The following is a 68759-nucleotide window of genomic DNA, read 5'->3' on the forward strand; positions in this document are numbered from 1 at the left end:
CTAGGACTTTGAAAACCAGGAAGCCCTGTGCTCCAGGCACACTGCAGCTGTCAAAGGCATCCCAAGGGGAGCGCAAAAGTGACACAACTTGGCTGCCTCCACTGCTATTTCCATGAGACCATCCCAAACCATAGGCTGATTTTCCTTCCTAGGCTTAAGGTTTGAGTTACGCCTAGGGTTAGTGTTCTTTGAACCAGAAAGCCCTGAGTTCCAAGAACGCAGCAGCTGCCAAGGACTACCCAAGAAGAGCGCAAAAGCACCACAACATGCCTGCCTCCAGAGCTTTTTCCTTGAGGACATCCCTAATTCCGGGCTGATTTGCCTTTCTCCTCTTAGGCTTGGGGTTAGGCCTAGGGCTAGGATTTTTAAAATCAGGAAGCCCAGACCTCCAGGCACACTGGAGCTGTGAAAGGCATCCAAAAAGGAGTGCAAAAGTGCCACAACATGGCAGCTTTCACAGCTTTTTCCTTAGGAAGAACCCTAGGACATGGCTGATTTACCTTCCTAGGCTTACTGTTAGGCTTAGGCCTAGGACTTTGAAAACCAGGAAGCCCTGTGCTCCAGGCACACTGCAGCTGTCAAAGGCATCCCAAGGGGAGCGCAAAAGTGACACAACCTGGCTGCCTCCACTGCTATTTCCATGAGACCATCCCCAACCATAGGCTGATTTTCCTTCCTAGGCTTAAGGTTTGAGTTACGCCTAGATTTAGTGTTCTTTGAACCAGAAAGCCCTGAGTTCCAAGAACACAGCAGCTGCCAAGGACTACCCAAGAAGAGCGCAAAAGCACCACAACATGCCTGCCTCCACAGCTATTTCCTTGGGGACATCCCTAATTCCGGGCTGATTTGCCTTTCTCCTCTTAGGCTTGGGGTTAGGCCTAGGGCTAGGATTTTTAAAATCAGGAAGCCCAGACCTCCAGGCACACTGGTGCTATGAAAGGCATCCAAAATGGAATGCAAAAGTGCCACAAGATGGAAGCTTTCCCAGCTTTTTCCTTAGGAAGAACCCTCATACCCGGCTGATTTACCTTCCTAGGCTTACTTTTAGGCTTAGGACTAGGACTTTGTAAACCAGTTAGCCCTGTGCTCAAGGCACACTGCAGCTGTCAAAGGCATCCCAAGGGGAGCGCAAAAGTGACACAACTTGGCTGCCTCCACTGCTATTTCCATGAGACCATCCCAAACCATAGGCTGATTTTCCTTCCTAGGCTTAAGGTTTGAGTTACGCCTAGGGTTCGTGTTCTTTGAACCAGAAAGCCCTGAGTTCCAAGAACACAGCAGCTGCCAAGGACTACCCAAGAAGAGCGCAAAAGCACCACAACATGCCTGCCTCCACAGCTATTTCCTTGGGGACATCCCTAATTCCGGGCTGATTTGCCTTTCTCCTCTTAGGCTTGGGGTTAGGCCTAGGGCTAGGATTTTTAAAATCAGGAAGCCCAGACCTCCAGGCACACTGGAGCTGTGAAAGGCATCCAAAAAGGAGTGCAAAAGTGCCACAACATGGCAGCTTTCACAGCTTTTTCCTTAGCAAGAACCCTCATACCCGGCTGATTTACCTTCCTAGGCTTACTGTTAGGCTTAGGCCTAGGACTTTGAAAACCAGGAAGCCCTGTGCTCCAGGCACACTGCAGCTGTCAAAGGCATCCCAAGGGGAGCGCAAAAGTGACACAACTTGGCTGCCTCCACTGCTATTTCCATGAGACCATCCCCAACCATAGGCTGATTTTCCTTCCTAGGCTTAAGGTTTGAGTTACGCCTAGGGTTAGTGTTCTTTGAACCAGAAAGCCCTGAGTTCCAAGAACACAGCAGCTGCCAAGGACTACCCAAGAAGAGCGCAAAAGCACCACAACATGCCTGCCTCCACAGCTATTTCCTTGGGGACATCCCTAATTCCGGGCTGATTTGCCTTTCACCTCTTAGGGTTGGGGTTAGGCCTAGGGCTAGGATTTTTAAAATCAGGAAGCCCAGACCTCCAGGCACACTGGAGCTCTGAAAGGCATCCAAAAAGGAGTGCAAAAGTGCCACAACATGGCAGCTTTCACAGCTTTTTCCTTAGGAAGAACCCTAATACCTGGCTGATTTACCTTCCTAGGGTTAATGTTAGGCTTAGGCCTAGGACTTTGAAAACCAGGAAGCTCTGTGCTCCACGCACACTGCAGCTGTCAAAGGCATCCCAAGGGGAGCGCAAAAGTGACACAACTTGGCTGCCTCCACTGCTATTTCCATGAGACCATCCCCAACCATAGGCTGATTTTCCTTCCTAGGCTTAAGGTTTGAGTTACGCCTAGGGTTAGTGTTCTTTGAACCAGAAAGCCCTGAGTTCCAAGAACGCAGCAGCTGCCAAGGACTACCCAAGAAGAGCGCAAAAGCACCACAACATGCCTGCCTCCACAGCTATTTCCTTGGGGACATCCCTAATTCCGGGCTGATTTGCCTTTCTCCTCTTAGGCTTGGGGTTAGGCCTAGGGCTAGGATTTTTAAAATCAGGAAGCCCAGACCTCCAGGCACACTGGAGCTCTGAAGGCATCAAAAAAGAGTGAAAAAGTGCCACAACATGGCAGCTTTCCCAGCTTTTTCCTTAGGAAGAACCCTAATACCCGGCTGATTTACCTTCCTAGGCTTACTGTTAGGCTTAGGCCTAGGACTTTGAAAACCAGGAAGCCCTGTGCTCCAGGCACACTGCAGCTGTCAAAGGCATCCCAAGGGGAGCGCAAAAGTGACACAACTTGGCTGCCTCCACTGCTATTTCCATGAGACCATCCCCAACCATAGGCTGATTTTCCTTCCTAGGCTTAAGGTTTGAGTTACGCCTAGGGTTAGTGTTCTTTGAACCAGAAAGCCCTGAGTTCCAAGAACACAGCAGCTGCCAAGGACTACCCAAGAAGAGCGCAAAAGCACCACAACATGCCTGCCTCCACAGCTTTTTCCTTGGGGCCATCCCTAATTCCGGGCTGATTTGCCTTTCTCCTCTTAGGCTTGGGGTTAGGCCTAGGGCTAGGATTTTTAAAATCAGGAAGCCCAGACCTCCAGGCACACTGGAGCTGTGAAAGGCATCCAAAAAGGAGTGCAAAAGTGCCACAACATGGCAGCTTTCACAGCTTTTTCCTTAGGAAGAACCCTCATACCCGGCTGATTTACCTTCCTAGGCTTACTGTTAGGCTTAGGCCTAGGACTTTGAAAACCAGGAAGCCCTGTGCTCCAGGCACACTGCAGCTGTCAAAGGCATCCCAAGGGGAGCGCAAAAGTGACACAACTTGGCTGCCTCCACTGCTATTTCCATGAGACCATCCCCAACCATAGGCTGATTTTCCTTCCTAGGCTTAAGGTTTGAGTTACGCCTAGATTTAGTGTTCTTTGAACCAGAAAGCCCTGAGTTCCAAGAACACAGCAGCTGCCAAGGACTACCCAAGAAGAGCGCAAAAGCACCACACCATGCCTGCCTCCACAGCTTTTTCCTTGGGGACATCCCTAATTCCGGGCTGATTTGCCTTTCTCCTCTTAGGCTTGGGGTTAGGCCTAGGGCTAGGATTTTTAAAATCAGGAAGCCCAGACCTCCAGGCACACTGGAGCTGTGAAAGGCATCCAAAAAGGAGTGCAAAAGTGCCACAACATGGCAGCTTTCACAGCTTTTTCCTTAGGAAGAACCCTCATACCCGGCTGATTTACCTTCCTAGGCTTACTGTTAGGCTTAGGCCTAGGACTTTGAAAACCAGGAAGCCCTGTGCTCCAGGCACACTGCAGCTGTCAAAGGCATCCCAAGGGGAGCGCAAAAGTGACACAACTTGGCTGCCTCCACTGCTATTTCCATGAGACCATCCCCAACCATAGGCTGATTTTCCTTCCTAGGCTTAAGGTTTGAGTTACGCCTAGATTTAGTGTTCTTTGAACCAGAAAGCCCTGAGTTCCAAGAACACAGCAGCTGCCAAGGACTACCCAAGAAGAGCACAAAAGCACCACAACATGCTTGCCTCCACAGCTATTTCCTTGGGGACATCCCTAATTCTGGGCTGATTTGCCATTCTCCTCTTAGTCTTGGGGTTAGGCCTAGGGCTAGGATTTTTAAAGTCAGGAAGCCCAGACCTCCAGGCACACTGGAGCTCTGAAAGGCATCCAAAAAGGAGTGCAAAAGTGCCACAACATGGCAGCTTTCACAGCTTTTTCCTTAGCAAGAACCCTCATACCCGGCTGATTTACCTTCCTAGGCTTACTGTTAGGCTTAGGCCTAGGACTTTGAAAACCAGGAAGCCCTGTGCTCCAGGCACACTGCAGCTGTCAAAGGCATCCCAAGGGGAGCGCAAAAGTGACACAACTTGGCTGCCTCCACTGCTATTTCCATGAGACCATCCCCAACCATAGGCTGATTTTCCTTCCTAGGCCTAAGGTTTGAGTTACGCCTAGGGTTAGTGTTCTTTGAACCAGAAAGCCCTGAGTTCCAAGAACACAGCAGCTGCCAAGGACTACCCAAGAAGAGCGCAAAAGCACCACAACATGCCTGCCTCCACAGCTATTTCCTTGGGGACATCCCTAATTCCGGGCTGATTTGCCTTTCTCCTCTTAGGCTTGGGGTTAGGCCTAGGGCTAGGATTTTTAAAATCAGGAAGCCCAGACCTCCAGGCACACTGGAGCTGTGAAAGGCATCCAAAAAGGAGTGCAAAAGTGCCACAACATGGCAGCTTTCACAGCTTTTTCCTTAGCAAGAACCCTCATACCCGGCTGATTTACCTTCCTAGGCTTACTGTTAGGCTTAGGCCTAGGACTTTGAAAACCAGGAAGCCCTGTGCTCCAGGCACACTGCAGCTGTCAAAGGCATCCCAAGGGGAGCGCAAAAGTGACACAACTTGGCTGCCTCCACTGCTATTTCCATGAGACCATCCCCAACCATAGGCTGATTTTCCTTCCTAGGCTTAAGGTTTGAGTTACGCCTAGATTTAGTGTTCTTTGAACCAGAAAGCCCTGAGTTCCAAGAACACAGCAGCTGCCAAGGACTACCCAAGAAGAGCGCAAAAGCACCACAACATGCTTGCGTCCACAGCTATTTCCTTGGGGACATCCCTAATTCCGGGCTGATTTGCCATTCTCCTCTTAGTCTTGGGGTTAGGCCTAGGGCTAGGATTTTTAAAATCAGGAAGCCCAGACCTCCAGGCACACTGGAGCTCTGAAAGGCATCCAAAAAGGAGTGCAAAAGTGCCACAACATGGCAGCTTTCCCAGCTTTTTCCTTAGGAAGAACCCTCATACCCGGCTGATTTACCTTCCTAGGCTTACTGTTAGGCTTAGGCCTAGGACTTTGAAAACCAGGAAGCCCTGTGCTCCAGGCACACTGCAGCTGTCAAAGGCATCCCAAGGGGAGCGCAAAAGTGACACAACTTGGCTGCCTCCACTGCTATTTCCATGAGACCATCCCCAACCATAGGCTGATTTTCCTTCCTAGGCTTAAGGTTTGAGTTACGCCTAGATTTAGTGTTCTTTGAACCAGAAAGCCCTGAGTTCCAAGAACACAGCAGCTGCCAAGGACTACCCAAGAAGAGCGCAAAAGCACCACAACATGCTTGCCTCCACAGCTATTTCCTTGGGGACATCCCTAATTCCGGGCTGATTTGCCTTTCTCCTCTTAGGCTTGGGGTTAGGCCTAGGGCTAGGATTTTTAAAATCAGGAAGCCCAGACCTCCAGGCACACTGGAGCTGTGAAAGGCATCCAAAAAGGAGTGCAAAAGTGCCACAACATGGCAGCTTTCACAGCTTTTTCCTTAGGAAGAACCCTCATACCCGGCTGATTTACCTTCCTAGGCTTACTGTTAGGCTTAGGCCTAGGACTTTGAAAACCAGGAAGCCCTGTGCTCCAGGCACACTGCAGCTGTCAAAGGCATCCCAAGGGGAGCGCAAAAGTGACACAACTTGGCTGCCTCCACTGCTATTTCCATGAGACCATCCCCAACCATAGGCTGATTTTCCTTCCTAGGCTTAAGGTTTGAGTTACGCCTAGGGTTAGTGTCCTTTGAACCAGAAAGCCCTGAGTTCCAAGAACACAGCAGCTGCCAAGGACTACCCAAGAAGAGCGCAAAAGCACCACAACATGCCTGCCTCCACAGCTTTTTCCTTGGGGACATCCCTAATTCCGGGCTGATTTGCCTTTCTCCTCTTAGGCTTGGGGTTAGGCCTAGGGCTAGGATTTTTAAAATCAGGAAGCCCAGACCTCCAGGCACACTGGAGCTGTGAAAGGCATCCAAAAAGGAGTGCAAAAGTGCCACAACATGGCAGCTTTCACAGCTTTTTCCTTAGGAAGAACCCTCATACCCGGCTGATTTACCTTCCTAGGCTTACTGTTAGGCTTAGGCCTACGACTTTGAAAACCAGGAAGCCCTGTGCTCCAGGCACACTGCAGCTGTCAAAGGCATCCCAAGGGGAGCGCAAAAGTGACACAACTTGGCTGCCTCCACTGCTATTTCCATGAGACCATCCCCAACCATAGGCTGATTTTCCTTCCTAGGCTTAAGGTTTGAGTTACGCCTAGGGTTAGTGTTCTTTGAACCAGAAAGCCCTGAGTTCCAAGAACACAGCAGCTGCCAAGGACTACCCAAGAAGAGCGCAAAAGCACCACAACATGCTTGCCTCCACCGCTATTTCCTTGGGGACATCCCTAATTCCGGGCTGATTTTCCATTCTCCACTTAGGGTTGGGGTTAGGCCTAGGGCTAGGATTTTTAAAATCAGGAAGCCCAGACCTCCAGGCACCCTGGAGCTGTGAAAGGCATCCAAAAAGGAATGCAAAAGTGCCACAACATGGCAGCTTTCCTAGCTTTTTCCTTAGGAAGAACCCTAGGACATGGCTGATTTACCTTCCTAGGCTTACTGTTAGGCTTAGGCCTAGGACTTTGAAAACCAGGAAGCCCTGTGCTCCAGGCACACTGCAGCTGTCAAAGGCATCCCAAGGGGAGCGCAAAAGTGACACAACTTGGCTGCCTCCACTGCTATTTCCATGAGACCATCCCCAACCATAGGCTGATTTTCCTTCCTAGGCTTAAGGTTTGAGTTACGCCTAGGGTTAGTGTCCTTTGAACCAGAAAGCCCTGGGTTCCAAGAACACAGCAGCTGCCAAGGACTACTCAAGAAGAGCGCAAAAGCACCACAACATGCCTGCCTCCACAGCTATTTCCTTGGGGACATCCCTAATTCCGGGCTGATTTGCCTTTCTCCTCTTAGGCTTGGGGTTAGGCCTAGGGCTAGGATTTTTAAAATCAGGAAGCCCAGACCTCCAGGCACACTGGAGCTGTGAAAGGCATCCAAAAAGGAGTGCAAAAGTGCCACAACATGGCAGCTTTCACAGCTTTTTCCTTAGCAAGAACCCTCATACCCGGCTGATTTACCTTCCTAGGCTTACTGTTAGGCTTAGGCCTAGGACTTTGAAAACCAGGAAGCCCTGTGCTCCAGGCACACTGCAGCTGTCAAAGGCATCCCAAGGGGAGCGCAAAAGTGACACAACTTGGCTGCCTCCACTGCTATTTCCATGAGACCATCCCCAACCATAGGCTGATTTTCCTTCCTAGGCTTAAGGTTTGAGTTACGCCTAGATTTAGTGTTCTTTGAACCAGAAAGCCCTGAGTTCCAAGAACACAGCAGCTGCCAAGGACTACCCAAGAAGAGCGCAAAAGCACCACAACATGCCTGCCTCCACAGCTTTTTCCTTGGGGACATCCCTAATTCCGGGCTGATTTGCCTTTCTCCTCTTAGGCTTGGGGTTAGGCCTAGGGCTAGGATTTTTAAAATCAGGAAGCCCAGACCTCCAGGCACACTGGAGCTGTGAAAGGCATCCAAAAAGGAGTGCAAAAGTGCCACAACATGGCAGCTTTCACAGCTTTTTCCTTAGGAAGAACCCTCATACCCGGCTGATTTACCTTCCTAGGCTTACTGTTAGGCTTAGGCCTACGACTTTGAAAACCAGGAAGCCCTGTGCTCCAGGCACACTGCAGCTGTCAAAGGCATCCCAAGGGGAGCGCAAAAGTGACACAACTTGGCTGCCTCCACTGCTATTTCCATGAGACCATCCCCAACCATAGGCTGATTTTCCTTCCTAGGCTTAAGGTTTGAGTTACGCCTAGGGTTAGTGTTCTTTGAACCAGAAAGCCCTGAGTTCCAAGAACACAGCAGCTGCCAAGGACTACCCAAGAAGAGCGCAAAAGCACCACAACATGCTTGCCTCCACCGCTATTTCCTTGGGGACATCCCTAATTCCGGGCTGATTTTCCATTCTCCACTTAGGGTTGGGGTTAGGCCTAGGGCTAGGATTTTTAAAATCAGGAAGCCCAGACCTCCAGGCACACTGGAGCTGTGAAAGGCATCCAAAAAGGAGTGCAAAAGTGCCACAACATGGCAGCTTTCCCAGCTTTTTCCTTAGGAAGAACCCTCATACCCGGCTGATTTACCTTCCTAGGCTTACTGTTAGGCTTAGGCCTAGGACTTTGAAAACCAGGAAGCCCTGTGCTCCAGGCACACTGCAGCTGTCAAAGGCATCCCAAGGGGAGCGCAAAAGTGACACAACTTGGCTGCCTCCACTGCTATTTCCATGAGACCATCCCCAACCATAGGCTGATTTTCCTTCCTAGGCTTAAGGTTTGAGTTACGCCTAGATTTAGTGTTCTTTGAACCAGAAAGCCCTGAGTTCCAAGAACACAGCAGCTGCCAAGGACTACCCAAGAAGAGCGCAAAAGCACCACAACATGCCTGCCTCCACAGCTTTTTCCTTGGGGACATCCCTAATTCTGGGCTGATTTGCCTTTCTCCTCTTAGGGTTGGGGTTATAGTTGGGGTTAGCTTTTCCCACCTAAACTCAGCTTTTCCCATCACCGACTCTGGAAAATCCCATGTGCCAACGACCCGATATCTCAGACACGTCACCGAAGCAGAGACACAAAACTTCCTGCAGAGTCCAAGCCCAGAATCCTCATGCTGCTTTGGTCGTTCCCAGCCTGGAGAACACCCTAAGATCACCCCAAGCACAGAGATGGGGGATGAGAACACCCTGATCTCATCAGGATGGAGGTGGGGGCTGAGGACACCAAAGCCTCAAGGCCTAGGGGTTTGAGGAGGTGCTGTAGCAACCCCCAGCCCCACTGGGATCCCCCCAATTTCTAGCCCCCACATGACTCCCCCTGAGATTTCTTGACCAGTGGCCGTTGATTGGGTTTTTCCTGGTTTTCCTTTGTTTCCAGGAAAAGTTTCTGTCCATTTTTGGGTGTAGCCCCTAGGGGGGCTTCATCTGCCCAAGATGTACCTGAAAGCATTTCAAAATACAACCACTTTTTATTTCCTTTATTCTACTTATAGGTAGCCCCCAATAAGGCATCAGGCTAATGCAATGCTTATTTTTAAAAATCCATTGGCCTGTGGATCCGCACAAGGCTTTTTCTGGAAAAAAAACTGGAAAGCAACCAGCCCAGCTGTCCAACTTTTACGAGTTCAGGTGTGACTTTGGGGTTGCCAACTGCCAGGGACCACCAAAGAGACCCCGAGGACTGAAGAATGTGTGTGGAAAGGGAGGAGAAAATATGTTAATTATTTTGGGGAAACGATTATTATATGTATGTTTATTCTAGGAAAATCAGTGAATATCTATATAAAATAGAGTATAGAAACAGAAGTATTTCCTATAATTGCTGCGTGAGTTTGATGGAGTTGCACCCTGCACATCCAGCCAAATCAAGAGCACCTGCTTTCTACAGGAAAGCACATGAAACATTTCCTAAAGCAGAGAACTGAAATGCACAAGAAAGGAAATGCTCACAAAATGTCACCAAACTATTTCTAAACCACAAAAATCTGTGAAATGTACTCAGACAATTAATTTAAACAGCAGAATGTGAAGGTTGTCCATCCAGTCTGCAGTCTTTTTCTCCATTTTGATCTCCTTCACTAAATCTTCAAGCTTCCTGATGTTAGATTGGATGGACTGGCTGTGGGATTTAAATTAAAACAACAAAGTTCCTCAAAGTCCTCTCATCCATGGCCATGGGCTAGCAGGAGGAAGTCAGTGGCTGCCCCATTTTGAAGGGCTGCATGCCTGGTGATCTCTTTGTCTTTTAGCAGATTGCTCAAAGCAGCAGATGTCATGCTGGCCTGCTTGCTAAGCCTGCACCCCAGGTGAGAAATATCACTGAGGGCCTTAGCTGCAGCTACCCAAGGTAATAATACTGAAGCCACAACCCTCCTGGATTTCTCTCCGTCATAAATTTTTGAATCACAATTTTATTGAATTCTGTATATTCGCTCTTTTGACATGCCAATTGATTCTGTTTCCTCCAATCTTTAATTACGGTGAAATTTGGGGTGAGGGAAGCAAGCCGGCCAAGGGAGCATGGCCCTCCTAGGAGGCAGGAAGGAATGGCCGTGCCAAGCTTGATCTCTGCAGATAAGGAACTCTCCTTGGGGAAGCACCACAGGTTGGAATGAGGACCAAGATGGTGTTTTGGCAGCATAGTTGCACCAATTTCTCTCATAAACCTTGTTGATAGGTGTCACTCTGTGACTGTGGTCATAGGGGTTTTCAGGATGAGGCAAGAGACAAGAATGTTGACTCCATCTTCAGAAGGCTTGATTTATTATTTTATGACATATATGTTACATTACAACTATACTGAAAAGAAATAGAAGGAAAAAGTTTCCTCAGAAGCTAGCTAAGCTAAGAATAGAATAGAAAAGAATAATAACAAAGCCAGCTCTCTTGGACTCGGTCCAAGATAGCTCAGTCCTTGATTGGCCATTAATTATAAACATTCAAGATGGCCCAATCAAAAATACACCTGTTGCATTCCACAGCAGCAGATAATCATTGTTTACATTCTTTTTCTGGGGCCTCAGCTTCCCAGAAGGGAAAATCCTAAAGAAAGGATTTTTAGTGAAAAAGATGTCTGTGACATCACTCTGTTTAGATAGCTGTAAGAGCTTCCTGCCAATCTTCTCTAATCAAAATGGACACATTGTGAAGTTAGGGAGGACCCCAACAGGTCCAATTCTCGGGGTTTCTCTGGTGCATGTGGTAGAGTCCTCATCCACCTGTCCCAGGTGTCCCCCGAGATGAGTTCCCTACCTGTGAGCAGGCCCTCATCTGCTCCAGTAGTAATTCCCACCAGGCACTTGGACAGAGGATCCTCCACACTGCCCATGGCCATGCAAGAACTGTCCTGTTGAAGGAACTTTGCAAGAGTGACCCAAATGTTTTGTTTGGGTTGTTGGATGACCCACACAGTAGTGGTCGTAGCGAGGATCACCCAAAACAGCCAAACATTGAGGTTTAGGGTTAGGGGCATTCTGATGCCTCTTCAGGTGGTGGGGCTGCGACCTTGAAGGGATAATCAGTAAATTTGCTGATGACACTAAACTGGGAGGAGCTCTCAACTGTCTGGAGGGCAGAGAGGCTCTGCAGAGACCTCCCAAATAGAGATGGGCAATCACCAATGGTGTGAGGTTTAGCAAGGGAAGGGTCAGATTCTGTCCTTGGGATGGGCACCCCTGGCTTGGTGTATGGACTGGGGAAGGAGAGGCTGGAGAGCAGCTGCACAGAGGGACCTGAGAGTCCTAGCCAAGGTCAAGTTGAACATGAATCAGCCATTCCCTGGCAGTCTAAAGTGCCACCGTGTCTTGGGGGCAGCAGCCCAGCATCAGCAGCTGGGCCAGGGAAGGGATTGTCACGCTCTGCAATGGGGTGTGGAGGCCCTAGAGCCTAGTGGGGAGAGGGCAACAGTGATCCCCGGGAGAGATGCACCTTGGGCTCTGGGCAATCCTCACAGCTCAGGGTGAGGAAAGAAACTTCCCCCACGGTGCTCTGCAGCACTATGCTAGTTTGTCCCAGTTCTGTCCTCCCCATTGGCCCATTGGCCTTCCCTTCCCCTTTTACCCTTATATGTTCATGTTCTAGGGAGTTCTCCCTTCCCTGTCTTCCCATTGGTTTGTGCAACCCTGCCCATCCACCCTGGAATTTCCTATTGGTCCCTTCTCAGTGTATCACCCCTGAGCCCTCAGACCACTGGATCCCTGATGCGCTTCTCCACCCCCTCTTTCCTTCTATTTATATCCTGGACCCTCCTTTGTCTTAGTCTTTGGTGCCTTTGGTGCCTGGACTCCTTCAGAGTTGGACCCTAATAAACCCTTGTTGGAACTCTGTGTGTTGGGAAGGATGAAAGTTTGACAAGAAAGTCTCACAGATACGTATGCTTAGCAGAAATATTTTTAAATGTGAAGTCTGATGAAGGAATAGAGTTGGAAGCAAGTTTTGATATAGAAGAAAAGAATTGTGAGCCAGTCTTACTGGATAACCAAGGAGGCAAAGGGTGTGTTGGTTGGAAGGGGTTTTTATGACTTAGAGCAAAGGATAAACAAGAAGATGATTTTACCAAGCAGAAAGATAGCACAGACAAACAAGTTAGCAAATGTTGCAAGTAGAAAAAAGGTCTCAGAATTTTCCAATACAAGAAAACTGAAAAACAACTTCTAGCTTAAACTGTAATGTACTAACTTTTAGTGATTGGAGAATAGTAATATGAATATGGTAATTATAGTAGTTATGATAGGCTATAGATAATATTTAAGGCATAGATTGGTTCTACTCTATTAAGATGCTAAACAAAGAAAAGTATATAATGCATTGTAACCAAAACCAAAGGGTCTCCAGGCCTGCCTGCAGCTGGAGCTGACAGCTGTAGGCACAGGCTCTGTTGCCCACGACCCTGGACTGCTGTAACCTCTTGGATGGAATAAACTGCATTTTGGAGAGCCGCCTGGAGTCCTGTATCCCTCATTTTGGCTCTTACACCGTGCCTGGACCCTCCCGTGTCTTCACTGCCGAGCTGCTCTGTCTGTGTGTGTTTGTGTTTCTGGGTGTGTGCTGGTGCCCTCGTGACTCCTGCCCATCAGTGCAGGATGGTCTTGGGGAATGTTGCATCCACCACCACCATGGACTCCAAGAAGTGGCGCCCGAACAGGGACCTTCATCTCATACCCCTGAAGAGCGTCTCCAATGTCACTGCACCTTATGTCACCTTCAGGTCAGCCACTACCCCAAAGCAAGCTCTGAGTTTTATCGGGGCGCACTGAAGGGAGAGAGCAGCAACCCTCCCAGAATGACGGACTACAGGATGCTCTCCGTGACAGACCCCCACAAGATCCTTTGCTGACCCACCATTGTTTGAATATGTTATGGTCGGGGTCACCTGTGACGGTGTTCACAGGGGTCCGAGGAAGAGGGAAGAGACAAGAATCTGACTCCATGTTTCAGAAGGCTTGATTTATTATTTTATGATATATACTAATTAAAACTATACTAAATAGAAGAAAGGATTTCATCAGAAGGCTAGCTAAGAATAGAAAAGGAATGATAACAAGAGCTTGTGTCTCAGAGAGCCCGAGCCAGCTGACTGTGATTGGCCATTAATTAGAAACAACCACATGAGGCCAATCACAGATCCACCTGTAGCATTCCACAGCAGCAGATAATCATTGTTTACATTTTGTTTCTGAGGCCTTTCAGCTTCTCAGGAGGAAAAATCCTAAGGAAAGGATTTTTCATAAAATGTGCCTGTGACAGTCACCCTTTTATTTTGTTTTCTCATTTTAAATCTTGTAGGTGGGAAGACTGCAGAATGGGCACAAGATTCACCATTCTGCAGCGGGAGATTTATATCCCAAGTTAAATTAACCCTTGTTGCTTGGGGAATTAGTTGTTCAAAGGGGAATTTAAAAGCTTTTGTTCATTTTCTTTTCAAATATTTTGTGAATGTTATGAGGGAATCAGTTTTATCACTCGAATTTGGGATAATGTTGGGGTAAAGATAACTGTTGCACAAATGGAGGAAAATTTTGAGGTTGGGAACTTTTATCTTCTTTTTTGTTTTATTTATGATTCAGTTTAAAAATCAGGGGGAAGTTTGGAGAAGTTACACGTTTGGATCTCCAGTTGTCTCCCCATTTGCTGTGTTCCTCCCCTCACATCCCTGCTCCCTCATCCCCTAAGGAAACGTCGAATGATGGAACCTGCCAAGAGGCGTGGGAATGCCACAGCTTTCTGCCATCTCTCGACCTCTCCTGTCCTTCCCTCAGGATGGTGCTGGCCATGCCATCCTGAGCCCTAACCTAACCCTCCTTCCCATGCCATCTTACCCACTTCCCCTGCCCAGTTTTATTAGCCAGGATGGTGTTGGACTTGTGAGGAGACCCACCATCTTAGGCCAAGTGGCGCCAAATTTCGCCTTACCACTGCAAAATGGTGCCCAGGACCCTCCTTCTCCTTTTCCTGTTCCTGCTCCTACATCATTGGACTCCTCCCCTGTGATGCATTCCCCTCCACCCATCCTATCGATGGTCTTCCCTGCGTTGGGATGTAACACTGTGACAATTCCATGCCCTTCCTTCCTGGCTGCTTGTAAGGGGGACCTCAGGTGACTTCCCCAGCCATGGGAGGGGACAGAACAGGGTGTGGATGCCTCCCGTGCCCCTGTCACCCATGGGGGGAGTGGCAGTGATGGGGGACAGGGGGACAGGTGGCCTGGTCATGCCACCAGGGGTGCCAGGATGGGGCACAGGTGGCAATGGAGTTGCCACAAAGGGTGTGGTGACACAAGGGTACAGGTGGCTATGGAGATGCCACCATGGGTGTCATGACACGAGGGGACAGGAAGCCATGGAGGTGCCACCATGGGTGTGGTGACGCCAGGGCACACGTGGTTATGGACATGCCACCATTGGTATGGTGACACCAAGGGACAGGACGCCATGGATGTGCCACTATGGGTGTGGTGACACTAAGGGGCACATGGCCATGGAGGTGCCACCATGACCGTGAGAGTGCCATGGGGTGGCAATGCCGGTGGGTGTGGCAGTGTGACAGTGACAGGCCATGCACAGGGCCAGCCCTGCAGCTGTGCCCAGCGCTGGCTCCCCAGGACCCCCCACCCCTTTTGGGGTCCCCTCTGGGGGTGACAGCAGTCCCAGTGCGCCACTTGTAGGTCTTCAGTCGGGCGGGGGGCTCAGGGGGAAGCCAGGGGGGCTTCCACCTCCATCAGCTGGGGAGGGGCAGGAGTAGAGTTTGGGGATTCAGGGGGTGAATTTGAGGGTGGTGAGATGGGGAGAGTAATTTTATGGGGTCCCGGGGCTGGATTTGGGGATGGTGGGATGGAGAGAGTAATTTTGGGGCTGGATTTGGGGTTGTGGGATGGAGGGTAGGGATGGGGGTAGTCGCTTTGGGGACTCCAGGGGCTGGATTTGGGCATGGTGGGGTGGGCATCCCCGCCTTGGGGGTCCCCAGTATTTGGGGTTCCAAATCTAACCATCCAGGTGTCCCAATTTTTGGGGTGCCCAATCCAAGGGTCCCAATTTTTTGGGTTCTCCTACCTGTCTAGGGGGTCCCCACCCAGTGGGGACCTGTGCCAGCCCCTCGCAGTCCCCACCCATGCCAGGGACAGGGTGACACGGTGACAGGCTGACAGGGGTACAGGCGCCCTGCTGTTAGCGTTCAAAACCACATAATCACGGAGCGATTATATGTGGTGCTTTTTATTAAAGAGCTCTGGGAATCAGGGTATTACCCAAATCTGATTCCGACCATACATCCGAGATGATCATGTTTTTATACTCTATTGTTATATAACTTTCATGTTAATTATTAAACTTATATCGTTCTATTGTATACATAGATTTCAGCTAAGCATAGCCCCCCTTTAAATTTCCAACATAGTTTCTCATGATTCTTCTTATGGTTATATAAAAATTATATTTAATTACTAAACAATCATCACATCTAACAATTATATCATTTATCATACTGCTTATGCAGGTGCAGTTGATCTGGAAAAACACAAAGCTTAACATTTTAGATTCTATCTTTAACTTTTTCCAGGGCTCCACTATCACTCCCACCCCGTGTGGGACCGGAGTTGTTTCTTTTGCGCGCCCGTCACACTTCCCCTCCCTCCCCCACACCCTGGAGACCCCTCTGATTCTCCCTTTGTCATCCCCTCTGCGGGGAGGGTATTCGTGGCACCACAGGACTCCCTTTCTGGTACATCCCAGAAGTGGCACTTGCTCTTTTTGTCACCACCATCCGCCAGTTTGCCACCAGTGCCCCAAAGAGAGAGGGGTGACCCACATCCTACAGGAGGGGGGTTGACCACATTTTGGCGTCTCCCTCACCACTTCCACCCCCCCGAGGATGCTGTGCGACCCTGCACTCCCCCACCCTCACCTCCTCCTCCTCCCCCTTTACCTGTGCCCCAGGAAGTGATGCCGCTGCTCCCACTGGGGACACACCGGTGACACCGAGGGGACACTGTGGGTCACCTCTCAAAGGGACTGCAGGGTCATAGTGGCTCCTCGAGTCCCCCTGATGTGACGCCTGGGGGGACTTGGATGCTGTGGTGACAATTTGAGGGGTGGGTGCTCATTCTGGGGTCTCCAGGGTGGGTCCCAAATCCCCTCCGATCACCACAAAGTTATCCCCCAGCCCGTGCCTCAGTTTCCCCCTTGCTCTGCAGGGGCCATGTAGAGCTGATGTTCTGGAATTGGGTTTATTTTGGGAGATTTTGGGTTGGGGGCTACTGGGATGGGCTGGTGGGACAGTGGTGTGGGACAGTAGTGTGGGCCAGGGTATGGCCAGGCTGGGGGGCTGCAGGGCCAGGGGCTGTTCAGACCAGTGTCCAGCTGGGATCCATGGTTCTGGTGTCCATCTGGACCAGGGTCCATCCAGAGTGGGATCCATGGTCTCGTGTCCATCTGGACCAGGGTCCAACCTCTCCTGCTCCCATCCATCCCATACTCTCCAGCCACTCCTTACTGCAGAGTGCACAAGACCCTCGGTCAGTGCCAAGATGACCCCAAACCCCGTCCCAGCAACCCCACCAGGCCACCCACCCCGAGCCCCAGTGCCACTGGTGTCCCCTGGAAGCCAGGCCAGCTCTGGAACTCCTGGAAAAGGAGATCCACAGTCCTGGACTGGGGACTCAAGGGCATCCAGGATGGTGAGCACTGAGTCCATGTGGTGTGGAGCGGCGGCTGGGGACACAACTGAGGACACACCTGAGGGGAAGGGGGTGAGGGGTTAAGTGGTAGGGAGAGGGTTGGAGGGTGGGATGCACCCAAAAATTTGCCAAAGTCAAAGGGGAGGATGCCCATAATTGGGAGGAAGGATGGAAATAGGGAAAGGATCCAAAATAGGGGGGAACAGACCCTAAATAGGGGGGAAGTGACCCAAAAAAGCGAAAGGACCCAAAGGACAGAGAAAGGATCCAAAATAGGGAGAAGGGACGCAAAAGAGGGGGAAAGGATCCAAAACAGAGGGAAACATATCAAAGTGGGAGGAAAGGACCCAAAATCAGAAGACAAAGGGTGTCACGGGCACGAAGCTCTTCCCGCACACGGGGCGCTCACAAGGCTGCCCTTAGTGGTGGCTCTGTTGGTGTCTGGTCAAGGCAGACCTCCCTGAGAAGCTCTTCCCACACTCAGAACACTTGTAGGGCCTCTCCCCAGTGTGGACGTGCCGGTGGGTGACGAGATTGCAGTTGCGGGTGAAGCCCTTCCCGCAGTCAAGGCAGCGGAAAGGCCTCTCATCTGTGTGAAGCTGCTGGTGCAGAATGAGACTGGAGCTGATTGGAAACGTCTTCTTGCATTTATCGCACTCGAAGGGCCTCTCCCCAGTGTGGATCCTCTGGTGGCCAACCAGGTGGGACTTTGACATGAAGCTCTTCCCGCACTCCCCACACTCGAAGGGCCTCTCCCCGGTGTGGCTCCGCTGGTGGACAATCAGTTCAGACCTCGACCTCAAGCTCTTCCCACACTGCCCACACTTACACTCCCCACACTTGTATGGCCGTTCCAGCCCTGTGTGGATTCGCATGTGCCGGGTCAGGTGGCAGCTCTTGTGGAAGCTCTGCCCACACTCCTCACACTCATAGGGATGTTCCCCGGTGTGGCTTCTCTGGTGGATGGTCAGTTCAGAGTTCGTCCTGAAGCCCTTCCCACACTCTGCACACTCGTAGGGCCGTTCCCCTGTGTGGGTCCTCAGGTGGGCAGTCAGGGTGGAGTGCTGGGCGAAGCTCTTTCCACACTCAGGACACTCGTAGGGCCTCTCCCCACTGTGGATGCGCAGGTGGGTGACAAGGACAAACTTGTCCTTGAAGCTCTTTGCACAATGGGGGCAGCAAAAGGGCCTCTCATCTCTGTGACTCCGCTGATGCCTGACGAGACAGGAACTCGTCTGAAACCTCTTCCTGCATTTATCACACTCGTAGGGCTGTTCCCCGGTGTGGTTTCTCTGGTGGATGGTCAGTTCAGAGTTCATCCTGAAGCTCTTCCCACACTCCCCACATATGTAGGGCCCTTCCCCAACGTGGATTCTCATGTGGCGGATCAGCTTGGATCTGAACTTGAAGCTCTTCCCACATTCTGAACACTTGTGGGGATTCTCCTCATCCTGGAGCTGCTCATGGACCCCCAGCTCCGAGCTCCGGCCGCCTCCCCAGCCCAGGGTGGGTCTTTCCTCCTTGGATCCCCGTGATCTGCATTTGCAGCCCCTCCTCAGGAGGGATCTCTGGGGCTTTTCCTCCCCATTGGATTCCTGTACTGTGGAGCCGCTCAAAATGGCCTCTTCCACGAGGCACTGCTGTGGGGATTTGCCCTCCCTGGTCTCCATCCTCAGCTCCTGGTCTGGGGGAGGAAGGACAAGGAGAGGATGGGATTTGCCTCTGTGCCACAGGGAAGGGCAAGGAGATCCCCCCAGTGCAACCCCAGCAGGACAGCTTTGGCCACAGGGTTGTCCTGCAGCCAGGGGCCGTGCTGGGCTGGGAGATGGAGCAGGACAGAGGGGGAAAGGGGCACTGACTTCCTCCTCACCTGCCTGGGGCTCCCGGGACATCTTCCTCTTCCTCACGGCCTCCTGCATTGGGCCAAGTTTGGGAATGGGAAATCCTGGTGTGGAGGTGTAATATGTAATGTAAAGTAATTCATGTGTAGGGGGAAAATGTATAAAGTAAATTACAAAATAAATTATAAAATTGTAAAATAAATTAAACATCACAGGAGCCTCTGACCATGGACAACCTAGAGACAGCTTACCTCACTGAAGTTGTGAAACTCCTGGTGGCAGCAGGAAAAGAATGCGTCTTTATCAAATAAAAGAACGTGGCTGGTGCAGAGATGAGCTTCCCCTGGAACCACCCGGGAACACCCCAGGACCATCAATACTTGATAAGTATCATCAATAAAGATAATCAAAGTTGTCAAATGTGGGAATCCATAAAAATCAGAAGGTTTTAGGAAGGTGGTTAAATACAGGCCTCAGACAGCAAATTTGTGAACAGTGCTAAGGCAGCAGAAAAGTTTTCTAAGCTGTAGGGAAGACATGGGAAATAGAACAATAAGAGCTGTGTAGATGGGCCTTCTAAGTTGCAACAAGTTTATTTAGTGTATATTTTAGAAGGTTAATTATGAATAGAGCTCTGTGCATTGTCTCTTATAAACGAGCCATTGTGATGGAGAAAGGCCGCTATTGTTTTAACCAGAATTACGTGTGCTTCAGATTATTGGATAGAACTACTGTCAATATGCTTTTGCTCTATGTGATTGGCTGAGACTGAGATTGAGACTGTTTTAGGGTATCTTGTAACACTAAGTTTCTTTGGCTTTCTGCCTGCTGGACCAGCAAGCTGTAGCATCTTTCCTCTCCATTGTCATAACAATGTAATGAGATTGATGCTGGAAACATAAAAGCTCAAGACACTGTTTCCAGTAGCCCCCTCCTGTTCGTGTCTGTATATAAACTGCCAGCGTAACAGTCAAAAAAATACATCTGAATACATGAGTTCTCCTGACATGATCAGCACCCGCCACCGCCCAAGAAATAGGAATTGTCCAGCCCTGCACAGTAAAAAGAAACTTCATACTTATGCGGGGTGACAAGAAATCGGGACACCTCTGACTCGGGCAGAAAAAACTGTAAAAAACAGCCCCATCGGAGACGGCATTTGTGAACAGAGGGAGATCCGATGCGATAGAGGTCGGGTCCAGGTTCACCCAGAGCCGACCCCGGGCTTGACGCTCTCTTTGACTGTGGCTTTTAGAGGACCGTATTTCTGGTCGCAAAAATAAAATCTTTCCCATTTATAAATTTGGCTTTCTCGTTGATCATTTATAACAGGGGGAAAACAAGGTTGAGTATGTTGGGTTTGATGGTCCCGCTGCCCAAGTGCAGCTGGAGAAGTCAGCGCCCCTTTCAGCCTCAGGGGGCCCAGAGCCCGCTCATCCCCAGCCTCCCGCACCCCTCCAGGCAGCCGGTTTGTCCCCCGGCTCCGGGATCGTCCCTCTGCGCTCTCCCTGCTCCGGGCTGTGGTAAATAGGTGTGATTCATGCTGACAAAATTGAAACAGTAATCAATATTGATACAGTAATTAATATTTCGAAATAATAATAAAACAGTTAAAAGTTGTAATGCCAAGAAAGAAAGGGAGAGGAGGGGTTCCACATCCCCCCCCTTCCCTGCAGATGTTCAAGGACAGGAAAAAGTAAGAGATAACAGTTACTAAAAATTAACAGAAAGAAGGGAAAATCTGGTTGGGTCTCAGGAAAAAGCCAGCTATAAGAGATTTATTGCTTTGATACTTAAATGTAATAATATGTTACTTTTGGCTTACATCGTATGGCTTGGGGCACATGTGTAACCCAGGGGTGAGTTGAAGGACATCGAAGAAGAGGAGAGGTCTTCATCAAAAATGACCCCCAAAGACTTGTGCAACCACCAAAACGAGTGGTGGAGCATGCACGGTAAAGGTGATGAGGGCGGAGGTAGAAGCGTGATGAATCGAAAATGGGAAGAGATGGCATTGACACATGGCATATAAGGGGGGAATCTTCACTTGGCAAGTTTGTACGTGAGGTGGCAAGGGTGCAGAACCCTGCACTCTGTACCCTGCGGTTATCTTTTACTTATGCGCTATTATTGGAACCAAATTATCCCTTCTTTTAATCAAATTATATTGTCAATATTTCAAGTGTATCCAATTTTATATATTTTCTAAACTATTCAATTAAAATTGCTCCTACCTCGAATATTGTTTGGGTTTTTTGATGATGGGATAATTGGGCAAACATAACAGGGGCTCCCACGTTCCCCCCGGCTCTCCCGGGGATCCCCAAACCCGACATCCCCTCCTCCCTGCCGGTCCGGGGCGATCGCAAAGTGGGACCCCCCCCCAAGATCCCTGCAGGGGCATTTCCGGCCCAGCTTTGGGGTCCTGCAAGACCCAAACATCCCCTGTCCCACAAAAAAATCCTCCCGGAGCGCCCCCCCCCCCCGCCCCCGCCGATGGATTTGGGGCTCCCCCTCCCCGCTCACCTGCGGGTTCCGGGGGGGCGATGCAGCCGGAGCCGGGGGAGCTGCGGCCGGAGCGTGCGGGCGGGGGAGTCCCGTGGTGTTGGGGATGCTCATCTTCCTTCTCTTGTTCCGGTCTCCCTCCTCTTCCTCCCGCTCCTCCTCCGTCCCAGCCCGGCCCGGGCAGTGCCGACACCCAGAAGCAGCCGCGCTCTGCCCTGGGCGGGTTCCGAAACAACTGCCCCAGGCGCGGCACTGGGAGCGATCCTGGGAGCACCGGGAGCGATCCTGAGAGCAGGGGGATGGAACTGGGAGCGCTTTCCCTGCCAGTGCCGCTCTTACTGGGAGCACTGGGAGGGAACTGGAAGCAAACAGCGCCCGGAGGCGGCTGCAGCCGGCGCTGGGCGGAACCACGATGGAATGCGTGGTTATGCAAATACAGGAGCGGTCGCGCGCTGGGATTGGTGGGTGGGAGCAGCGCGGGGTTTGCTCGGTTATGTGAGGGCCGGGAGAGGCTGGAGCGATGGCGGCGGCGTCCGGTGAGAGAGGACCGGCAGCGGGAATGGGGACAGGGAGCGGGAATGGGGACCGGGAATGGAAATGGGAACAGGGAGCGTGAATAGGACTGGAAATGCGGACAGGGAGCGGGAATGGGGACAGGGAGCAGGACTGGGGAAGGAGATAGGGACCAGGAATGGGAGCAGAGATGGGGACAGAGTCCACAAACGGAGACAAGGACCAAGGGGGAGAATATGGGAACGGGACGGGGAACATGGAAACAGCAACCGCAGGGAGAATATGGGCTGGAGATTGGTGCTCCAAAGTGTCCCAGTGAATCCCAGCAGGGGCTGTGAGCTCTGCAGCTGGGCCTCCCCTGCGCTGCTGCGGCCCAGGGCCCAAAGGCGGGAGCTGCAGCCTCGCTCCTGTCTCAAGAACAGGAGCCTCCTCCAGGCCCATGGCCCCTGCATGGCCCCAGCGTGAGGGAGGGCTCTGAGGCACAGCGGCTGCTGGCACGAGGGGCTGCTCCGGCCACCTGGGGGCCTCTGAGAAATGCCCAAAGCCTTGTGCTCTCTGCAGCTGGCCAAGGACAGCAGCAGGGCTGAACGGTTCGTGTGGCACAGCCAGCCCGAGCTCTGCAGCCCTCAGGGCCCCATGGGAGAGGCGGCCCTTAGGAATGGGACCGGGAATACGGGACTGGGACCAATACTGGTATCGGGCATGGATACAGGGACAGGAAATATGGGACTGGGGACAAGGACATGAATATGGACAGGGACCAGGACTAGGACCAGGAATATGGGAGAGGGACCTGGAATGGCACCAGGAATGGGAATATGGGAACGGGACAGGGAATACAGGAATGGAAATCTCAGAGGAGCATTGGGACCAGGAGTAGGAACAGGACAGGGAATGTGGGACAGAAACAGAAATTGAGACCGGGAGTGGGATTCACACTGGGATGGGAACACAACGTGTCCCAGAGCAGGGTGACATGGGAACGGGAGGGAGAGAGGGATCCTGCACAGGGGACACCGGGAACTGAGACAGGGGGACATGGGGACAGTCCTGGGCCAGGGGCTCCTTGATCAGTTGCCCCAGAACCTCCACCGGGGTCTCCCAGTGCAGCTGGAGCTGCTCGGCCTGGGGTGCCCAAAGGCCTGTGCAACCCCCAAGTCCCTCCCAGGAACCCTCAGCTCCCTCAAACCCAGCATCCCCCACATCCCCTGCAAGATTCCCCCATGTCCCCATCCTTGCCTTAGTTCAACATCTTTATTTTTACCCAGTTTTTGGGTTTTTTGAAAGGACAAAGAGAAATTAAAAGACAATCAAGGGTACAGGGAGCCAGGATGAGTTGGAGCCCCCCAGGCAGTTGTCTTCCCAAAATGGATCACCAGCACCAAAGATCACCGGGGCTCTGCCCACCTCGGGTCACTGGGGATCATCCAGCGTGGACTGTCCCATGGGGGATGGAGCTGGAGCAGTGCACGGAGCTCTTCCCGCACTCAGGGCACTCACAGGGCTGCCCTTAGTGGTGCCTCCATTGGTGTTGGGTCAAGGCTGAGCTCTGGCAGAAGCTCTTCCCACACTTGGGACACTCATGGGCCTGTGACATCACAGGGAGCGGAGATGGATGTCAGGCACCCACCAAAGCTGCTCTCTCACTCCCCTCCAGAGATGGAGAGGAGAGAGAAAATAGAATGAAATCTTCATGGGTTGAGTTAAGGACTGGGACAGATCACTCAGCAAATGCTATCGTGGGCAAAACAGTTCAAAATTAGAGACATTAATTGAATTTATTGCTATCAATCAGAGCAGGATAGTGAGAAGTAAAATAAAGCTTTAGAAACACCTTCTGCCCATCCTTCCCTCCCTGCTCTGCCTCCTCCCCCAGTGGGTGCAGGCAGACAGGTATGGGGGTTCTGCTCAGTTCATTCCTGTTGTTTCTCCTGCTGCTCAAGGAGAGGAGTCGTTCCCCTGCTGCACCATGGGGTCCCTCCTGGAGACACTTCTCCATGAACTTCTCCAAGGTGAGTTCATCTCAGGGGCAGCAGCTCTTCACAAACTGCTGCAGCGTGCCTCACTCTCCCATGGGCTCACATGGAAGGACCCTGCTCCATCATGGGCTCCTCTCTCCATGGGTTTGCAGGCCCCTGCCTGGTCCCTGCTCCAGCACAGGTTTGTCATGGGGTCACAGCCCCTGCTCAGGCACCCCCTGCTCCAGCACGGGCTCCTCCAGGTGCTGCAGGTTGTCCTGGGCTGACTATATGATGCTTTTATCCCCAGTCATCTCATTCTGTTCATGTTGAATAATAATAAGTTTTGTACCTTTAAGAGTGTTACAGAGAGTGAAGGGGGGAAGAGAAGAAGCGCGCAGTTTGTTTTCAGACACTGCACTCACTCCTCCACATTCCTGCTCTTGGACTGTGTTGTCTGTGGACGGACAGACAGCAGGACAGAGCTCTTCTTTTGCTTTTTAGTTAGTGTTAGCTAGCTGAGGCAAAGAAGTTCCCTGGACTTTTTTTCCCCTTTTTTCTTTGGACCTCTTGAAACTGCTCTGGACTGAACACCCAGGAGAGCACCAGCAGCTGCAGCTGTGGCCCACCGGGCCTGGCCTGGCCTGCAACAATTCCAGCACCAGAGGGACTGATCAGAGACTGAGTGAGCTGCTGCTTGAACCCGGGGTTTTCTCAGTTTGTCATCTCTTTTAGAGTGGCAAGGGGTCTCATTGTTTTGATACTGTTTTGGTCTTATTGTTTAATAAACAGTTTTTTTCCACCTTTCTCCAAGGAGGTATTTTTTCCTCCCAGACCAGTTGGGGGGGAGGGGCCGATTGGATCTGCTTTTCCCACCGGAGCTCCTTTGGGGGATTCTTCCCCAAATTTGCTCTAAACCTGGACACAGGTGCATCTCTGCTCTCCGTGCCCTCCATGGGCTGCAGGGGCCCAGCTGCCTCCCCAGGGGCTGCCCCAGGGAATCTCAGGGCAATCAGCTCCAGCCCCTGGAGCAGCTCCTGCCCCTTGTCCTGCCCTGCCCTGGGGTGTGCAGAGTTGTTCCTCTCTCACATGTTCTCACCCTGGTCACAGCTACAACTACATGATAACTGATTTTCATAAATCTCTTATCCAAAGGTGTTACCACCATTTCTAACGGGCCCAACCTTGGCCAGCGGCTGGTCTGTCCTGGAGCTGCCTGGAATTGCCTTTTTGGGACATGGAGAAGCAGCTGCTTCCATCATCCTCTCACAGAAGGTGCTCCTAGAGCCACCTCTTACCAAACCTGGCCATGCAAACCTAGTATAAGTGTGATAGGATTTTATTATCATTATTCATTCTTATTATTGCTATTTTGGCTACTTTTGCTCTTAATTTTACAGTTATTACTAGTATTTTTTAATCTTTTTGACTCTATATTAAGAGTGTCTATAGTAGAATTTGAAACAAGAGTTCTTAATTGCAAGTAGAAGTTATCATTTTTCCAGCCTCTTGCCCTGCCCTGTTCTGTGTCATTGCTGTGTGTGAAGCTGCTGCTGCCAGAGCTCCCCATTTCCCTGGTTTGGGAAATTCGATGGCATTGCTCACATGTCAGAAAGAGAGGGCTCATTCCAATCAAATGCATTGCCAGAACTCTTCTAGTCCCAGTATTGAAACCTTGTTTTGTAATGTTGCTGACTTTCTCAGCACCTGTTAATATTTGTGATTTTATGACAAAATGTTCTGGTATGGGATTTTGCAAGATTCTGTAATCAGTGTTCAGTTCTGCTCTTGGATTTCTTAATGGTGTGTCAGAACTGAATGCAGCATTTTGGGTGGGAAGCCTTCAGTCGGAGCTAGGATTGTCTCAGCAGCAGCTGGTTTTGCACATGTAAGCAGAGATAACAAAGATTCCATGAACTGAATATTCAGCCTTGCGGCAGAATCCACAGTGCCTGGGTGGCACCGGAGCTGGGGGAGCCTCTGCAGCCTGCGGGGTCGGACATCCCGATAAGGGGGGACCCCGGGAGCCTGGAATGTGGAGCCTGGATTGGGGGGACCCTCTGCAGCCTGGAGATGTTGGGACCATGGACAAGAGAGACCCATGGGTACCCTGGGGCCCTGAAACGGGGACCCCGCACAGCTGGTACCCCTCGAGCCCCTCCGACACCCACCTGGGACCCAGGGAAGGGAACCTCTGGGATTGCCAGGAGCCCCTGCAGCCCAGAGAGAGGGGACGCAAATACACACTGGAGCTGTAGAAGGCCAGGCAGGAGGGACCCCTGAACCCCAAAGTGGAGAGACCAGAGTGGGGGGAACTCCTGGGTGAATGGTTGTTTCGTGAATCCTGGTGGTTTGGGTTTTTATGAGGGTGGCTGAACCTTGGTGGTCTGGAGGTTTTTATGGACACCAGATACCTGGTGACTTCTGGAGATGGAATTGGGCAGGAGGAACACCCAAGGCAACACACTCACACCTTGTTTTTTCCCCAGAAAAGGAATTTCAGTTCCCAGTTTGACCTGATGGAGGAGGAGACCATGAGGAAGATGAAGATGCCCTGGCAGCCCCAGGCAGGTGAGGAAGAAGTTAGTGCCCCTTTCCCCCTCTCTCCTGCTCCATCTCCCAGCCCAGCAGGGCAACCCTGCTGCCAACGCTGTCCTGCCAGAACTGGATTGGAGAAATCCCTTTCTCTTTCCCTGTAATAAATTTCCTTCCTTCCTTCCTTCCTTCCTTCCTTCCTTCCTTCCTTCCTTCCTTCCTTCCTTCCTTCCTTCCTTCCTTCCTTCCTTCCTTCCTTCCTTCCTTCCTTCCTTCCTTCCTTCCTTCCTTCCTTCCTTCCTTCCTTCCTTCCTTCCTTCCTTCCTTCCTTCCTTCCTTCCTTCCGCCACTTCCTTCCGCCACTTCCTTCCGCCACTTCCTTCCGCCACTTCCTTCCTTCCGCCACTTCCTTCCTTCCTTCCTTCCGCCACTTCCTTCCTTCCTTCCGCCACTTCCTTCCTTCCTTCCTTCCTTCCTTCCGCCACTTCCTTCCTTCCTTCCTTCCTTCCTTCCTTCCTTCCGCCACTTCCTTCCTTCCTTCCTTCCTTCCTTCCGCCACTTCCTTCCGCCACTTCCTTCCGCCACTTCCTTCCGCCACTTCCTTCCGCCACTTCCTTCCTTCCTTCCGCCACTTCCTTCCTTCCGCCACTTCCTTCCTTCCTTCCGCCACTTCCTTCCGCCACTTCCTTCCGCCACTTCCTTCCGCCACTTCCTTCCTTCCGCCACTTCCTTCTGCCACTTCCTTCCTTCCTTCCTTCCTTCCTTCCTTCCTTCCTTCCTTCCTTCCTTCCTTCCTTCCTTCCTTCCTTCCTTCCTTCCTTCCTTCCTTCCTTCCTTCCTTCCTTCCTTCCGCCACTTCCTTCCGCCACTTCCTTCCGCCACTTCCTTCCGCCACTTCCTTCCTTCCTTCCGCCACTTCCTTCCGCCACTTTCCTTCCTTCCTTCCGCCACTTCCTTCCGCCACTTCCTTCCGCCACTTCCTTCCTTCCTTCCTTCCTTCCTTCCTTCCTTCCTTCCTTCCTTCCTTCCTTCCTTCCTTCCTTCCTTCCTTCCTTCCTTCCTTCCTTCCTTCCTTCCTTCCTTCCTTCCTTCCTTCCTTCCTTCCTTCCTTCCTTCCTTCCTTCCGCCACTTCCTTCCTTCCGCCACTTCCTTCCTTCCTTCCGCCACTTCCTTCCTTCCTTCCTTCCTTCCTTCCTTCCTTCCTTCCTTCCTTCCTTCCTTCCTTCCTTCCTTCCTTCCTTCCTTCCTTCCTTCCGCCACTTCCGCCACTTCCGCCACTTCCGCCACTTCCGCCACTTCCTTCCGCCACTTCCTTCCGCCACTTCCGCCACTTCCGCCACTTCCGCCACTTCCTTCCGCCACTTCCTTCCGCCACTTCCTTCCGCCACTTCCTTCCTTCCTTCCTTCCTTCCTTCCTTCCTTCCTTCCTTCCTTCCTTCCTTCCTTCCTTCCTTCCTTCCTTCCTTCCTTCCTTCCTTCCTTCCTTCCTTCCTTCCTTCCTTCCTTCCTTCCTTCCTTCCTTCCGCCACTTCCTTCCTTCCGCCACTTCCTTCCTTCCGCCACTTCCTTCCTTCCGCCACTTCCTTCCGCCACTTCCTTCCTTCCGCCACTTCCTTCCGCCACTTCCTTCCGCCACTTCCTTCCGCCACTTCCTTCCTTCCTTCCGCCACTTCCTTCCTTCCGCCACTTCCTTCCTTCCGCCACTTCCTTCCTTCCTTCCGCCACTTCCTTCCGCCACTTCCTTCCTTCCGCCACTTCCTTCCTTCCTTCCGCCACTTCCTTCCGCCACTTCCTTCCTTCCTTCCTTCCTTCCTTCCTTCCTTCCTTCCTTCCTTCCTTCCTTCCGCCACTTCCGCCACTTCCGCCACTTCCGCCACTTCCTTCCGCCACTTCCTTCCGCCACTTCCTTCCGCCACTTCCGCCACTTCCGCCACTTCCTTCCGCCACTTCCTTCCTTCCTTCCTTCCTTCCTTCCTTCCTTCCTTCCTTCCTTCCTTCCTTCCTTCCTTCCTTCCTTCCTTCCTTCCTTCCTTCCTTCCTTCCTTCCTTCCTTCCTTCCTTCCTTCCTTCCTTCCTTCCGCCACTTCCTTCCGCCACTTCCTTCCGCCACTTCCTTCCGCCACTTCCTTCCTTCCTTCCTTCCGCCACTTCCTTCCTTCCTTCCGCCACTTCCTTCCGCCACTTCCTTCCTTCCTTCCTTCCTTCCGCCACTTCCTTCCTTCCGCCACTTCCTTCCTTCCGCCACTTCCTTCCTTCCGCCACTTCCTTCCGCCACTTCCTTCCTTCCTTCCGCCACTTCCTTCCTTCCGCCACTTCCTTCCTTCCGCCACTTCCTTCCGCCACTTCCTTCCGCCACTTCCTTCCTTCCGCCACTTCCTTCCTTCCTTCCTTCCTTCCTTCCTTCCTTCCTTCCTTCCTTCCTTCCTTCCTTCCTTCCTTCCTTCCTTCCTTCCTTCCTTCCTTCCTTCCTTCCTTCCTTCCTTCCTTCCTTCCTTCCTTCCTTCCGCCACTTCCTTCCGCCACTTCCTTCCTTCCGCCACTTCCTTCCTTCCTTCCGCCACTTCCTTCCTTCCTTCCGCCACTTCCTTCCTTCCTTCCGCCACTTCCTTCCTTCCTTCCGCCTCTTCCTTCCTTCCTTCCGCCACTTCCTTCCTTCCTTCCTTCCTTCCTTCCGCCACTTCCTTCCGCCACTTCCTTCCTTCCTTCCTTCCTTCCTTCCTTCCTTCCTTCCTTCCTTCCTTCCTTCCTTCCTTCCTTCCTTCCTTCCTTCCTTCCTTCCTTCCTTCCTTCCTTCCTTCCTTCCTTCCTTCCTTCCTTCCTTCCTTCCTTCCTTCCTTCCTTCCTTCCTTCCGCCACTTCCTTCCGCCACTTCCTTCCGCCACTTCCTTCCTTCCTTCCGCCACTTCCTTCCTTCCTTCCGCCACTTCCTTCCTTCCGCCACTTCCTTCCGCCACTTCCTTCCTTCCGCCACTTCCTTCCTTCCTTCCTTCCTTCCTTCCTTCCTTCCTTCCTTCCTTCCTTCCTTCCTTCCTTCCTTCCTTCCTTCCTTCCTTCCTTCCTTCCTTCCTTCCTTCCTTCCTTCCTTCCGCCACTTCCTTCCTTCCGCCACTTCCTTCCTTCCGCCACTTCCTTCCTTCCGCCACTTCCTTCCTTCCGCCACTTCCTTCCTTCCTTCCTTCCTTCCTTCCTTCCTTCCTTCCTTCCTTCCTTCCTTCCTTCCTTCCTTCCTTCCTTCCTTCCTTCCTTCCTTCCTTCCTTCCTTCCTTCCTTCCTTCCTTCCTTCCTTCCTTCCTTCCTTCCTTCCTTCCTTCCTTCCTTCCTTCCTTCCTTCCTTCCGCCACTTCCTTCCTTCCTTCCGCCACTTCCTTCCTTCCTTCCGCCACTTCCTTCCTTCCTTCCGCCACTTCCTTCCGCCACTTCCTTCCGCCACTTCCTTCCGCCACTTCCTTCCTTCCTTCCGCCACTTCCTTCCGCCACTTCCTTCCGCCACTTCCTTCCTTCCTTCCTTCCTTCCTTCCTTCCTTCCTTCCTTCCTTCCTTCCTTCCTTCCTTCCTTCCTTCCTTCCTTCCTTCCTTCCTTCCTTCCTTCCTTCCGCCACTTCCTTCCTTCCGCCACTTCCTTCCTTCCGCCACTTCCTTCCTTCCTTCCGCCACTTCCTTCCTTCCTTCCGCCTCTTCCTTCCTTCCTTCCTTCCTTCCTTCCTTCCTTCCTTCCTTCCTTCCTTCCTTCCTTCCTTCCTTCCTTCCTTCCTTCCTTCCTTCCTTCCGCCACTTCCTTCCGCCACTTCCTTCCTTCCGCCACTTCCTTCCTTCCTTCCGCCACTTCCTTCCTTCCTTCCTTCCGCCACTTCCTTCCTTCCTTCCTTCCTTCCTTCCTTCCTTCCTTCCTTCCTTCCTTCCTTCCTTCCTTCCTTCCTTCCTTCCTTCCTTCCTTCCTTCCTTCCTTCCTTCCTTCCTTCCTTCCTTCCTTCCTTCCTTCCTTCCTTCCTTCCTTCCTTCCTTCCTTCCTTCCTTCCGCCACTTCCTTCCGCCACTTCCTTCCTTCCTTCCTTCCTTCCTTCCTTCCTTCCTTCCTTCCTTCCTTCCTTCCTTCCTTCCTTCCTTCCTTCCTTCCTTCCTTCCTTCCTTCCTTCCTTCCTTCCTTCCTTCCTTCCTTCCTTCCTTCCTTCCTTCCTTCCGCCACTTCCTTCCGCCACCGCCACTTCCTTCCGCCACTTCCTTCCGCCACTTCCTTCCTTCCTTCCTTCCGCCACTTCCTTCCGCCACTTCCTTCCGCCACTTCCTTCCTTCCTTCCGCCACTTCCTTCCGCCACTTCCTTCCGCCACTTCCTTCCTTCCTTCCGCCACTTCCTTCCGCCACTTCCTTCCTTCCTTCCTTCCTTCCTTCCTTCCTTCCTTCCTTCCTTCCTTCCTTCCTTCCTTCCTTCCTTCCTTCCTTCCTTCCTTCCTTCCTTCCTTCCTTCCTTCCTTCCTTCCTTCCTTCCTTCCTTCCTTCCTTCCTTCCTTCCTTCCTTCCTTCCGCCACTTCCTTCCTTCCTTCCGCCACTTCCTTCCTTCCGCCACTTCCTTCCTTCCGCCACTTCCTTCCTTCCTTCCGCCACTTCCTTCCGCCACTTCCTTCCTTCCGCCACTTCCTTCCTTCCTTCCGCCACTTCCTTCCTTCCGCCACTTCCTTCCTTCCGCCACTTCCTTCCGCCACTTCCTTCCTTCCGCCACTTCCTTCCTTCCTTCCGCCACTTACTTCCTTCCTTCCTTCCTTCCTTCCTTCCTTCCTTCCTTCCTTCCTTCCTTCCTTCCTTCCTTCCTTCCTTCCGCCACTTCCTTCCGCCACTTCCTTCCTTCCTTCCTTCCTTCCTTCCTTCCTTCCTTCCTTCCTTCCTTCCTTCCTTCCTTCCTTCCTTCCTTCCTTCCTTCCTTCCTTCCTTCCTTCCTTCCTTCCTTCCTTCCTTCCTTCCTTCCTTCCTTCCTTCCTTCCTTCCTTCCGCCACTTCCTTCCTTCCTTCCGCCACTTCCTTCCTTCCTTCCGCCACTTCCTTCCTTCCTTCCTTCCTTCCGCCACTTCCTTCCTTCCGCCACTTCCTTCCTTCCTTCCGCCACTTCCTTCCGCCACTTCCTTCCTTCCGCCACTTCCTTCCTTCCGCCACTTCCTTCCTTCCTTCCTTCCGCCACTTCCTTCCTTCCGCCACTTCCTTCCTTCCGCCACTTCCTTCCGCCACTTCCTTCCGCCACTTCCTTCCTTCCTTCCTTCCTTCCTTCCTTCCTTCCTTCCTTCCTTCCTTCCTTCCTTCCTTCCTTCCTTCCTTCCTTCCTTCCTTCCTTCCTTCCTTCCTTCCTTCCTTCCTTCCTTCCTTCCTTCCTTCCTTCCTTCCTTCCTTCCGCCACTTCCTTCCGCCACTTCCTTCCGCCACTTCCTTCCGCCACTTCCTTCCGCCACTTCCTTCCGCCACTTCCTTCCGCCACTTCCTTCCTTCCTTCCTTCCTTCCGCCACTTCCTTCCTTCCTTCCTTCCTTCCTTCCTTCCTTCCTTCCTTCCTTCCTTCCTTCCTTCCTTCCTTCCTTCCTTCCTTCCTTCCTTCCTTCCTTCCTTCCTTCCTTCCTTCCTTCCTTCCTTCCTTCCGCCACTTCCTTCCGCCACTTCCTTCCGCCACTTCCTTCCGCCACTTCCTTCCGCCACTTCCTTCCTTCCGCCACTTCCTTCCTTCCGCCACTTCCTTCCTTCCTTCCTTCCGCCACTTCCTTCCTTCCTTCCGCCACTTCCTTCCGCCACTTCCTTCCTTCCGCCACTTCCTTCCTTCCGCCACTTCCTTCCTTCCTTCCTTCCTTCCGCCACTTCCTTCCTTCCTTCCTTCCTTCCTTCCTTCCTTCCTTCCTTCCTTCCTTCCTTCCTTCCTTCCTTCCTTCCTTCCTTCCTTCCTTCCTTCCTTCCTTCCTTCCTTCCTTCCTTCCTTCCTTCCTTCCTTCCTTCCTTCCTTCCTTCCTTCCGCCACTTCCTTCCGCCACTTCCTTCCGCCACTTCCTTCCGCCACTTCCTTCCGCCACTTCCTTCCTTCCTTCCTTCCTTCCTTCCTTCCTTCCTTCCTTCCTTCCTTCCTTCCTTCCTTCCTTCCTTCCTTCCTTCCTTCCTTCCTTCCTTCCTTCCTTCCTTCCTTCCTTCCGCCACTTCCTTCCTTCCGCCACTTCCTTCCTTCCGCCACTTCCTTCCTTCCGCCACTTCCTTCCTTCCTTCCTTCCGCCACTTCCTTCCTTCCGCCACTTCCTTCCTTCCGCCACTTCCTTCCTTCCTTCCTTCCGCCACTTCCTTCCTTCCTTCCTTCCGCCACTTCCTTCCTTCCTTCCGCCACTTCCTTCCTTCCTTCCTTCCGCCACTTCCTTCCTTCCTTCCGCCACTTCCTTCCTTCCTTCCGCCACTTCCTTCCGCCACTTCCTTCCGCCACTTCCTTCCTTCCTTCCTTCCTTCCTTCCTTCCTTCCTTCCTTCCTTCCGCCACTTCCTTCCGCCACTTCCTTCCGCCACTTCCTTCCTTCCTTCCGCCACTTCCTTCCTTCCTTCCGCCACTTCCTTCCTTCCTTCCGCCACTTCCTTCCTTCCGCCACTTCCTTCCGCCACTTCCTTCCTTCCGCCACTTCCTTCCTTCCGCCACTTCCTTCCTTCCTTCCTTCCGCCACTTCCTTCCTTCCTTCCTTCCTTCCGCCACTTCCTTCCTTCCGCCACTTCCTTCCTTCCGCCACTTCCTTCCGCCACTTCCTTCCTTCCTTCCGCCACTTCCTTCCTTCCTTCCTTCCTTCCTTCCTTCCTTCCTTCCTTCCTTCCTTCCTTCCTTCCTTCCTTCCTTCCTTCCTTCCTTCCTTCCTTCCTTCCTTCCTTCCGCCACTTCCTTCCTTCCTTCCGCCACTTCCTTCCTTCCTTCCTTCCGCCACTTCCTTCCTTCCGCCACTTCCTTCCTTCCGCCACTTCCTTCCGCCACTTCCTTCCGCCCCTTCCTTCCTTCCTTTCTTCCTTCCGCCACTTCCTTCCTTCCTTCCTTCCTTCCTTCCTTCCTTCCTTCCTTCCTTCCTTCCTTCCTTCCTTCCTTCCTTCCTTCCTTCCTTCCTTCCTTCCTTCCTTCCTTCCTTCCTTCCTTCCTTCCTTCCGCCACTTCCTTCCGCCACTTCCTTCCGCCACTTCCTTCCGCCACTTCCTTCCGCCACTTCCTTCCGCCACTTCCTTCCTTCCGCCACTTCCTTCCTTCCTTCCGCCACTTCCTTCCGCCACTTCCTTCCTTCCGCCACTTCCTTCCTTCCTTCCTTCCTTCCTTCCTTCCTTCCTTCCTTCCTTCCTTCCTTCCTTCCTTCCTTCCTTCCTTCCTTCCTTCCTTCCTTCCTTCCTTCCTTCCTTCCTTCCTTCCTTCCTTCCTTCCTTCCTTCCTTCCTTCCTTCCGCCACTTCCTTCCGCCACTTCCTTCCTTCCGCCACTTCCTTCCTTCCGCCACTTCCTTCCTTCCGCCACTTCCTTCCTTCCTTCCTTCCTTCCTTCCTTCCGCCACTTCCTTCCGCCACTTCCTTCCGCCACTTCCTTCCGCCACTTCCTTCCGCCACTTCCTTCCTTCCTTCCTTCCTTCCTTCCTTCCTTCCTTCCTTCCTTCCTTCCTTCCTTCCTTCCTTCCTTCCTTCCTTCCTTCCTTCCTTCCTTCCTTCCTTCCTTCCTTCCTTCCTTCCTTCCTTCCGCCACTTCCTTCCGCCACTTCCTTCCGCCACTTCCTTCCTTCCTTCCGCCACTTCCTTCCTTCCGCCACTTCCTTCCTTCCGCCACTTCCTTCCTTCCTTCCTTCCGCCACTTCCTTCCTTCCGCCACTTCCTTCCTTCCGCCACTTCCTTCCTTCCTTCCTTCCGCCACTTCCTTCCTTCCTTCCTTCCGCCACTTCCTTCCTTCCTTCCGCCACTTCCTTCCGCCACTTCCTTCCGCCACTTCCTTCCTTCCTTCCTTCCTTCCTTCCGCCACTTCCTTCCGCCACTTCCTTCCGCCACTTCCTTCCTTCCTTCCGCCACTTCCTTCCTTCCTTCCGCCACTTCCTTCCTTCCGCCACTTCCTTCCTTCCTTCCTTCCTTCCTTCCTTCCTTCCTTCCTTCCTTCCTTCCTTCCTTCCTTCCTTCCTTCCTTCCTTCCTTCCTTCCTTCCTTCCTTCCTTCCTTCCTTCCTTCCTTCCTTCCTTCCTTCCTTCCGCCACTTCCTTCCGCCACTTCCTTCCGCCACTTCCTTCCGCCACTTCCTTCCTTCCGCCACTTCCTTCCTTCCTTCCGCCACTTCCTTCCGCCACTTCCTTCCGCCACTTCCTTCCGCCACTTCCTTCCGCCACTTCCTTCCTTCCGCCACTTCCTTCCTTCCGCCACTTCCTTCCTTCCTTCCTTCCTTCCGCCACTTCTTCCTTCCTTCCTTCCTTCCTTCCTTCCTTCCTTCCTTCCTTCCTTCCTTCCTTCCTTCCTTCCTTCCTTCCTTCCTTCCTTCCTTCCTTCCTTCCTTCCTTCCTTCCTTCCTTCCTTCCTTCCTTCCTTCCTTCCTTCCTTCCTTCCTTCCTTCCGCCACTTCCTTCCTTCCGCCACTTCCTTCCTTCCGCCACTTCCTTCCTTCCGCCACTTCCTTCCTTCCGCCACTTCCTTCCTTCCTTCCTTCCGCCACTTCCTTCCTTCCGCCACTTCCTTCCTTCCGCCACTTCCTTCCTTCCTTCCTTCCTTCCGCCACTTCCTTCCTTCCTTCCTTCCTTCCTTCCGCCACTTCCTTCCTTCCTTCCTTCCTTCCTTCCTTCCTTCCTTCCTTCCTTCCTTCCTTCCTTCCTTCCTTCCTTCCTTCCTTCCTTCCTTCCTTCCTTCCTTCCTTCCTTCCTTCCTTCCTTCCTTCCTTCCGCCACTTCCTTCCTTCCTTCCTTCCTTCCTTCCTTCCTTCCTTCCTTCCTTCCTTCCTTCCTTCCTTCCTTCCTTCCTTCCTTCCTTCCTTCCTTCCTTCCTTCCTTCCTTCCTTCCTTCCGCCACTTCCTTCCTTCCTTCCTTCCTTCCTTCCGCCACTTCCTTCCTTCCTTCCTTCCGCCACTTCCTTCCTTCCTTCCTTCCTTCCGCCACTTCCTTCCTTCCTTCCTTCCTTCCTTCCTTCCTTCCTTCCTTCCTTCCTTCCTTCCTTCCTTCCTTCCTTCCTTCCTTCCTTCCTTCCTTCCTTCCTTCCTTCCTTCCTTCCTTCCTTCCTTCCTTCCTTCCTTCCTTCCTTCCTTCCTTCCTTCCGCCACTTCCTTCCTTCCGCCACTTCCTTCCTTCCGCCACTTCCTTCCGCCACTTCCTTCCGCCACTTCCTTCCGCCACTTCCTTCCGCCACTTCCTTCCTTCCGCCACTTCCTTCCTTCCGCCACTTCCTTCCGCCACTTCCTTCCTTCCGCCACTTCCTTCCTTCCTTCCTTCCTTCCTTCCTTCCTTCCTTCCTTCCTTCCTTCCTTCCTTCCTTCCTTCCTTCCTTCCTTCCTTCCTTCCTTCCTTCCTTCCTTCCTTCCTTCCTTCCTTCCTTCCTTCCTTCCTTCCGCCACTTCCTTCCGCCACTTCCTTCCGCCACTTCCTTCCGCCACTTCCTTCCGCCACTTCCTTCCGCCACTTCCTTCCTTCCTTCCGCCACTTCCTTCCGCCACTTCCTTCCGCCACTTCCTTCCTTCCGCCACTTCCTTCCTTCCGCCACTTCCTTCCGCCACTTCCTTCCTTCCGCCACTTCCTTCCGCCACTTCCTTCCGCCACTTCCTTCCTTCCGCCACTTCCTTCCTTCCGCCACTTCCTTCCTCCACTTCCTTCCGCCACTTCCTTCCTTCCGCCACTTCCTTCCTTCCGCCACTTCCTTCCCTCCGCCACTTCCTTCCTTCCTTCCTTCCTTCCTTCCTTCCTTCCTTCCTTCCTTCCGCCACTTCCGCCACTTCCGCCACTTCCGCCACTTCCGCCACTTCCGCCACTTCCGCCACTTCCTTCCGCCACTTCCGCCACTTCCTTCCTTCCGCCACTTCCTTCCGCCACTTCCTTCCTTCCTTCCGCCACTTCATTCCGCCACTTCCTTCCTTCCGCCACTTCCTTCCTTCCGCCACTTCCTTCCGCCACTTCCTTCCTTCCGCCACTTCCTTCCTTCCTTCCTTCCTTCCTTCCTTCCTTCCTTCCTTCCTTCCTTCCTTCCTTCCTTCCTTCCTTCCTTCCTTCCTTCCTTCCTTCCTTCCTTCCTTCCGCCACTTCCTTCCTTCCGCCACTTCCTTCCTTCCGCCACTTCCTTCCTTCCTTCCTTCCTTCCGCCACTTCCTTCCGCCACTTCCTTCCGCCACTTCCTTCCGCCACTTCCTTCCGCCACTTCCTTCCGCCACTTCCTTCCGCCACTTCCTTCCGCCACTTCCGCCACTTCCTTCCGCCACTTCCTTCCGCCACTTCCTTCCTTCCGCCACTTCCTTCCTTCCTTCCTTCCTTCCTTCCTTCCTTCCTTCCTTCCTTCCTTCCTTCCTTCCTTCCTTCCTTCCTTCCTTCCTTCCTTCCTTCCTTCCTTCCTTCCTTCCTTCCTTCCGCCACTTCCTTCCTTCCTTCCGCCACTTCCTTCCTTCCTTCCGCCACTTCCTTCCTTCCTTCCGCCACTTCCTTCCGCCACTTCCTTCCTTCCGCCACTTCCTTCCGCCACTTCCTTCCTTCCTTCCGCCACTTCCTTCCTTCCTTCCTTCCTTCCGCCACTTCCTTCCTTCCTTCCGCCACTTCCGCCACTTCCTTCCTTCCGCCACTTCCTTCCTTCCGCCACTTCCTTCCTTCCTTCCGCCACTTCCTTCCGCCACTTCCTTCCGCCACTTCCTTCCTTCCACCACTTCCTTCCCTCCGCCACTTCCTTCCTTCCTTCCGCCACTTCCTTCCTTCCTTCTGCCAGTTCCTTCCGCCACTTCCTTCCTTCCGCCACTTCCTTCCTTCCTTCTGCCACTTCCTTCCGCCACTTCCTTCCTTCCTTCTGCCACTTCCTTCCGTCACTTCCTTCCGCCACTTCCCTCCTTTTTCTTGTTCCTTTCTCTCCTTGTCCTTCCTCCCCCATACAAGGAGCTGAGGATGGAGACCAGGGAGGACAAATCCCCACAGCAGAACCTCATGGAAGAGGCTGTTCTGAGAGGCTTGACAGTGCAGGAATTCAATGGGGACAAAAAGCCCTGGAGATTCCACATGAAGAGGGGCTGCAAACCAGCCCAGGAAGCCGTGAGGAGGAAAGACCCACCCTGTGCTGGGAAAGCAGCCGGAGATCCAGATGCAGCTTGGAGCTGGTGGTTCCTGAGCACCTTCATGGCAGGGAGAAGCCCTACAAGTGCTTGGAATGTGGGAAGAGCTTCAGGCAGTGCTCCAGCCTCCTCACCCACCTTTGCATGCACCTGGCTGGGACCCCCTTTGAGCAGGGGCAGATTTGAGCCAGAATATTGGGAGTCCCAGAGCCAGCCTGGTGAGTGCACCCAGCACATCCCCCACTGACCCGGAGCTGCTGCAAGTCCAGAACAGCCAGAGCAAGGCTGAGCTGGGGGAGCCAGGGGCTGGGGGGATCCACAGCAATAGGGGTTATCTGTGGGGCTGGGATGGGAGCTGTCCTCCTGCTCCTCACCATCCTGTGCTTCCCAGAGCCCAGTCACTCCCAGTATGATCCCTGTTGCCCTCAGCATGGCTCCAACTGCTCCCTGTTGCTCCCAGGGTGATACCAGTGGCCTCCAGTATAGTCCCAGTCACTCCCTGTATGATCCCAGTCTCTTCCACCAGGGTCCCAGTCATGCCCAGTTGCCCTCAGTGTAGACCCAGTCACTCCCACTTGCTCCCAGTTGCCTCCAGCATGGTCCCTGTTGTCTCCAGCATGGTCCCTGTTGTTCCCAGTGTGGTCTCTGTCACTCCCAATAGGGTTACAGACACTCCCAGTATATCCCAGTTGCCTTCAGCATGCTCGGAGTCATTCCCAGTCACTCCCAGTATGATCTCCGTATGATCCCAGGAGAGCCCAGTCACTTCCAGTAGGAGCTCATGGAGCAAAGCTCATGGAACACCTGGAGGACCCAGCCAGAGGAGGGTCCCTCCAAGTTCTCTGGCTGCAGGAAGAGCCCCAAGAAGCAGAGGTCCCCCCAGAGCCACCACCCCAAGTAGGAGGTGGTGACAGCTCTGCAGCCTGGGGCCCGGGACCACCAGGGGGGCCTCCAGATGGACCCCCGAGCAAGTGGCTCACACAGCCCCTCCTCCTGTGCCCAAAACCCCACCCTTGGCATCCCTCATCCCTCCCTGCAGTCCCCTCTCCAACATCTGCAGGCCTCTGGGAAGAGCCCAAAGGGATGGAAGTGCCTAATACGGTGATGAAGTGCCTGAGCTGCTCCCAGCTGTGGATGTTGCTGTGCACAGACCTCCCCTGGTCAGTGCCATGGGGGGCAGGGAAAAGATTTAGGTGATCCTGAGGGGATTGGAAGGGGCTTTTGGTGGCTCTTGGGGGCATTTCTGGTGCTGGGAGGGTGTAGGGGGCTTTTGAGGGGCCTGTGGGGGAGTTTTGGGAGTTCTGGAAGGGCTGTGCAGCTTGGAAAGAATTTGAGTGGGTCTTTGGAGGGGTGGAAAAGAGTTTTGATGATCTTGGGGCCATTTCTGTTGCATGGAGTGGTTTGGGGAGTGAGCAGAGATCTGTGGGGTGGTTTGAGGGGGCTGGGAGGGGGTTTTAGGCAGTCATGACCCCCCAGGCCCCCAGAGCTGCCACCAGACCCTGCCCACAAGGTGCTGCTGGGGGACAGGGGCTCCATGTAGGGGTTTGTCTTCCTGGCACCCTGGGAGTGAGGGGGGATCCCCCTGGGCCGTGTGTGACCCTCCCATCCTGGTGTCACCCCCTTGTCCCTCCCCACAGGGCTCCTGCCCCAGCTCCTGCTCCCCCAGGAGGGAATTTGGGGAGGGGGCACAGGGAGTGCACAGCCTCCACCAGGGGATGACCCCGGCCCAGCCCCTTTGTTCAGCACCAAGCTGGGCTGGGGCTGCAGGAGGAAGAGGCTGATGGGAAGCAGATCCTGCAGCTGGGACAGTGCTTGGGGTCAGGGCAAGGTCCTGCCCTGCACACCTGGCTCACGTGTGACTCTGCCCCGGGACATTCCCATCCCCACGGATCCCATCCCCAAAATCTCACTCCTGGGATCCCTCATCCATCTCTGCAGCCCCTGGTCCAACACCTCCAGGCCTTTGGGAAGGGCCCTGATGCTGACAGAACTTAGATCAAAGTTACAAAGTGATGATGTTGCTTGAGTTCTATCAGTATAACCTGATAGATCTGTATAACCTGGTATCAATAGAACCTAAATCATGACTTTTTATATATCTAGATAAATATACCTAGATAACCTGAATCATACATTTTTTGTGCCTATATAACCTGATATAAATAGCTTTCTACAATGCAATAGCTTGTATATGGTTAACTAGTTGCTTAATGCTCAATAGACAGAAAAAAGAAGAAAAAATCCTCACCAGGTGGAGAGCTTCAGAGATAGATAGGGATAGTACTAATGAGAAATTGTGCAAAGCCAATGAGCCTCAAAACAAAGAATTTAGGCTGGTTAGGACCAGACACACCAAGGAACACCATAGCTGCACATGCTCCAAAGACAAAGTTGAAACTTTCAGATGCAAAGAAGGCCTTGGATGCCTTTCCTAAAATGCCCCCCCTGCAAAACCAGGACAATCACAGACTCCTGACAGAACCCAAATTAGGAAAGTGCAAGTGCAGTGCAGAAGAACTGTCTAATAACCATGAGATCATACGATGTAAATGAGTTCTGGCAGGTAGGTGATGATGTTGTAGTGACACAGTGACACTGAGCAACACCTACTGTATGAATATACCACAGCACGTGACATCTAAAAACACTGCTTCATGGGGATTTATTTCCAGCTTATATTTCGGGCATCAGCCCCAAGGGATGGAATTTCCTACCCAGGGTCCCCACCAAGCCCAAGTGTGGATTTGCAGCCCACAATTTTCACAGTTTGCCTCTCCTTTTCCCCACATTGGATTTCCCCCATCCCCATCAGATGGGAGCAGCTGAGAGCCCCACACTGCCCATCCCGGCCTCTCCCAGCTCAATCCCTGCTCCTGTGACTTCTAGAGATGAGCTTGGGCAGGAGGAATCCCCAGCTCTCACACCTTGTTTTCATCCCCAAACCAGGATTTGCCATTCCCAAACTTGGCCCAATGCAGGAGGCCGTGAGGAAGAGGAAGATGTCCCGGGAGCCCCAGGCAGGTGAGGAGGAAGTCAGTGCCCCTTTCCCCCTCTGTCCTGCTCCATCTCCCAGCCCAGCACGGCCCCTGGCTGCAGGACAACCCTGCTGCCAAAGCTGTCCTGCTGGGGATGCACTGGGGGGATCTCCTTGCCCTTCCCTGTGGCACGGAGGCAAATCCCATCCTCTCCTTGTCCTTCCTTCCCCAGACCAGGAGCTGAGGATGGAGACCAGGGAGGACAAATCCCCACAGCAGAACCTTGTGGAAGAGCCTGTTTTGAGCGGCTCCACAGCACAGGAATCCAATGGGGAGGAAAAGCCCCGGACATCAGGCACAAGGAGAGGCTGCAGACACAGATCACAGGGATCTGAGGGGGAAAGACCCACCCGAGGCTTGGGAGGCGGCCGGAGCTCAGAGCTGGGAGCAACTTCAAGATGAGGAGAAGCCCCACAAGTGCTTGGAATGTGGGAAGAGCTTCAGCCAGGGCTTCAATCTCCTCACCCACCTTTGGGTGCACACGGGGGAGCGGCACTGGGAGTGTAGGGAATATGGCAAGAGGTACAGGCACAGCTCCCACCTCTACCACCAGCAGGTGCACACCACAGAACAGCCCTACACGTGCTTGGAATGTGGGAAGAGCTTCAGTGTTCGATCCACTCTGACCTCCCACCAGAAGGTCCACACTGGGGAACAGCCCCACGAGTGTTCCGAGTGTGGGAAAAAGGCTCGGAGCAGTTTGGATCTCCTCAAGCACAGCACACCAGTGTCCCGAGTGTGGGAATACCTTCAGGCACAGCTGTAGCTCGACCCAACACAAACAGAGCCACCACTAAGAGAAGCCCTGAGAGTGCCCTGAGTGCGGGAAGAGCTTCCTGTGCTGCTCCAGCTCCAAGCCCCATGGGAGGATCCACGCTGGATGGTCCCCAGTGACCCCCGGTGGGCAGAGCCCGGTGATCCATGTTGGGAAGGCACCTGCCTGCGGGCTCCACATCCTCCTGGGTCCCCATGGCCTGGGTTTTCTTTTCATTTCTCTTTGTCCCTTCAAAACACCCAAAACTGGAGTAAAAAAATAAAGACATTGAACGGAGACATTGATGGGAACATGGGGGGATCTTCCAGGAGATGTGGGGAATGCTGGGTCCAAGGGATTTGAGGGTTCCTGGGAGGGATTTGGGGGTTGCTCAGGGCTTTGGGCACCCCAGGCTGAGTGGCTCCAGCTGTGCTGGGAGGCCCTGGTCGCGGTTCTGGGGCAGCTGATCAAGGCCCCCCTGCCCTGGGACTGTTCCCATCTCCCCCATCCTGGTTCCCGAAGTTCCCTGTGCAGGATGCCTCTCTCCCTGCTGTCACCCTCCTTTCCTCTGGCCCATTCCCATGTCACCCCACTCTTAGGCCCATTCTGCTTCCATCCCAGTCTGCATCCCATCCCCAGTCTCATTCCCTGTCCCTGTCCTGTACTGTCTGGTTGTATTGCACTAAGTTGTTTCTTTAGTTATTGTTCTGCACTGGCTGGTCTTGTTATTTTGCAGGGAATAGTTGATGTTGTATCACATGGTTTGTCCCGCACACAGCCCTCTCCCCCAAAGCCCCGGTGCTGCTCTTGCCCTGGGTTACTCCTCCCCTCAGCCCTCCCATTAGTTGTATCCCATTGGCCGTGGCCTCTCTCCTCCGCCCCCCTTTCCCTGGGTTTAAAATCACCCGCGATCAGACACTTGATCTCTTTTCCCCTCTTGGACCTGCCTGGAGTGATTCCACAGTTAAGGTGGGATTTTTGGTCCTGAGGAGAAGAGCACCTCCCGTCCTTTACTTTGGTCCTTGTGAGATAGTGAGGCCTGGGGTCCAGAGATGCCGAACCAGACCCCACAAAGGCCCTGGGTCAACCTTACATTGCCGTTCCCATATTCCAAATCCCATAATCCCCCGTCCTGTTCCCGTATTCCCGATCCTACTCCTGGTCCCGCATTTCCATTTCAGTATTCCCTGTCTCACTCCCATATTCCCATTCCCACTCTCACTCCTCTATTCCTGTTCCCAATCCCAATTTTTCCTAATCCCTGTCCCATATTCTCTGTCTGGTTCCTGTTTCCATATTCCCTGTCCCATGCGAATATTCTCGTTCCCAGTCCCATTCCAGGTCCCTCTCCCATTTTCTCATTCCCATTCCCAGTCCCTGTCCCCATTCCTGTCCCTGATCCCATTTCCGGTTGCAGTCCCAATATCTTGGTCCTTGTTCTGGTCCTTGTCCCTGTCTCCTATTTCCAGTCTCATTCCTGCTTCTATTCCCAGTCCCTGTCCCCATTCCTGGCCCTGTTCCCAATCCCGGTCCTGTCCTGGTCCCATTCCTGAGGGCTGCAGAGCTCGGGCTGGCTGTGCCACACGAACCGTTCAGCCCTGCTGCTGTCCTTGGCCAGCTGCAGAGAGCACAAGGCTTTGGGCATTTCTCAGAGGCCCCCAGGTGGCCGGAGCAGCCCCTCGTGCCAGCAGCCGCTGTGCCTCAGAGCCCTCCCTCACGCTGGGGCCATGCAGGGGCCATGGGCCTGGAGGAGGCTCCTGTTCTTGAGACAGGAGCGAGGCTGCAGCTCCCGCCTTTGGGCCCTGGGCCGCAGCAGCGCAGGGGAGGCCCAGCTGCAGAGCTCACAGCCCCTGCTGGGATTCACTGGGACACTTTGGAGCACCAATCTCCAGCCCATATTCTCCCTGCGGTTGCTGTTTCCATGTTCCCCGTCCCGTTCCCTCCTTGGTCCTTGTCTCCATTTGCGGACCCTGTCCCCATCTCTGCTCCCATTCCTGGTCCCTATTTCCCTTCCCCGGTCCCATTCCCGGCCCCCATTCTCGGCTCCTGTCCCCATTCCCGGTGCCATTTCTGGTCCCTGCCCGCATTCCCGGTGCTATTCCCGGTCGCCATTCCCAGTCTCTGTCCCTAGTCCCGGTGCCCTTCCCCGGTCCCATTCTCGGTCCCTATCTCCATTCTTGGTCCCATTCCCGCTCCCTGTCCCCATTCCCGCCGCCGCCATCGCTCCGGCTCCCTCGGCCCTCACACAACCGAGCAAACCCCGCGCTGCTCCCGCCCACCAATCCCAGCGCGCGATCGCTCTCGTATTTGCATAACCACCCCATGCGCTTTGGCCCCGCCCAGCGCCGGCTGCAGCCGCCTCCGGGCGCTGTTTGCTCCCAGTTCCCTCCCAGTGTTTCCAGTAAGAGCGGCACTGGCAGGGAAAGCGCTCCCAGTTCCATCCCCCTGCTCTCAGGATCGCTCCCGGTGCTCCCAGGATCACTCCCAGTGCCGCGCGGGGCGGTGTTATTTCGGAACGCGCGCCCAGGACAGAGCGCGGCTGCTTTTGGGTGTCGGCACTGCCCGGGCCGGGGTGGGAGCCGAGGAGGAGCGGGAGGAAAAGGAGGGACAGAGGACGAGGAGGAAGAGGAGGAGCGGAAGGAAGAGGAGCGGCAGAACCACGTTGGTTACCCCGCCGCCTTCCCCCGCCGCTCAGGCCGAAGCTCCCCCGGCTTCTGCTGCATCGCCCCCTCCAGCAGCCGTAGGTGAGCGGGATGGGGGAGCTCGCACCAGATCCATCGGGGGGGGGTCTCCGGGGGTGGGGGTTTCGTGAGGCAGGGGATGTTTGACTCTTGCAGGACCCCAAACCCGAACCGTAAATTTCCCGTGGAGAGAGCTTGGGCGGTGTCACGTTCGCCTGGTACCGGCGGGCACGGGGGCGGTCTCGGGCTGGGAGATGCCCGGGAGAGCCGGGGAGAGCTCGGGAGCTCCGGAGCGGGGAGAGCGCAGAGGGGCGATCCCGGAGCCGGGGGACAAACCGGCTGCCTGGAGGGGTGCGGGAGGCTGGGGATGAGCGGGCTCCGGGCCTCCTGAGGCTGAAAGGGGCGCTGACTTCTCCAGCTACACTTGGGCAGCGGGACCATGAAACCCAACGCGCTTAGCCATGGTTTTCCCCCAAACCAGGATTTCCCATTCCCAAAACTTGGCCCGATGCAGGTGGAGGAGGCTGTGAGGAAGAGGAAGATGTCCCGAGAGCTTAATGGAGGTGAGGAGGAAGTCAGTGCCCCTTTCCCCCTCTGTCCTGCTCCATCTCCCAGCCCAGCATGGCCCCCGGCTGCAGGACAACCCTGTGGCCAAAGCTGTCCTGCTGGGGACGCACTGGGGGGATCTCCTTGCCCTTCCCTGTGGCACGGAGGCAAATCCCATCCTCTCCTTGTCATTCCTCCCCCAGACCAGGAGCTGAGGATGGAGACCAGGGAGGACAAATCCCCACAGGAGAACCTCGTGGAAGAGCCTGTTTTGAGCGGCTCCACAGTACAGGAATCCAATGGAGAGGAAAAGTCATGGAGAACCCACACGAGGAGGGGCTGCAAACGCAGATCTCGGGGATCTGAGGAGGAAAGTCCCACCCAGGGCAGGGGAGGCAGCCGGAGCTCGGAGCTGGGGGTCAATGAAGAGCTTCAGGATGGGGAGAAGCCCCACAAGTGCTCGGAATGTGGGAAGAGCTTCAGCAAGAGATCCAACCTGGTCCGCCACTGGAGAATCCACACAGAGGTGCGGCCATATGAGTGTCCCGAGTGTGGGAAGAAGTTCAGGACGAGCTCCCACCTGACTGTCCACCAGAGGAGCCACACCGGGGAGAAGCCCTTCAACTGTGGAGAGTGTGGGAAGAACTTCAGCAAGCGCTGCAACCTGAACTACCACCAGCGGATCCACACTGGAGAGAGACCCTACGAGTGTGATAAATGCAGGAAGAGGTTTCAGAGCAGTTCTCATCTCCTCCAGCACCAGCCGATTCACTCAGATGAGAGGCCCTTCCGCTGCCCTGACTGCAAGAAGGGCTTCAATGACAATTCCACCCTCATCAGGCACCGCCGCATCCACACCGGAGAGAGGCCTGGGGCGAGGCCGTACGAGTGTGATCAATGCTCGAAGGCGTTTAAGACCAGCTCCCATCTCCTGCTGCACCTGCGCACTCACACAGATGAGAGGCCCTTCCGCTGCCCCGACTGCGGGAAGGGCTTCCAGCGCAACACCCACCTCACCAGCCACCGGCGCATCCACACCGGGGAGACGCCCTATGAGTGTCCCGAGTGTGGGAAGAGATTCCGGCAAAGCTCAGCTGTGACCTACCATCAACGGAGGCACCACTAAGGGCAGCCCTGTGAGTGCCCTGAGTGCAGGAAGAGCTTCCTGTGCTGCTCCAGCTCCATCCCCTATGGAAGATCCACCCTGGATGATCCCCAGTGATCCCCAGTGATCCGTGGTGCCAGTGATCCCTGTTGGGAAGACACCTGGCTGGAGGGCTCCACATTCTCCTGGCTCCCTGTGGGTACCTGCACACATCCATGGACCAACATCCAAAATCCATTTTGTAGAGCTGATTTGTCCACTCCTGACCCCAGAAAAAAAAAACTTTTTGCCTCTTCTGGTGGCCTTAACAACACTGGATAGCCTTGGAGGTCTTCTCCAACATAAATCCATCGTTTTAATTCTCTCTGGCCCATAGATATCTTCCACAGCCCAATTTGGAGGGACTGGGGCAAAACCCTAATTTTCCAATTTTCAAAACAGTTGGGTGGCAACCCCTCCAAAAAAGGTTCTTCCCACCCACCAAGCACATGGATGTTCTGCCAGCAGGAATATATAAATAGTTTTGTTTTTTTTTTTTTGCCTTAAAACGAAAAGGTTTCTGTTCATTCCTTTCAAAGCCCTGAAACTGGGGTAGAAATAAAGGCGTTGAACTAAGGCGTGCATGGGGACATGTGGGGGACAGTGGCATGTGTAGGGCCATGGGGGGACATGGACATAGACAGGACCATGTGGGACATGGCGGAACACAGACATGGATGGGAACATGGCAAACATGCATGGGGACATGAACTGGGACAGCGTCAATTCCGCCACCACAGTGCCACCAGCACCTTCATCTGGGCCATGGCAAAGCGCTGCCTGATGCAGTTCCTGCCACCACATCCCCACTGTCACCACCACGGTGTCCCAGCTGAATGTCACCACCCATCAGGGCAGGGTGGGGACATTGTTCACCTGGTGACAAGTGTCACGGAAGCAAGTGACGGTGTCCCAGGGCCACCGCACTCAGGGGACCTCAACTGCCCATGGGGACAGGGGAAAAGGTCAGTGTCACCTGGCAGGTCGGGTTGCCCTGCACTGGGTGTCACCAGAGGCATCCTGGTGGCAGCATCCACACAGATGTGGCAACATTGTCCCCTGATGTTTGTCATGGTTGCATCGTGTCCCCTCCCCTCTGTATGTCCCTATCCCCCACCATGGCTCGCTGTCACCCCTCTGTGTGTCCCCGTCCTGTGCCATGTGTTCCTGTCACCCCTCTGTGTGTCCTCGTCCTGTCCCGTGTGTCCCTGTCTCCCCTCTTTGTGTACCCATCCTGTCCTGTGTGTCCCTGTCCCCTTCTGTGTGTCCCTGTCCCTCCCCCTATGTCCCTGTCCCCACCCCTGGTGGGGCTGAAGTCCCCGAGGTCTTGAGGTTGTGTCCTGCAGGGTCTCTTTGTGTCTTGCGGGGTGTCCCCATGTCCCTCGGGATGTTCCCATGGCTGCTCCTGGCACTGAGTGTCTGCACCCACCCTGGCACTGGCAGAGTCATGCCACGGCACCTGTGACACCCCACGACATCCCATGACACCCTTTGATTTTGAGTCCTTCCCCCTCCATTTTGGGTCCATTCCCCGTGCTATGGGTCACACTTTAAACCACCCCAGAACCCCCCAAAATTCCTCACCCATGATGTCCACGCATCCCCCTGGAAGTCCCCCCAGGCTCTCGGCCACAGAACTGTTACTGGTGACACTGAGCCACAGGATCCACAGGCTGTCCCCAAGGGTGGCCCCTCCAGTGGCCCCTGCTGCAACAGGGCCCTCATGGTGGCCAGGACTGCAACCCCAAACATCAGTCAGTGACCCTGAAAATTCATCAGGGATCCCAAAACTTCACCAGGGATTCCAAAACCCCATTAGAGAGCCCTGGCCCCATCGTGACAGGTTCTGCATGCTGACTGGTACTGCGACCCCAAAAATCCATCACAGATCCCAAAACCTCCCAAAATTCATCAGGGATCTCAAAAATCCATCAGGGATCCCAAAATCCCCTGCTGGGGACAATCCTGATGTGTCCCTTAAGGAGTTGAGGACACCTCCAGGATGTCCACCTGTTGTAGTGTGCTTTCTTTATTTGGCAGGTTCTCTGTGTAATTTGTGGTTTTGCAACCCCTCTGTATTGTCCTCCCTGTTATTCAGTTTAGTTCTGTTTGTTACCCAGCTACTCCCTGCCAAGTTTCAAACCTCCACCCCTTCCCAGCTGTTAACCCCTCCTGCCCCTACCTTTGCCCCAGACCCTTCCTTACTCCTCCTTCCATTAAATGTCAATCCCTGCCTGAACCTGCCCTCCCCTTTAGAAACTTCCCTGTCAGTTTGATATCCTTCGAAACCCCATTGGTTTACTCAAGCTGTTCTCCTCCCTTGAAGTCCTTTATTGATTTACACATTGTATTCCCTGCCTTGTGTTCCACCCCCAGTTCCCCTGATTAGCTAGAGATTTTATCCTCCCCGACACCCCCCCGTTTATAAGTTGTTGTCTGCCCTCTGTTCAGGGTCCTGGGATCCTGGACTTGCATTGCTTCTCAGCCCACAGGGCAGGTTTTGCCCCCGAGCAAGGCAGCACAGGCCGGATAGCTCAGTCCCTGCTGGGGACAGAGAGCCCAAATACCCAGGCTGCTCGAAGCCATGGCTACCTTAAGCAAGCTTAGTTGATATCAGCTCTTTAGTGATTATCAGCTCTCTTGGAATTCCAGCTCCTTGCTTGCTAAGGTGCCTGGCAGGCTATTGGGGGAAGCAGACGAGAGAGGAGAAGAAAGGTCCTGGCGTTCCACAGCGATGGTTTTATTGGGGGGTGTGTGAAGGGTTCCAGCGAGGCTCTTCTTCTGCCAAATGGGCTAAACCAGCCCCTTTTTATAGGGTACAAAGGGATCCAAAAGGGAATCAAAATGGTAATTGGGGACATTCCGAATAATCTGCTAGGGATGGATGTCCTCGCAGGAAGGCAGTGGGAAGACACTGAGGGTTTTCTGTGGTCTTTTGGCACTCCACCACTTAACATTAGGCTGATTCAGACTGCACCCGCACTGCCTTACAGTAAAACAATCAATGTGAAACAATATCCTTTGCCTTCTGGAGCTAGGGAAGGCATCAAACCGGTTATTCAAGATTTGCGTGACCAAGGAATAATAATTAACACACACTCCCCTTATAATTCACCCGTGTGGCCAGTCCAAAAGCCCAACGGGACGTGGAGGCTCACGATTGATTATCGTAGGCTCAATGCCAACACTGACCCCTGACTGCAGCAGTGCCAAATTTAGCTGAATTAATAACATCAGTACAAGAAAAAGCTCACACAATCATGGCAACGATAGATGTCAAAGACGTTCTTCATGATACCTATACAGCTAGAGGACATGGACCACATTGCATTCACATGGGAGGGACAACAGTACACATTCACTAGACTCCCTCAGGGATACAAACACTCTCCAACTCTAGCACACAATGCTTTAGCTAAGGAATTAGAAAAAATACCTAAAACTGACACTGTAGCTATTTACCAATACATTGATGACATTTTGGTAGGAGGAGAGGAAATTAAGGAGGTGGGGGATCTCCAGCAGAATATAATCTCTCATCTGGAGAACCTAGATTCAAAGATTCCCCCAGAGAAAATCCAAAAGCCTTCTCAGGAAGTAAAATTTCTGGGAATTTGGTGGCGATCCGGAAGCACATGTATCCCACCTGACACTTTAACTTCTTTAGAGCAGATGAAAATGCCTGAAAACAAAAAGGATCTCCAGCAAGCTTTAGGACTGTTAGTATTCTGGAGGAAACATATCCCAGATTTCTCAATCATTGCTAGGCCCCTTTACAATTTACTAAGGAAAGAAGTCAAATGGGATTGGACTCCTTCTCAGGAGGAAGCATTACAATTACTGATTTTTGAAGGCACTGCACATCAGGCATTGGGGCCCATTCATCCTAAAGACCCTTTATCCAAGTGGATTGGGGATTTGCCTCCTCAGGGCTATCAATACACATTTGGCAGCAAGGTCCTGAGGGTCCAACAGGGCCTGGCAGCTTCTTTTCTTGTGGTTTTAAAGATGCTGAAAAAAGATACACTGTTTGGGAAAAGGGATCGTTTGTTGTTAGCTTAGCTCTTATTGAAGTAGAAAAAATCACACGGCAGCAAGCGATCATATTGAGAGGTCCCTTCAAGGTAATTAAAGCTGTCACAAATGGGACCCCTCCACCTGATGGCACAGCCCAAAAGTCATCAGTCAGGAAACGGTATGCTCAAATAGAGTACTATTCCAATAGCTTTCCTGTCACAGAAGGTGCTGCAAAATTCTTGGCAATACAAGACACTGAGAGCCCGGACACCAGCCAAGACAAACCTGCTTCTGTAATAAAAGTAGCACCACCCTTCTCGTCTGAGTTAGCAGCAACCTGTTGGCTTACAGATGCTTCTTCAAAGTGGGAAGGAAAGACTTGGAAATATAAGGTGGCTGCCTTACATATTTCATCTGGTGAAAAAATTATCACAGAAGGGGAGGGCAGCGCCCAGGTTGGAGAACTCGTAGCTCTCTGGAGTGTTTTCCAACGTGAGGCACAGAACACTTCTCCTGTTTACATCTACACTGATTCATATGCAGTATACAAAGGCTGCACTGAGTGGCTCCCTTTCTGGCAACAGAACGGCTGGGAAGTTAACAGAATCCCAGTGTGGCAGAAAGAGAAATGGCAAGAAATCCTAGAAATCACCAGTAAAGGAAACTTTCTGGTTGGTTGGGTAGCTTCTCACCAAAGAGATGGGAATCAAGCAGGAGAATGGAACAACAGAGTTGATGAACTAGCAAGGCTTAGCCCCCTGAAAAAGGAAACTATCTCAGAGGATTGGAATCAACTGTTAGAATGGTTACATGTAAAAAGACAGAACACAGATGCAAAAGATCTGTACCAGGAAGCACACACCCACGGCTGGCCAGTTACCTGTGAAATGTGTAAAAAACATGCATGCGAACAGTGCCACAAGTGACTGGAAAGGCATCCTTTAGAGGATGACCCTCTGCATTTGAGGAAAGGTAAAGGCTTGTGGGAAGCGTGGCAGGTAGATTATATTGGTTCTTTTAAGAAGTCAGGAGGTAAGCATTTTGTGTTAGTAGGAGTGGAAATTGTATCTGGGTTGGTACAAGCTGATGCTTTTAAAAGGGCCACAGGAGATAATACAGTTAAAGCTTTGCAGAGGTGGTTTGGAACTTTTCCAAAGCCGCAAGAAATTCAGTCTGACAACGGGTCTCACTTTACTGCTAAAGTGGTACAGGATTGGGCCAGAACTGAAGGCATAAAGTGGACCTTTCATACTCCTTACTACCCTCAGGCTAATGGGATCGTGGAAAGGACAAATGGCCTTTTGAAGTGGTTCCTTAAGCCACAGAAAGCAAACTGGGACTGTTGACTGTGGGAGGCTGCTAAGGGGGTAAATGGCAGGTGGGGGGTGAACGACTGCCCCAAAGTCACTGCTTTTTACCGTACACCTCCAAGCATCGTCCCTTCGCTGGAGGGTCCTGACGATCCAAATAATCCATCACATTACCCTGGACAACCTGTCTTAGTGACCTCCCCACCATGGGCGAGGTACCACTTGTGCTGAAAACCCCTCTGAACAAACATGCATGGGTAGCCTCTGATGCTCTTGGAAAAGAGCACCGCATACATACACGCTGGATAATCCCTTCATTTTAAACTCCTTTCTGCCTCTCAGTGGCAGGACTTTTTGTTGTTTTTGCTTTTACAGGAGAATCCCGAGGGATGTGAGAATCATCCGAAACATGATAGCCTTGCTAATACTTTTCTGCATATTACCACAATTTCATGGACAACCCCCTGGTGAGCAGCTGTGGCCCAAAGCCACCATTCAGCACACCAATGTTCTTGGATCCTATCCCAAGGGTCATTACCCGAGCCTGGCAACCCTAGTACTGCATGACTCCAAGGTATACCGCCCGAATGAGTGGAGATGGGACCAGAACGAATTGATCAGAACCCTGATGGGAACGGTTGGTGAGTCAATTGTGGTAACATGCAGAAAGGTGGAAGGAACTCTCCATGAAAAGGCCACCTCTATCATAATTGTTGGAAATTTTATGGAAACAGGTGGAAGGAATCATCTGGACATCCCTTCAGCAAAATTATGTCCCACGAAGAAATGGGGAAGTTCCAAAATAAAAAGTCCCCTCGCTCTGCGTTGTCACCAGGAACATATTGGTAGTTATGCTTTAGGTCCCAAAACTAACAATGTTGCAATTACAAGAGGTTGTAATGATGAATCACTTGATTGCTGGTACAGTTTTACTTTGGTCAAACCTACTTACGTGACATGTTGTTGGCAGAATGACACAGCTAGTCCATTCGGATTAAGAGGCTTGATTTACACATTTAAGATAAACACTGTACCAAAACCCACACCAAGTGCTGTAATTACGCTCTCTCAGATGCAAGGTGTGAAGCCCTTTTCTAATACATCTCAAAGGGCAGACACTGCAAGGCCTGCACTGAGCACGGTAAACACGACAATCACACCCCAATTGGCAGAGGCAACAAAAAGCCCCTTTACATGGCCCTGGTCTCAAGCCTTCCTGCAATTTACCGGATCTATGGGATATGTCACGGGTCTAAACTTATTGAAAGTAGTTACACATGAAGACAAGTTGTATACTACATGAGAATGGGAGAAACAGAAAACCTGGCAGCTTCAAGGAGTAGTGGGAGAACAAATTAGCATTGGGTGTTGAACGGTTAATGGGTCTGACTATAGCAAAGCAATTGGAATCAGTGTTTCCACAGATCAGGAAAACAAACAGGAGCAAGTCTGTACGCACCCAAGCATTTGAGACTGCTGGCACAGTTTTACATTAACTCACACTGCGGAGGTAGTTTGCCTCTGGTCCAAGGATACTCAAGACCTTTCTTTTAAATTTGTAATAAATGCTGAAACCTACTTTACCACTGTCACCACTTCACCCGTACCACCGGTCATACTCATCCCAAGAATTTTCAAGATTGGACCTTATATAATCAGGAAAACTGGCCAACAACAAATATTGTTCAATCCAGCATGGTCTCCCAAACAGGTCAAATTGCTAATGCAGAGCAATGTTTCAGATATTCAGCCAGCTTGTTCTCTGTTTCTGCAAACTTCTTTTGAAGGTTGGACCACTTGACTTCGGAAATGAAGCTCTTTTAAAATTAGAACACCAAGGGACGTGACCAGCATTGTGGGTACAGGATTGGGAATTCTGAATAGCATTGATTCTGAAGTACTAATGAACAAATTGGCTGCTACAACTAGAGATCTGACCAAATTACAGCAACCACTGAGGTCATCTCTGTTACCCTTGGGAACACACCAGTGGCTGCTGTCAAACATTTTGCCAAATTGGGAAAGAGTGAACGTGAATGATCACAAATTGGTGATTAATTCACTTGGTGCTACACAAAACAGTGTTTCTTTAGCCCTCAGCTGTGTCCAGGCACAATTATGGATGCAGTCAGTCTCTGCTTCAATTATAAGAGAAGGTGAGGAAGGCACTTTCCCCACAGAAATTCAGAAAATAATCTGGGACAGTGCCACTGAGTTTGAAAGAGAATTCCAATCCTGGTGGAATCTGGTGAACTTTACTTATGATCCCATTTCAAACACAGCCACTGCTTTTGTTAAAACCATACGCAATGCTTCTGTACATTTGGTCTTCCCTGTTCTTGCATTAGGATTAAACCATGACGGAGCTGTTCTCTATCCCACAGAACATAGGGGATGGGCCCGTCAGGTCAATGACAAATGGCAAACTGTTAATCTGGAATCTTGTATTGTCCGAGAACAACAAGGGTTCACCTGTGAAAGCAATGTAATCGTAGCTCAGGATATCTGTTTAGACACAGAGCAAAACATCTGTCATTTTGAGATTTGTCCTAATGAGACTACTGAAACAGTTCTTATATACATAGGCAATGGATGTGCATGCTTTAGAACCATTTGTGATTTTGTGTTTGTAAGAAGATGTTGTGGTAGACACAAAGAACCACTCAAACTTTTGTGCTTGTAACTTTACTAAGATTATAGGATGTGATTTCTCTTATGAAGCTCCAGTTACCTCTCACTACCTATTGCAATCCAACTACACACTGATTCACAAGCTGATGTCCACTCCTATCGGAATGAACCTTACCCTGGTGAGACAACTGCTGCTCCATCAGGAGCTGGTTGAAATTCTTGAGAACAAATACACCAGGTTATGGAGAGGGTAAAGCAAGATGCTGAGCATAGGTGGTGGGATACTGTCTTTGGGTGGTCACCTACAGCCACAGATGTCCTGAACAGTGTGTGCCACCCAATTGTTGTTCTTTTGATTCTAATTACACTTGGTTATAAATTGTCAGCAGCCCTATTCGTTATGAAATGGAACACGATGAAAAGGCTGAGATTGATGTCTGTAGCCAATGAACACCGCTTAGCCGATGTCCTCTACACTATAGATGCCCCCAAAACATTTGACACAAAACAATTACGAATTGAGCATATGTGCTTTAGAGCAATTTTTGATTCTCAAGTATGATTTACAGAAGGTTATTTTGATCTTTAGTAGATTATTTTAGAAAATAATTTTTAAAAGACAATGCTTATATTATGATTTGTTTCTTGTTTTTGTTTTGAAAATTTGTGATTTGTTTCAACCATTTTTTGAAATTGTTATACAAATGATATTGCTTTAATTAATTAGCCTTTTTTTGAAATTATTATAATTAGCCATTTTTGAAATTGTTATTAAAGAATAACACGTGTGAAAATTGCTATGATAATCAATATTAATTATGTTTGCTTACTGCTTCACTTTCCCCTATCTTTTTCTTTTCTTTTCCCTCTCTCTTCTTTTTATCCTCCTCTTTTCTGTCATCCCTATTTTTTCCGGGTTATGCTACCAACATGCAATGAGTTCCGAAGATTCATCAACGACACTCCAGAGTTCTGCTGATGAAGATCCCTCAAGACAATCGTGAGTCACGGGGTCGTGTGAGATTCTGTCTGAAATGTCCTTCATTTTTGCCTCACAATTGTCATGAAGAAAAGACAACCGAAAAGTTAAAAACTGTTGAGCCAGTGGGAAGGGGAGGTCAGGTGCTTCTCAGCTCACTGTTTCCACAGGTGTTGTTTGCAGAACATGCCATGCTGAACTTTGTGGAGAGCTTTGTCAAAGAGTGGCTTGAGGAGAGAGGACACAGCCGAATTAATTTGGTAAAGATGTCCTAACTAGGGCAGAGGCCTTTTTGCAGGCAGGGTGTCTGTTGAGAAGGTAGCTGAATAGAGAATGGAAAAGTACAAGACCGTGGCTAATTCCAAATCTTGCAGGTGCAAGACAATGTGTCCTTGGGCCTAATGGAGTATGATAAAGAAATGGACAGTGAGGCGTGAGAAGTAGAGAACGTAGGCCCAAAGGAATGTGGATGAGTTAATGGTATAGTTTAACCAATAGATTGCTTGGCTTACAGAATATTCATAAGCTTATTATTTGCTGTATAAGTGTTTGATGCTTTCTTTAATAAACTGAACCTGAGATGAACCATCTGGTGTCCTGGTCTCCTTCCTACAACAAATGGTGACCTCGAACGTTGACACTCTAGTCTCGCACTAAAGAAAAAGAGGGAGGATGCGCCACGGTCGAGGAAGTTGGATTTGGGTCCTGAGCAGCCAGGACGGTGCCAGAATTTTGAGGAGCACCCTCGGGGTTCACATCGGTGACCTGAGCCATACGTGCTGCTGGAAGCCTGGAGAGCTGCAAAGAGCACGCTTACGAATAGGTATGGATAGGCAAGGAGCATACGAACTGTTCGCCGCATATTTAGAAGGGCGAGGGGTGAAGGGGATAGATTTAAAAAAGGAGCTGCCAGGGTTGCTAGCCTACGGTTATGTTAGGGGGGTTTTCCTTAATCCACATACGGTTCATGAATTTGCTGAAAGGAGAAAGTTTGGGGATATACTGTGGGAGGCGGTGTTAGAAGATGATAAAACAGCAAAGAAATTGGGCAAGCTATGGCGGGTGGTACACAACGCACTGCTTCAACATGTTTCTGAGTGTAAGGTGGCAGAAAGGGTGACAGAAGCTCATAAGAGAAATATAGGGTATGGTCGTGAGGATGATCCTCTCGCGCCTTCAGTAAACAAGGTGTTAATACCGATAGGTTCACAACAGTGTGGTATGGAGGATCCTGTTACAGGCGCGGGGGGGCTGTCTGCACCTCCTCTGTCGGAGGAGGAGGACGAGCTGGAGGATAGAGGGGGACGTGAGTTGAGCCCGCTGCCCCCCGTGGAGAGCGCGAGCCGAGCCTGCCACATCCCCGCAGAGAGAGCGAGCTAAGCCTGCCGCCCCCCCGCAGGGAACGCGGGCTAAGCCTGCTGCCCTCCCACAGGGAACACGAGCCGAGCCTGCCGCCTCCCTGCAGAGAGCGCGAGCTGAGCCTGCCGCCTCCCCGCAGAGAGCGCGAGCCGAGCCTGCCACCTCCCCCACCCGAACGGCCTGCGTGTAGGCACCAACAGCGCAAAACTCTCGGAGAGTCAGATCCTATCCCAGGGGCACTCAGTGACCTATGGAGGGAGATGACCAAACAAAGGAGAGAGGCTTGGACTGCTCTGGCAAAAGAGGCAATGCAAATGGGGGATGATGAGGCAATGGAGGCCGCTTCTGCTCTTGCCTGTCCGGTTACATACACGCCACAGTATGATGCTCAGGGGAACCACACACAGAATCTGGCGGAGTACACTCCTTTAGACTGGAAGTTGTCATCCCAATTGTGGTCCACGGTTAGTCAGTTCGGGGTGAAAAGCGAACCTGTTAGGCAGATGCTGGATTATCTCTTTAATACGCAAATTTTGTGCCCGAATGATTTGAGGGGAAGAGTGCAGCTAATATTTACTCAGCATCAGCAATTGTTGTTTAATGCGCGTTGGCAAGCTTTGGTTAATGAGTCAGTTGCGACACAGCGAGCTCAAGGGGACCCGTTGCATGGAGTGACGGTGGATGAGCTCATGGGCTTAGAGGCATATTTGCGCACAGAGGCACAGTTGATATCAGGAGCAGATAAGCTTAGAGAAGCCATGTGGTTAGTACATGTGGCCATAGAAAGGGTTAAAGAGCCAGGAGGGCTGCCAGCGTACATGGGCATAAAACAAGGTAGAGAGGAATCATTTGGGAGTTTTATTGACAAAGCAGCTGTGGCTATAGACCGGGCTGGAGTTGCAGAGTATATGAAGGGGGCACTATTGAAGCAGTGTGCCTTACAGAATTGCAATCCGGCCACGCAAAGGGTGCTAGCCACTCTGGGAGCAAGTTGGACCATTGAGGAAGCGCTAGAGCGAATGGCATTACAGCCAACAGCCTCACAAGCATTCTTAGTGGATGCAATAAAGGAATTAGGAGTATGGCTGCAAAAGCAAGCAGAATCCACTCAAAATCAGGTGTTAGCCACTCTTGCTCCTCTCCGAAACGGCTCAATGGCAGTCACACAGGGAGGCTCCGGATTACATCTTAAGTGCTACCGATGCGGTGATAGGGGACACACGTGCCGAGGATGCAGAGTGCCCGGTGTATGGTGCCAAAGCTGCCAATCCAGCTCCCACAACACTACGGCTTGCCGGCGCCGATCGGGAAACGGTCGGCGGAGCGTGACTGCCAGCCGCGCCCAGACACAAGTGTCCGCCGTGACTCTCAATGAGCCCGTGGAACACGCCCATTTTTGTGATCAAGAATAAGTCAGGGAAATACCGCCTGGTACACGATCTACGAGCAGTGAATGACCAGATGGAACCGATGGGGGCCTTGCAACCTGGTCTTCTGAACCCAGCCATGATCCCTTAAGATTGGCCACTTCTAATCATCGATTAAAGGATTGTTTTTTCACTATTGGGCTGCATCCCGATGATATGAAGAGGTTTGCCTTTACCCTACTGGCAATAAATTGTGGGGAACCAGACAAAAGATTTGAGTGGACGACACTTCCACAGGGGATGCGCAACTCCCCCAACTTGTGCCAGCTTTATGTTGACGCTGCATTACAGCCATTATGTCAGCAGTGGCCAGCTACCATAATATATCATTACATGGATGATATTTTGTTTGCGCAGCAACAGCCATTTTCCCCTTTGCAGGTTGACAGCATCAGAGACACTCTTGCAGCATCTTCACTTGTTATTGCCACAGAGAAAATTCAGACCACGAAACCATGGAAGTATTTGGGATGGACTCTAATGGACCAAACAGTGGTACCCCAAAAATTAGAACTGCACTTGGACATTAAGGCTTTACATGATGCTCAAAAGTTGCTAGGAGACTTACAGTGGCTAAAACCCATTGCGGGAATACCAAATCACTTGTTGGAAACCCTACGACCCTTGCTAAAGGGCACTGACCCCACTACCCCTGTGTGCCTCAGTAAGGAACACCATATCGCCCTACAGCAAATCAGTAATTGTGTACAACAAGGATATGTGTCTCGTCGACAACTAGATTGCCCTATTGACCTCACCATTTGGAATAGTCCTTGTCACCTACTTGGCGCTGTCTCCCAATATGAGAACAAAACGGGGGAGATACGGGTATTGGAATGGCTGTCACCACCATTACAACATAAAAGAACAATATTTTCAAAAATTGAACAATTGGCTGCATTGATTAAAAAAGGCCGTCTCAGAATTACTGAAGTGGACGGTCGAGAACCTGCCACCATTAGGCTACCCATGGAAAAAGAGACACTGGACTGGTACCTGGTTAATTCAGTGGACTTACAGGAAGCATTATTGACATCATCTGCAAAGGTGGAGACAAGCAAGTTAGTGCCCAGGGTCCTGCAATGGATGACAGAATGGGACTGGATCACTCGGCCGCTGAGAAGAGAGCAACCCATAGAAGGAGCCACCACAGCCTTCACAGACGCAGGGAAGAAATCGAGACGTGCTGCTGTCACTTGGCAAGAAGAAGGACAATGGAAGCATCAACTTCTTACAGCAGACCCTGCAGACAGCCTACAAACCTTAGAATTGTTAGCAGTAGTATGGGCAATGTCCAACCTGCATGAGCCCTTGAATGTGGTCACAGACTCCATGTATGTCGCTGGAGTAGCCAGACGTATAGAAGGAGCAGCAATTAAGGAAGTGAATAACAAACGGCTGTACGAGTTACTGGTTCAATTAAGGAAAGCTCTCGGGAAAGAAGTGCAGTGTACTCTGTAATCCATATCAGGAGCCATAAGTGGTCCGAGGGCCCAGGAGAAGGAAATGAGCATGCAGATAAATCGGTTACCTTACCCATTGATAACTCTTGTCCTGTTGATAAGCATACATTGGCAAGAGAAGCCCAAAGTAGATATCATCAAAATGCAAAAGGGTTGGCGAGGAACTTTGATCTGGGCTTATCAGAAGCCAAGCCATTGTCAGGGCTTGTCCAATATGCAGTTATCATAATGGGGGAATAGGTCTGGGCTGCAGAGTTAACCCTCGAGGTTTAGAAATTAATGAGAAATGGCAAATGGATGTCACGCATGTAGCTAGGTTTGGTAGGCTCAAATATGTGCATGTTACTATCGATACATATAGCCACTACATATGGGCTACAGCTCAGGGAGGAGAGAAAGCGATACATGTGATCAGGCACCTACTGAGCTGCTTTGCTGTCATGGGAGTCCCAAAAGGTATCAAAACGGATAATGGTCCAGCTTACACAAGTGCTAGGATCCGAAAGTTTTTGGACCAATGGTCTGTCAAGCATGTGACAGGTATTCCACATTCCCCCACAGGACAGGCGATAGTAGAAAGAGCAAATGGTACCCTCAAACAATATATCGACAAACACCAGGATGTAAAGGACCCACAAGCATGCCTGACTAAAGTTTTGTATGTGATCAATCATTTATGTGTTTTTGGGGAGGATGATGCCCCCCCTGCAGTTAAACATCACCCTAGATCAAGTCAGGAAACTATTAAGGAAACAGAGGTCTGGGTGAAGTATAAGAACCCAAGCCCCGGGGTAATGGGAAAAGCCCGCAAAAGTGCTATACTGGGGTCGGGGATATCTTTGTGTTTCCTCACCAACAGGGTCTTTGTGGGTGCCTGCCAAGTCGACTAAACCTGTCTTTAATGCAGCATCTGGTGGACAATCTTACGGAGGGGGACAAGGAGCGTCTGAAGAAGAATCTGCCGCTGATCTTACAACCCTTATTGCTGCAACTGAGAGGACACTCGAAAGCAGTGGACAGAGCAGCGACACGCCGCTGCCGGACGGCCAGGGAGCTGATTGACACTGTTGAAGCGCTATCAACCTTCCACATAAAAGGACCAGCGAGGGAGCGCTGCCTTGAGTGTTGCAGCCCCTATTGTGCTGCGTGGGTGGCTCTATATTGTGGGTGTTGTGGTAGAACCTTTTGGTTAGAACAGTCCAGGATCTGGGGTCTATGGTGTAACACCTGTAAGCATGACTACACATGGGGGGAAGACTGGCAAAGGGAACTAAGGAGACAGACAGGGCTAGGTACTGAGACAGAGTAAAGATCCATTCTGAATTAGGTGAAATGTCTAAGAGAGGTGAAAAGTCTGTGAGGCCAAAGCTGAAGGAAGAACTCGCATGCCGAGACAGCAAGGAGACAGAGAAAGAAAAACAGAAAAGACCACAAGGTCGATTTGCCCCCGACTTAGAAATTCCTTTGATAAAGAAGAACTAGTGCTAAATGTCACACAGAATGAATATGTATGAACTTATTGTGAAACTGTATGCATATGCATTTGGAAGGGGGATAAAAGAAGACCCGAGGTCTTCAGAAGTACGCATGCCTTGTTGGGGGACTTGCGTCCGGTGCGCATCGTAAATAAACATACCGGGCTTTACAACTTTTATAAAGTTGTGAGGTTTCTTCTTTTCTCCGCAAAACAGGTAGGAGTTCTCTGTCCCTGCAGGGGCAGGGGGGATAGACGGACCTCCAAGACACGCCCTAGGATTTTTTCCTGGTGGGGCTCCGCTTGTCTCAACTTGCCACCTGCGAGGACAGACAAGGACCTGCTGGCCTGCGGAGGAAGATACAGTATGTACTGAGGGGCCCCGGGGGAGGGAAAGGAGAGCAAGGGAGTAAACCACCCAGAGACGTCTGGGTTCAGCTGACAGAGCAGCTGTATTAGAGATGGGGTTCATCGTTCTGATAGAGCAGACCGCAAGCGGTTCTGGGGGTGAGCCGGGTGAACCCGTGTATGTGTATTGGGGGTTCATAGTTCTGATAGAGCAGAACCGCTAGTGGCTCTAGGGGTGAGCCGGGTGAACCCGTGTATGTGTGTTGGGGGTCCATAGTTCTGATAGAGCATAACTGTTGAGCCCGTGTGTGTTTTGTTTGTATGTGTGTGATGTCCGGACACTGTGTTGCTGTATGGTTAATGTGTGCATTGTGTGGTCGGTGCACTGTGTTTCTAATCGTGCAAGTATATAAGTGTATGGTGTATAAAAGAGAATAAATCTACAGTGCGGGGGGGTCAGTACTACCCGTGTTTGAAGCAGCCGAGTGAGGCCTGAGGCGCCGGCTGCAGCAGGCTGCGGGGGCAGGGACAGAAGTGCCCCGCAGAGAAGCAAGTGGAAGAATGTCAGTGATGGTATTTATCGTGTTTAAATGTAGTGATTTGTGTAGATCTGGTACATTTTACCTGTGAGTATGAGCTCAGAGAGTTCCTTTGCCTTGGATGTTTGATTTTGATCTCTAGACTGTATGCTGTTATTTGATTGTGTCCAAGAAAATTGATGTGAGTAAATGCTGAATTATGGTATGCTATGTTGTGTTGAGAAAAGCGAGCACTTTGAGAGATATGCCCTTTCCCAGTGGTTTTGTGTGGTGATTTTCTTCCGCTGCATTGTGGTAATTTGATTCTCAGATTGTATAGTAGTGTTTGTGAAGATTTTAAGATTTTGTTGCAACAAGAGTGGCATTTTACATAGGAGAACTATAGTATGGTGATTTATGCTTAACTACGATAGAGTTAAAGGAATTCTAAGAATTCCCCCCCTCACAGCAATTCAAGCCTTGGCTCTAGTGAATTTGAGATAAAGGGGGGGTGCGGGTGCAAGTGTTTGTGTCTGTGGGCATATCAGAGTTTCGGCTGTGACTAGCACAGTCTTTTTGCAAAGCAGTAAAACAAGTGTAAGTAGACACAGAGCTTAATTAGATTGTGCAAGAAGAGAACTAGAAAAGACTGATATTTTGTTTGATCAGAACATAGTGTCTATGTCACGTTTTTGATTAGCATGCTGTGTGAGGCGACAGTGGCTGTCCCCTGGGCACAGGGACAGCTCTGGCTGCCCCGTCTCCCCAGGGAACATGAGAATGGCCTGTGAGCAAAAGCTGGATGTGCAGGTATTATTGCAGTGCGGTGTTTATGAGAAACACTGGTTTTGCTGTTTTGCTGTTCTAATAAGTGTCGGGGCACATGTAAATTAGAGGTTTCTGGTCAAGCGGATTCAGAACCTAAGGTCTTAGAGCTTGTGTGTGGGAATCACATCTGATACCTGCCACCTGGAGCTGTGTGTATAGCAGGAAAGTTGAGAAACTACTGTGAAGGTCTATAAAAAGGTTTGAGTGGAAGCGAGATAGGGCAAGGAGAAATAAATAATGAGAACTGACCAGAGCAAAGAGGTTCCTAAATTAGCCCCTTTTAGGAGGGGCTCACTGGGAGAAGGCTGCCAGTAGGAGCAGCTCAGAAAATAAAAAGATTTATAATACTTCATTGCTGTTAGTACTGTTTTAAAATAGGAGGATAAATGGGATAGAGTTTTGTATGCTGAAATGTCTTTGTGTTTTAAGAAATCACCCAGAATGGCAAAGAGACTGTAAGATCAGACCGCCCTCTGGTCTTGGCCCTTGAAAAAAGAAAACAAGGCAAAGAGAAAGCAAATCAAACATGTTGTTCAGCATGCAGCATAAGATAGCAACGTATGAAATCAGGCAAGGATTATCATGCTGAAATGCAAAGCAATCACAGTTCACAAAATGAGTACATATGATTTGCTAAAGGCTCCTCCCAAGGTAAGGGAGGAAGGGTAAAGATGACCTCCCCAAAAGGGAAGAATTTTTGTTGACACAAGGGCCATATATTCAGTTTTAAATAAAGCTTTAGTACCTGTGGAGAATGTTTATGTTGCAGTGTGGGGAACAACTGAACAACTGGCCAGTCTGAGAAGGCATACTTGTGCAAACCTTTAAAGTAATATGTGTACTATGTGTACCTAAAAGCTTTTGTACAATTCGCTCAATTTGCTAAACATTCTCAAATGAGAAAGGTTACTCTGGAGGCAAATGATATAAAGATGTTAGGTTTAACATTAACAGACACTGAAATTAAGAAAGACATTAGTAAGGAGATATTAGAATAAGTAAATAAATGTTTTCAAGGGTATGGGCCTCTGCTGTACCAGGGAGACTGAAAGATGCTCCCCCATGAGCATCAAGCTCATGGAAAGAACATTAAGGAAAGAACACAACTAGTGAGAACTGAGTAGTACCCTCAAAAGGAAGATAAGGAAGGAATCAGCCCAATAACTGATAGTACTGGATTAAGGGCTGTCAATAAGATAACACAGAATTTATACCCTGTGGTAGCAAATCCATATACCTTACTAACATGTTTAACACCTGAGCTAACCTGGTTCACTGTTTTAGGCCTAAGAGATGCCTTCTTTTGCCTCCCTATCCACGAAGCCAGCCAGAAAATTTTTGCATTCAAACACAAGCTCACATAGTCCATGTGCCTGAAGGCTTCAAGATTCCCCACTCCGATTGGAGAACAGCTTGCAAAGACCCAGAGTCCCGGGAAGCTCCACAAGAGGAAAGGAGGCTGTTGCAGTACGTGGACAATCTTCTAGTAGCCACTCGGATGAGGGAAGCGAGAGAAGCCTGGACGGTAAGCCTTTTGAATTTCCTAGGACTCCAAGGACGCAGAGTCTCAAAGAAAAGGCACAGGTAGTGAAACAGAAGGTAATCTACCTGGAGTAAGAAGTGAGTGCGGAGTAGCAGACTTTAAAGCAAAGAGGTCGTACGCCAAACCCTGAAACCCCAGACAACGAAAGAACTCCGAACCCTCTTAGGCATGGTAGGGTAGTGCCAGCTGTGGGTTTATAATTATGGACTGCTCGCCAGACCCCTCTATGCTCTTATTGCCAATGGAAACAGAGATCTCCAGTGAACACAAGACACCACATGGGCCTTTCGCCAGCTAGAGAGAGTGCCCTCATGTTGGCTACAGCTTTGAAACTTCCAGATGTAAGTAAACCATTCTTTCTATTTTTCCCACGCAAGGAATTGCCCAGGGAATATTGGCTCAGGACTTGGACCCTTACTGAAGGGCAGTTGCTTACTTCTCTAAGCAACTAGATGCAACAGCCAAAGGATGGCCAGGTTGCCTCAGAGCTGTAGCAGTGTTGGAAAAGAAATGAAATTTAGCAAAATATTTAATTATAGTGAGTTGTGTGTGAACTGGTTTGTTAAAAAGTAGTTTTGTAGCCGTTGAAAGTGTGTGTTGGGTTTTGTGTGTTACTTAGCAGGTAGTCTTAGAGATTTAATAAATAATTAAACTAGTGCAAGAAAGTAAGAATGCTAACCTGTCTAGAGGCAGCATACAATGCTCTTAGAATAAGATAAGCAGAGGATTAATGATCTTGTTTGTGAACCAAGGAATGTATCACAAGGGGTGTGTGACCAGGCAAGGGGAATGGAGGACTGTTTCTTGGAGGCTAGGCAAGGGGAACGGGGAAACTGTTTCTTGGAGACTTTGTTGTGAATCTCATGTATAAGGGGGAAGCACCCATACGTGAATTTGGGGGCTCGGACTTTAGGGACGTGAGTCCCCCAGTTCCCCGGGCCCTTAATAAAGCACCCACAAAACTTATCCGAGTTTTGTGTCATCTATCAATCGGGCAACAGTTTTCTGGCGACCGCGGCAGGACTCCGAGGGCTGCTGGGGCGGTTCGCGTCCCGATCCACTCCAAGCCGGCACCGAGCACTTCTCGGGGAGTCATCGGTCGTGCCCGACCCCCCGCGTCTGTCGGACAAACTGCATTAAGGTAAGCCCGAAGGTGCTTTATATTGGAAAAAGGTGATAATTGGATTTGGATTTGGTGGTTGGTAAAAAAAGCCTAGGCTCCGGCCATAATACGTCTAAGGACGCAGGACCGGAACTCGCCTCCTGTTTTGTTTTAGGGAAGGACGGCGAGAAGGTATATTGGTTTAAGGTATATTGGTTTATTTGGATTAATAGTGGAATTAAAGGTTGTACTATGATTTCTTTTAAAACTTTTAAAACCTTAGTGCAAGCCAATGGCAAAATACCTGGAAATACACCATTAGGTTGTATATTGAAATGGTGGAAAAGTGAAGGGTATTATCAAGAATTGGATAAAAGTAAAATGATAGATTATTGTAATCATTGGTGGCCTGAATATGAGATTGGGGAAGCGGGATGGCCAGTGAATGGTACACTGGAATTGGGGATAATGGAATCTTTGATGCAATTTTTAAGGAGAAATGAGAAATGGGATGAAATACCATATTTGGATTTGTTTTTCGTTTTATATTGGAAAGAGGAGTGGCAAAAGGAATGTGGTATTTTGGTTTTAGAAGTGAATGATGAAAGGGAGTGTGTGGGATGTAAAGAAAGAAAGGAGCGTAATTTGTATCCTTCAATCGAGGAAGATTTGTCTTATTGTATAGCACTTCCAAGGGTTCCGGTTGCTCCTAATGTTCCCACCTGCTCCCCCTGCGGATATAGCTATAAAAACGGGATCTAGTGAGAGTGATAGTGATGGTGGTGATGGTGAAAAGAATGAGAGTGTTAAAAGAACTCCGTTAGCAGGGCGAACTCGCAAGGGAAGGAAGGGGCAGAAGGGGCCACATTTAATTGCTCCGTTGAGGGAAGCTGTGGGACCACAGGGAGAAAGGATACTTATAAAGGTGCCTTTCTCCCCCGGGGATTTGGTAATATGGAAGCAATCAGCGGGGAGTTATCGGGAGGATCCTGAAAGGGTGGCAAGGGTGGTTAAAATGGTAATAAAGACTCAGAATCCGGACTGGAATGATTTACAGGTATTATTAGATACTATAATGGATTCCACAGAAAAGGAAATGGTTATTAGAGCCACTAGAGAAAAGGCTCGTGAGGAAATTCGGTTGAGACAACTAAATGAGACAGTTGATGAATTGGTACCAAGTGAGGAACCTAAGTGGGACCCAAACTCTACGGGAGGAATAAGGGCTGTAAAACGATATCAGGAATTGTTGGTGGAAGGAATTAGGACAGGAATACCTAAGACTATGAACTGGTCTAAGTTGTATTCGGTCAAGCAGGACAAGAATGAGTCTCCCTCTGCCTTTTTAGAACGATTAAAAGACATGGCTCGGAAGTTTACTAATTTGGATGTAGAGGATCAATCAGGAAAACTTCAATTGGCATTGTTGTTTATGGGGCAATCACAAGAGGATATTAGGAAAAAGTTACAAAAGCTGGAAGGAGAGGATACTAGAAGTTTGGATAAAATGCTGGAGGTAGCGTGGAAGGTATACAACAACAGGGAAAAAGAAACTGCAAAAAGACAATAAGCTAGTATTCTGGCTGTAATGCAACAGGCAGGGGCAGGAGGAAGACCCATTAGGGGTCGAGGTCGGGGAGGAGCTAATCACGGACAGAGAGGGTTGGCAAGAGGTCAGGGAGGATTTGGGTTTGCACCTAACATGGGGAGGTTGGATCCAAACCAGTGTGCCTTTTGCTGACAATTGGGACACTGGAAAAATGAATGCCCGGTTAGAGGAGGTATGGGCATGGGAAACATGGGATTAAGGACAGCCCCAATGGGAAATGCCCCTGTGGGAGGATTCACGGGAGGACCAGCAGAAGTCGCTCAAGCACTAGTTTTGGGAAACTATCAGAATCAAAGCTGACTAGAAAAGGATTTAAGGGTAGTTTTAGAAATAGATGGAAAGGATCAAGAATTTATGGTAGACACTGGAGCTACTTATTCTGTACTCAATAGACGATTGGGACCTTTGAGTGACACAACGGTACAGGTGGTGGGGGCAACAGGGAAGCTAGAGGAACAACCATTTTTACAACCTTTAAATCTTAGGTTTGGGGGGAAGGAATTAGATCACCAATTTTTGTATATGCCAAACTGCCCCACACCCCTTCTTGGCAGAGATCTGTTGTCCCGACTTAATGTGAAAATAATATTTGAAGGGGGAAGGGTGAAATTGGAAATACCTGAGGAACAAATAGCAGGCATTTTTGTGATCAAGGAAGTGGATGCCTCTCCTATTCCAGAAGAAATTGAACAGGCTGTAGTACCCTGGGTATGGGAGTCAGGGGTCCCTGGAAAATCTAAAGCTGCGCAGCCAGTAAATGTGGAACTAAAGGAAGGGGCCTGACCAGTGAGGATAAAGCAATACCCTTTGAAGCTTGAGGCAAGGAGGGGAGTAGCCCCGTTAATTAAACAATTTTTGGCTCAAGGAATATTACAGGAATGTGAATCGGAGTATAATACTCCAATTTTTCCAGTAAAGAAACCTAATGGTAAGTACTGTTTGGTACAGGACTTAAGGGCTATTAATGAAATAGTGAAAGACATACATCCAGTTGTTGCTAATCCTTATACTTTGTTAACATCTGTATCAGAGGAGTTTAAATGGTTCTCAGTGATTGACCTTAAAGATGCCTTCTTCTGCATCCCACTGGCAATAGAGAGTAGGAAATATTTTGCCTTCGAGTGGGAGAGTCCTGATTTTGGGAGAAAGAAGCAGCTTATGTGGACGAGACTCCCACAGGGATTTAAATGCTCCCCTACTATTTTTGGAAACCAACTGGCCAAGGAGCTGGAGGAATGGAAGATAACCCAGGTAACAATATCCCCATCCTTGTATGTAGTCCTGCAGTAGGTGGACGACATTTTTCTGGCTACTAAGGAAAGGGAAATGTGCGTGGAATTAACAATTAAATTACTCAACATGCTTGGCCAAGCAGGGTATCGGGTTTCTAAGGAAAAAGCTCAATTAGTCAAAAATAGCGTTATTTACCTCGGTTGTGAGATCACACAACGGCAGAGACGTTTGGGAGTAAACCGAATAGAGGCAATATGTGCTATTCCTTTGCCTCGTAACCATCAGGAATTGAGATCTTTTCTAGGAATGGTGGGATGGTGTCGACTGTGGATCATGAATTTCGGTCTCCTAGCCAAGCCACTTTATGAGGCCTTGAAGCAGCATCGGTTGGAGTGGACAACACAGCAAAAGAAGGCCTTCCAGGAATTGAAGCAGGCACTAAAGGAGGCCCCAGCCCTAGGACTCCCTGACGTGACCAAGGAATTCCAGTTGTACGTGAATGAGAGGCAAAAACTGGCATTGGGGGTCCTCACCCAGAAGGTGGGATCCTGGAAGAGGCCAGTGGGATACTTCTCTAAACAACTGGATTCGGTAACTTCCGGGTGGCCCTCGTGTTTACGAGCCGTGGCGGCAACAATAATTCTTATTCAAGAGGCCCGGAAATTGACTTTGGGGGCAAAAATGAAAGTGTTTGTTCCCCATATGGTCATGGCCTTTTTGGAGCAAAAGGGGGGTCGCTGGCTATCATCCAGTCGAATGTTGCAATACCAGGCCATCCTGAGAGAACAGGATGATATTGAAATAAGGAATACTAATCATGTTAATCCAGCAGACTTTTTACGCAGTGACCAGGAAGCTGGGGGACTGGTGCATGATTGCGTAGAGGTAATTGAACAAGTATATGCCAGCAGACCCGACCTAAAGGATGAACCATTGGAAGAACCTGAATGGGAACTATACACTGATGGATCCAGTTTTGTCGAGAATGGGACTCGCTATGCCGGGTATGCAGTGGTAACATTGGATTGGGTAATAGAGGCAAAGGCTTTGTTACCTGGAACTTTGGCCCAGAAGGCAGAGGTGATTGGACTCACCAGAGCCCTGTATTTGAGCAAGGACAAAAGGGTTAATATCTGGACTGATTCTAAATATGCCTTTGGTGTGGTTCATGTACATGGGGCGT

The 68759-nt window shown here is 51.1% G+C and overlaps 4 protein-coding genes across 10 annotated transcripts; 3 read left to right on the forward strand and 1 right to left on the reverse strand.

Moving 5' to 3' along the window:
• Positions 1–15533: 15533 nt before the first annotated feature.
• LOC131094975 (zinc finger protein 501-like) lies at positions 15534–21751 on the reverse strand. Its single transcript, XM_058042572.1, has 3 exons — positions 21363–21751; positions 18866–20379; positions 15534–18679 (listed from the first exon to the last, which is right to left on the reverse strand). Exons 2-3 carry the CDS (start codon positions 19044–19046, stop codon positions 17415–17417), a joined length of 1446 nt encoding a protein of 481 aa, XP_057898555.1. The 5' UTR covers positions 19047–20379; positions 21363–21751; the 3' UTR covers positions 15534–17414.
• Positions 21383–39491, forward strand: LOC131094977 (zinc finger protein 660-like). 6 transcript variants are annotated; one of them, XR_009115825.1, is made up of 4 exons: positions 21383–21877; positions 23798–24084; positions 24741–26383; positions 37403–39491. XR_009115825.1 is itself a non-coding variant. In XM_058042575.1 (4 exons), exons 1-4 carry the CDS (start codon positions 21383–21385, stop codon positions 38770–38772), a joined length of 1113 nt encoding a protein of 370 aa, XP_057898558.1. In that variant the 3' UTR covers positions 38773–39491. The 6 variants fall into 6 exon arrangements, 5 of the variants coding, with proteins under 5 accessions (XP_057898558.1, XP_057898559.1, XP_057898560.1 ...); XM_058042575.1 differs by lacking the exon at positions 24741–26383 and having other exon boundaries at positions 23798–23866; positions 37403–37793; positions 38615–39491; XM_058042576.1 differs by lacking the exon at positions 37403–39491 and having other exon boundaries at positions 24741–26537.
• A 1030-nt stretch (positions 39492–40521) lies between these two features.
• On the forward strand, positions 40522–41663 carry LOC131094979 (zinc finger protein 3-like). The gene has a single exon (XM_058042580.1). It carries the CDS (start codon positions 40879–40881, stop codon positions 41374–41376), a length of 498 nt encoding a protein of 165 aa, XP_057898563.1. The 5' UTR covers positions 40522–40878; the 3' UTR covers positions 41377–41663.
• Positions 41664–43740: 2077 nt separating this feature from the next.
• On the forward strand, positions 43741–55246 carry LOC131094976 (zinc finger protein 239-like). Of its 2 annotated transcripts, XM_058042574.1 has the most exons (4): positions 43741–44108; positions 44527–44608; positions 44800–46700; positions 51438–55246. In XM_058042574.1, the coding sequence occupies exons 2-3, from the start codon at positions 44603–44605 to the stop codon at positions 45715–45717; spliced, it is 924 nt and encodes a 307-aa protein (XP_057898557.1). In that variant the 5' UTR covers positions 43741–44108; positions 44527–44602; the 3' UTR covers positions 45718–46700; positions 51438–55246. The 2 variants fall into 2 exon arrangements, with proteins under 2 accessions (XP_057898557.1, XP_057898556.1); XM_058042573.1 differs by lacking the exons at positions 43741–44108; positions 44527–44608 and having other exon boundaries at positions 45723–46700.
• The last annotated feature ends 13513 nt before the right edge of the window (positions 55247–68759 follow it).

Source organism: Melospiza georgiana, chromosome 32 (assembly GCF_028018845.1).
Source record: "Melospiza georgiana isolate bMelGeo1 chromosome 32, bMelGeo1.pri, whole genome shotgun sequence".
Taxonomy (NCBI): Eukaryota; Metazoa; Chordata; class Aves; order Passeriformes; family Passerellidae; genus Melospiza; species Melospiza georgiana.

Excerpts from the sequence above, each read along its gene's own strand:
- LOC131094977 (XM_058042575.1), top strand. The coding sequence starts at position 21,383 with ATGCAGCCGGAGCCGGGGGAGCTGCGGCCGGAGCGTGCGGGCGGGGGA. Across the intron at positions 21,878-23,797 it reads AGCGATGGCGGCGGCGTCCG|GAGAGGAGTCGTTCCCCTGC; the intron begins GTGAGAGAGGAC and ends CTGCTGCTCAAG. Across the intron at positions 37,794-38,614 it reads GGAGTCCCAGAGCCAGCCTG|TCCCCTCTCCAACATCTGCA; the intron begins GTGAGTGCACCC and ends CCCTCCCTGCAG.
- LOC131094979 (XM_058042580.1), top strand. The coding sequence starts at position 40,879 with ATGGGGAGGAAAAGCCCCGGACATCAGGCACAAGGAGAGGCTGCAGAC.
- LOC131094976 (XM_058042573.1), top strand. The coding sequence starts at position 46,327 with ATGTGGGGGACAGTGGCATGTGTAGGGCCATGGGGGGACATGGACATA. Across the intron at positions 46,701-51,437 it reads CCATGGGGACAGGGGAAAAG|GAGAATCCCGAGGGATGTGA; the intron begins GTCAGTGTCACC and ends TTGCTTTTACAG.
- LOC131094975 (XM_058042572.1), bottom strand. The coding sequence starts at position 19,046 with ATGTTTAATTTATTTTACAATTTTATAATTTATTTTGTAATTTACTTT. Across the intron at positions 18,680-18,865 it reads GTCCCGGGAGCCCCAGGCAG|ACCAGGAGCTGAGGATGGAG; the intron begins GTGAGGAGGAAG and ends TTCCTCCCCCAG.